This window comes from Mustela putorius, unplaced genomic scaffold (genome assembly GCF_011764305.1).
Source record: "Mustela putorius furo isolate JIRA1106 unplaced genomic scaffold, ASM1176430v1.1 tig00003869_pilon_pilon_pilon, whole genome shotgun sequence".
NCBI classification, from domain to species: Eukaryota; Metazoa; Chordata; class Mammalia; order Carnivora; family Mustelidae; genus Mustela; species Mustela putorius.
In genome coordinates, this window is record NW_025422021.1 from 17,691,380 (window position 1) to 17,763,468 (window position 72,089).

At 35.2% G+C, this 72,089-nt stretch overlaps 1 long non-coding RNA gene across 1 annotated transcript; it reads left to right on the top strand.

Annotated features, from left to right (window-relative positions):
- The first annotated feature begins 9,591 nt into the window (after nt 1-9,591).
- LOC123387979 lies at nt 9,592-53,135 on the top strand. Its single transcript, XR_006602498.1, has 2 exons — nt 9,592-9,675; nt 53,016-53,135. It is a non-coding gene; the product is annotated as an uncharacterized LOC123387979 (long non-coding RNA).
- The last annotated feature ends 18,954 nt before the right edge of the window (nt 53,136-72,089 follow it).

Below are 72,089 nucleotides of genomic sequence, written 5' to 3' on the forward strand. Positions count from 1 at the left end.
TACTGGGCTACTGGTTTATGCTCTAGAGATATATCTTAGGCAAATGGTTTGGGGCTTATGATTTCTTAAGTGTAACCGGAATGAGTTTTCACAAGGAAAAAAAGCAGAAAGGGAACAGAAGTGGCAGTATTAAATTTAGTGACCTCTGAGCAGAGACAATAATTTAATTTTAAAGTAAAATTAGCCAATATGGAATAAAATTTGATATTACCTAATAAGATACACAGCCTTGAAGGAAGCATTCAATTTGTAATAATACTAAGAAAAAATGTTCAAAGGGGAAGAATGTCCAAGGAGAAAATTTTGGTAATGGGGTGACCTAGAAAGAAGTCCAATAAACAAGTTATGAAAGAAATATTGCTGACAGAGTAAGAAGGCAAGCAAGATAGAGTCTGCTAAGAAAAACAACAAACAACTAAAAACAAAAACGTCAGTCAATTTCACTTTCTCAGAAACTCATTCACTGAGACTTGGTAGTAAAATGGTCTTGGTAAAGACCAGAGAACCAAGAATTGCTAGTACCCCTACCCCACAAACACAACAGCATTCCAAGTCATTTTACAATTATGGTTAAAAAAAAATAAATAAAACAAAGTTAATCACCTTATTTACCTATACCACAGAGAGGATGTAAGGATTAATGAGTTAATTATTGTGAAATATTAAAACACTGTGGAAATATCTGAATGAAAAATGGAAATAATTATTTATGGCTTTGCTAGAATGTCTCAGTAATCATAATTACCTTTTAGTATGGACTTCTTCCTTTCTAGTTACCTTCTGGTTTCCAGTAAAAATTAAACCTGTAGCAAAATTTGGCACCAGAACAAATATTTGATAGAACAAAATTACCTAGGTAAAATAATGCTAAAAATAATATGCCATTGATTCTCCTCTGATAAATGATCATCTTCTACTATCAACCTAGTAATTTTCTTGTCTAAGATTGTGTTTAAATAATTAGACAGGGAATATATAGATTAGTACATGCTTCCTGAAATGGGATACATTCATGGGCATTTGGTTAGTTTCTCCTTCAGACATGCTTGAATATACTTTGAGACAATTTGATGAAAAAAAAAATAATTGAATGGAAGTGAGTAACAATTACTAAACTTACAAAAATGCCATATCTTTGGTATTTGTTAAGTTGAATGCAATAGGAAAAGACAAGTTAAACCTTGACAGATAAAAGGAGAAATAGAAGAGTGCACAGCCATAAAATTTGAGGGTTGGAAAAGATGTGGAGAGGTCATGCAGGTTACCACCTTTCTGGCAGGACCACACTAAAAACTACCAAGCCCATGAGAATTCAGCCTAATGTTGAAAACAAAACAAAACAAACTTAGAAACTAAAATTCTCTAGCTTAAGAGATAGATTTGGTTCTCTTGAATTTCCTTTTCTTTTTTTCCTGGCAATTTTTAAAGATTCTATTCTTGATTTTAGTGTGATTTCTTGTGAGGTACTGACTGCTTTGTTGCAAATGTACCAATTATATCCTTGTATAAGATTCATTTCATTGATTAAATAAAATAAAAGCTTTGGGTTTTGAAGAACAGCCTTAGTGTCTGTCTGGTTCACATCAGCTCTTTGACTAAACTGTGGTAGGTTCTAACGGGTTTTTAAAAAATCATCTGATAATATTTTCTAGACAGGGGAGGGGTAAGCATAGGGAGCTTATTAGAAATGCAAAGTCTTGTGCCCTACCCCAGAGCTTCGAAATCAGGATCTGCTTTTTAACAAGATCCTCAAATGATTCCTATTAGCACTTTCCAGTTGTTGACATGCTGGTCTCGAGGACCCAGATGTCCAAGAGATACTTCAAACCTCACACTCTTCTCCTTAGGTAAGAGTGTCTTATCCCTGTGTTCATTGTTCAAGTGAGGAGACTGTATTTTCATATGGGAACTCAAGTAAAAAATCCAGGGTGTCTTTCCTGATCACTTTCTCTTTTTTTACCACCCATACACAAAATGCTCCCAATCTTGTCATTTTTTTGTTTCCTAAATATCTCTTCAACATTTCCTCAGTGTATCCCCCAGCCACTACCCCCAGGGGTCACTTCCATAGGCCCATATTTCTCACACTTAAGCATAATCTTTTAACTAGTCTCACTGCTTCTAACCTAACCTTTCTCTAATTCCATCTCCTTGGTCATTCAAGGTATAGTTTTAAATTAGATCTGATCATAGCTTGACATACTCAGAAGTTTAATGATTTGTCTTCCACTGTAGGAAAAACATTGTTCATGTTCATTTTAACCAACTTCATGTTCCAAAGTATCCTAACTTATTCCATGTCCTGTAGTCATACCCAAAGACTTGTTGTTTCCTAAATATGTCATATTTGATGTCTCTACATTTTGATACACTTTTTCCTGGGACTGAACTGTTCTTCCACTAACTCGTCAGCCAGGTGCATTACCACACTGTACCCCAAGACCAGATTCAAATGACCTTTGCTTTGTAGTGCATTCCTTGGTCACCCCTTTAGACATTGCTAATTTCATCCTTCAGAAGCTCCAGTCCAATTCTACCACACCTATTGCTAATTTCATCCTTCAGAAGCTCCAGTCCAATTCTACCACACCTCACTGCAGTGCTTTATTTTCATCTCAACTCTGATATGGATTAAGCAGCTACAATAGATCAAGCATTGCATATAGTAGATGCTTAGTAAATATTGTTGAACTGATATCAAACATAGTCATTCTTAAAATAAATGTCATTAATCAGAATTATTCTCCATATGACCATAAATCACCTGTTATTCAAACCAAATCTTTTACGACATGTATTTTGACCTCACTGAATTCCATGTGATAGACAACTGTTTTTATCTCTATAGTAGGAATTCAGCTTATTGATAGAAATAATGAAAAGGAATATGCGAACTGGGTAAGACTGTTTTTGGACTTAGGTTCTGGGGGGAAAAACACATTACATCTATTCTAACTTCTGATTTTCCTTAAGACCAGAAAAATACAAACACAATAAATCTTTTATGAAAATGTGTGTACAGGTTTTTGTGTAAGCATATGTTTTTACTCCTCTTAGATAAATGCTTAAGCTTGCAGAAGGAAGAATTGATAAATTGGATCTCATCACAGGGAAAAACATTTGCTTTCCAAAATCCCATGTGAAGAGGATGAAATGACATGCTACAGAGTAGGAGAAAATATTTGTAACCACATACCGGATAAAAGACTGTGTAAAATATATGAGGAACTCTCAGAACAGAAAATTAAAAATCAAACAATCCAATTAGAATATGGGCAAAATACATGAACAGACATTTCACCTAAGATGATATACAGATGGCAAATAAGCACATGAAAAGGTGTTAAACATCATTAACCACTAGGGAAATGCCAATTAAAACCTCAAAGAGATATAACTGCACACCTGTCAGAATGGCTAAAATTAAAAAAAAAAAATAGTAACAACATCAAAAGCTGGTGAGGAGGCAGGAAAGCAGGATCGCTCCTCCATCACTGGCGGGAACATAAAATTACACAGCCACTCTAAAAAGAGTTTGGCAGTTTCTTATAAAAATAAATATCCCTATCAGTTTTTAGAAATAGACTGTAATTATCATATAGAACATTCATGTCAAAAAATGCCATATATAGGGCGCCTGGGTGGCTCAGTGGGTTAGGCCGCTGCCTTCGGCTCAGGTCGTGATCTCAGGGTCCTGGGATCGAGTCCCGCGTCGGGCTCTCTGCTCAGCAGGGAGCCTGCTTCTCTCTCTCTCTCTGCCTGCCTCTCTACTTGTGATTTCTCTCTGTCAAATAAATAAATAAATAATCTAAAAAAAAATGCCATAGATAAAAATAATCTAATTTAGTGGATTGACATTGAATATCTGTGCATTGTCGATGATAGACCACATTCAGTAAAATAAATCTGATGCACCAGTATTGGAAATGTATTTCAGTTAACATAGAAACCTCAGAACTGAGCACTACAATGACTGATGGAAATATGGGCATCGGTAATGTAAGTGATGGTGTTAGGCAATCTGCAAAGTGCTGGGAACATGCTGGATATCACTACAATTATTCATCTTGCAGAGTCGTTGTGAGAACCTATTGCGTAATATGCATAAAGTCACTTTGAGAACCGGGAAAGTATTGTAAGCATATTAAATATTAAGCATTATTTTGACACCACTAAGTTAAATACCAGTTCCTAGAGGTACATTTAAATATCTTAATTTTCTTTAATATACTCACTAGTCTTTGAATCTTTTGTAAACTTGTCATTTTAATCAATTTCTCTTGCTTTGATTGGGTGAATAGTATCCATTTAAAAAATATGATCAGTTCTCTGCTTATAGTAAATTAGAGTTATCATGCAGATTGGAGGTTTTGAAGAATATTAAATTTTTCCCAATATCACCAAGGCCCAGAAATTCTTTAATCTCTCAGACACACTCCTTTCTTTTGACTACCTTAGCTGCCACCCTCGTCCTGGCCATCGGCCTCTCAGCATAGCATCTTCGCTACTCACTTTTCTTAGAGCCTCTTTCTGTCAAGTCCATCCTTCCCAGAAGCTGCCGAAAAACTCAGTGTGGAAATGGCTTTACAATTTTAAAAGAAATCACCGTGATAGTAACTATGCTCATATATGAAAAATATATAAATGAAGAGTAAAAAAAAAGGTTTATCATCATTTGTGGATTATAGAGATTATACCAAGAAAACCTAAAATAAAAAACTAAAAAAAGAGAAGGAGAGAAAGAAAAATCTCCAATTCACTGCTTTTCTATAGGACATATAATGTTGAAATAAAGGAAGGAGATGCCATGCTAAATGGCCCATCAACACCAAGGCATTGGAGCAGAGGAGGGAAAACCAAATATTTCTTTCCTTAATTCTCTGACTCACTTCAAAGCCTCCACTCTGAAGAAGTTCTACTTCTGTCTAAAGTCTCACAAAATCTCTTATGATGACAGATCCATCAACTTCTGGCCCTTACCCTTCTTAAATCCTGTTCAATAATGTCATGACATCTCCTCGACAACTTTCATGCCTCCTAGATAAGACATATTTCCTCTAAAGTTCCCTTGGTCTCAAGCAGACAATATTTATATTCTCATACCTGAAGGAGCTCTTGTTGCCATTTCAGTAGATGGTCTTTAGTTTTTATTTGTGTCTCTGAAAGAATGATTTGGGTGGATTTCTAAAAACGAATTTGCCCTGGAGTCTCTATCTCTTGTCAGATAAGGAATTTTTACCGCTTTAAGGTAATTGTTTAAAAACACTTTTAATTTAATTTGATTTTTTTTCACTTATACTTTCCAAAGTCCCCAAATTATAGATTCCCACCTTCCACTGGGGTATCCTAGACATTTCTGTGGTACCCAGTATGATTCGTGAATTGATTGCTTTGTTTGGTTTCATGACAGAAAGTAGAACTGGGGATAAGCGTGTGAACTTCTCCTAATCAGTATTGCCTATAAAATTGATCTTAAAGAATAGGGTCTATTACTGGGATGTCAGTCCAAGGTACTAGACAGCAGTTTTTTGTTGTTGTTTTCTAGTTGAGGCAGTAGCGGATAATGAAAGAGAGCAGGGGTTTAAAGTCAATGGACGTAGTTTTGCTTTCTAACTCTAGCACTTAGGAGCTGCGCAGCCCTACTTAATCTCTGAGCTACAATCCCTATTGTAGAATAGAGATAATAGACATACCTAACTCATAGTTTCCTGTGAAGATTAAATGAGATACATAAAGCACTTTGCATGTAGTGTTTGACATGTAGTAAATTCTAGGTAGCTTTATGATTATCTTAAGTCGGAATCAGAGCTGGCATGCCAGGAAACCTATTTTTAGCAATTTTTAGCCATTTAAAACTTGAAGTTCAAAAAGAAGAGTTGCAGGGGTTAAGTAGAAAGCCTAAGGGGTGATCAGAAATGAAACCTCCTCCTCCAAATAAATAAATAAATGAAAATGTTAATGTGTTAATGGCTGGCTCAGAAAGAATTCCATTAACTTCAGTTCCTCTTGTGCACAGTTTGGTGTTCTGGGCTGGTCCCCGGATGTGTTTATAAAACCTTAGCACAAAACCAGACACAGAGGACAGGTGAGTGAGTGAGGATATGGACAAATCAGCTTGACTATTGTATGTGTCAAGTATGTTTATTCCAAATTTTTGTGTAAAATCATTGAAATTTAGAACCTGGTCTTTTAACAATTAATTTTGAACTTCTAAAGTGATTAATGCATTGAGTGCTCCTAACATGTGTGCTGTCTGTGACTATCTACAGCAAAGCTATCTTTTCTCCATTTGGGTTAGAGGAGAGTAGAACAATGTTGTAAAGAGGGGCTAGATAATCATTTAAAGAATGCACCAACCTAATGATTATCCAGTTACCTTATTTCATAAATTACCAGGTATTTATCTTAAGGGGAACAAGCGTTTTAATTCTCTTTCATTATAATCCTACAATTTATTGCCATATGCTCCCAGATCTAACATTATTATATTAACTCCATTATCCTAGACCCTGCTCTAATTAATAGCTCATCTTCTGCCAAAATACAGAGATTAGTTTGAGGTTTCCATAGAAAAACCCTAAAAAGTTACCACATAGTGACTGGGAGTTTCTCTCTTTTGATTCAGTTTTATACAGTGTTCCGATAGTCAATAAATGCAATTAGTTTTATAAAATTTTGAGCAACTGTTACTATAAACAAATGTACTATTATAGCATGATACATTAAAAAATAAACATGCTGTTTAAAAGAAGTTCTCATAATAAAATTTAGGGTTTTGATATGTCATATTTTATGAATGATACATCAGTATCTTTCCATGTATTTATTATTGAGGACATGAGTATTGATTAATAATAGCCCAACTAACAGTTATGCACATCATGTATGGATTTCGGATTTCTAATGAAACAACTCTATTGTAAAGCTAGATACTTCAACAGTGAATTCACAGTGATTCTAATTCATCTATCTGTTTTTTCATAAACTCAAAACCCTGTAATTGTGATAGTTATCCTGATAAGTCCAATTATCAACATAAAGGACTCAGAAAACCATTTTGGTTATTGGAGCTTTATGACATTTTAATTAATTTGAATTTAAAATGTGACTTAAGGTAAGTTTCTATGTGAAAGAAATCCAAAATTATGTTTATTCCTTTTATAAATTCTTTCCTAATCCAAGTGGAATACTAGAAAATGCATGCAATTTGGACTCAGATAGACTGGGGCCTGAGATCTGAACTCCTCAATGTGTCAGCCAAGTGACCTTGGAAAAGGTCACGTGACCTGAACTACAAGGTTTTCATCTCTAAAATAAGAATAATTTGATTTAGTAATGTGTGGAAGCTTCAAGTTAATACATGAAAAGCCCATGGCACAAGGCCTGGTTTACAGCAGGTATTCAAAATTGGGTGCTATTGCTATTAAAAATAATAACACTAATAAAGAATGCAACATAACAACACCAAAACTATTAATTAAACTGATCATAATATGTCAAGATTTAATAGCTTGGAGTCGGTAGGTAATAACTAGTTCTGGACCAACACTCAATCTTAACATAGAAAATAGAACACTTTTTCTTTCCGTCAACATAAAGTATTTTCTTGCATCGAGAATTCCACGTTTCACAACAAGATGGTAGCAATCATCTGTTCCTTCACTTGTGTGCCCTGGCTTTCACAGCTGTCCATCATTGATGTTTCTCTCTCCTCCACCTCTCTGAATGTGATTTTCCTCCCCAAAGGGATGAAAAGGGTTACTCGTGAGATTCTTACTTAGTAGATGCTTATATATCTCCTTTATATATTCAAAGAATACTCAGGAAAAATACCAAGTTTGAAAATACAGGCAATTTCTGCGAGGATAGAGGAAAAAATTACTGTGAGCTTCGGAGAGTCTCCTGAAGAGAGGGCAGTGCTTATAGATATGTCCAGAAAGATTGATTAAATTTTATTATTTTTCTCCTCATCTTTAAAATGGAGATTAAATATCAATCTTTTATGGTTATTTGAAGCATTAAACTTCTAAATAATATAGACAATATTTGGTTCCTGGCAAGTAAAGAGGGTTTATTAATTATTAGTGATTATGATAATTATAGTGCTGGTAAAGATGACGACGACGATGATGATATAAAGAAATACCAGGACAGTTTGAGATGAGAGAGAGAGGGGGGATTTGGTATGATATATTTAGGGCTTTATGAAAATTTTCCTAAATAAATGGTGTCAGGTTCTGGTATTCTTACGTAGAACAGATATCCAAGACACACATTCTGCCCCTAGATGATACATATTTTAACATCTAATTATTTAGATGTACCAGATAATTGGGAAGTAGGACGAACAGATCCATAAGTGTGTAAAAAATATTAGGGAAATTATCTATCTGAGATGCAGCACGTATAATACTCACACAACTGAAGCAGCATAAAGTATGATGTAAATCATTTTACTAAGTCAGATTAAAGGTGCTATTACTCATGGTTATGTAATACTATCTGTAATTTCTGTGTTAAACTTGACATTATAAATCCTTTAATCTGCGTATTTAAAAGCCATTCTATGGCTCATTTTTCAAACAGATTCCCGTTAACACATTTACTGCTAATGAACCACTAACGCGTTCTCTCTTTCTTAGATAAACGCTGTTGACCAACATTATTATTTGCTCCTCATATAATTATTTTTTTGGCTTTTTAATTTAATTGCTTCAATAAAAAATACACCAATAATGCATTTTTAATTACACTTCCCAGGTGACCTATGTAAAAAGAGGTTTTCTAATGAAGCCACAATAATTAGCCTGTCACAGTCCAGTTTGGGGCTATTGTCTAGTTGTCCTTTCCATGGCTTGTTGTGGCATGACTAGAATTCTAAAGACCTTGTGTATTATCTCCCATAATACTTAGGAAGGTATTAAAAATGTGTGCAATACTGGCAGAAGCAGGCTTTCTAATTATTGTCAGCTATTTCTAGTGTGACGTGGTAAATTCCCTTGAGAACAGAAACAACAGCCCACTCCAGGGTTTGTAATAGGCCCTAGAGCCTAAGTAGTTGTAGACAGAGCTGTTTCCCTCCGGATAGATAATTGGTTTACATAGCAGCTCAACATCTGAACCAAATCCATTTTTTTTCCTATTGTGATTTCACTGTTTACTCTAATATACATAAACTATTTTGATATATTAAATAGCATATGACTCATTCTTTAATAGCTGAGTAAATTTGCATGTTCTGTCTTACCTGGAATACTAATGGCTATTATGTCTGCCTATTTTTCATGCATGAAATATTAAATATTTGGTTTGTTAAGCATACCTTCTTACTGTAAATAATGTGTTCTGGCAACTTGTTAAGTACGATTATCCTTTAGTTTCATTTTTTCACGGATGAAATGGGGGCTTTAACTTAAAGAGAAATGCAGGTGATTTCCAAGAAATTTAAGGGTAGCTGTCCTTACCAGTGCAGTGTAATCAATTACTGAGAGATATTTGTTAATGTTTGTGTACTACTATTCATAGTAACCTGGTGACACTTGATTGTGCAAACAAAGAAAGTGTTTCGGAGTCTCGTGGGTAGGCAGATCCCTTGCCTCACGGCAGTGAGTACATGTATCCTGGCACATCGAAGCTCCAGCTAGACTGGGTTCTAATATTGCTGATCTCTAACAGGTAAACTGCTATTGATAAGTATTGTGAGCAGATCCTATTGTAAATGCTTTTCTTTTAAGATTATATCAGATCTTCAAGTTACTACTTTTCTCCTCAATTCCAAAGTGACTAGATGTAAAAAAAAAGGGTCCCTCTCAGAGCCCAGTATAATCCTCTGATGCTTTCTGTCTTGCCCTGAATGTGGGTCTTTTCTATGTGTACCCAGTGGCATCATGTGTAAGGCACTTTGTTACTACTTAGTAGGATAATTCCATTAGCCTTCAGCATTTCCCTCTCTACTACTAAAGAGGCCGTGTGAGATAATTTTGGGGACCCAGAATGATAGGATTATTTGGTCAGCTTGTATTTAATATCACGTGAGGGGCACAGAGACGAGATGTTATGACATTCTGGTTTCTATTTTCCTGGAAAGAAAGAGGTTATCGTCGATGAATAAGAATGTAAAGTGGGAACTAAAATATTACGTTGCATCCCAGCAAATTAATTGTTTTTCCTGTGTTTTGCCATCATGTGTAACAGAAAGGGACTCTTCCCCATCTCACAGTAAATGGTAGTAAATAGTAAATGGTAGCTCCATGACTTGAGGCAAGTTCTTTAATCTGTTTGAGCCTTAGTTCTGTCATCCGTGAAAGATGAAGAAATGACATTGACTTCATTTAGGGTAAAAATAGGTATTGAAAGTTCATAGCATATAGGCAGCTGGGTGGCTCAGTTGGTTAGATGACTGCCTTCGGCTCAGGTCATCATCCTGGAGTCTCGGGATCTAGTCCTGCAATGGGCTCCCTCTGACCTTCCCCATCACATGTTCTCTTTCTTTCCTCCTGGCTCTCTCAAATTAATAAATAAATAAAATCTAAAAAAAAAAAAATAAATAAATAAAGTGCAGAGCATCGTACTCAAAAAGAGGATAATCACTCAGTAAATGTTTAGTTCTTTCTCCTTCAACTCATGTTTTTTTATGTTCTTTTTTAATGAGGTTGACAGAAACATTATATGAATAGAGATATAAGACTATGATTTTAATCAGAGATGCAAAATTTGCCCTTTGAAAAAAAATATTCCAAATACTTTACCCCCCTGTATGTGTTTGACCTTGTATGAAATACACAAACCTGTTTGCCAAATAGAATTTTTAAGTATCTGTGTTTGTATTTTAATAAAGATTCAATAAGGATTGATCCAAAGGTATCTTAGCAGATAATAAATATCTAGAAAGGACAAAACATACTAAGATTAAAATACTTCTCTTCCTTAAAAAAAAAAAAAAAGAATTTCTTAGAAAAACAGAAAAAAGAGTAAAAAAAAATCAGTGATGTGAGTGGTCAGATATCACCTTTGGCATTCTAATAAACTGTTGCTTAGATAGAAATATCAAGCTATTACTAATGGCTATTAATGTGTACATGCTTCATGTAATTTTATAGTATCTTATTTTAATATCTGTAATTTTAATGAATTGCAATTTAGGAAAGAAACAATTTTCATTTACTTTATATAACATAATTATGGATCAAATTAACCCCACACTAGTCTTAATTACATTTAGTTTCATTTGGCTGATCAAGCAATTAACATGCCACTGTATTTTGGAAGTAAAAACCAAGTTGTTATGGTCTTTCCTCCAAAAAACATGTACTTGTTCATCTGAAGTGTAGCACCATGTAAAATTTTTTCTTGGAGTGTGTGTGCATGTGTGCGTGTGTGTGTGTGTCTATATATACACACATATATATTTTTTGTTTATTGTACATTCAGTGTGTTCCTGCTCAAGAATAGGTATAACGAGGAAGTACGGCACCTGGGGTCTTGTTAATAATCTCTCCTTCGTGCCACCCTTTATCTGTTACATTCCAATTGGTTTTCATGCATTTCTTTTTTAATTGGAACTAATTTTAGGTTTGCCATTACTTGTGATTAAACAGCCTCTTCACCACACATATATTTCCTTCCATTTATGTATTGTTACCTTCCCGATCTTCCAGAGAACAGAATGATTTGTCAGGAAGAGACCATCGTTTTACTCCATTAGCTAAGTTATACCTGTAAGGAGCATAATTTTAACAGCAATAAAAAATATTGGGTTTAATAATAATAGCATTCAGTACCATGTGAGTATCACTGCAACTAATCCTTTTCAACTAATTGAAAATGAAAATGGCCCTTTGCAATATGTGTGTATTGTGAATAATCCTAATTAGGATAATGCAAGGTTATTTTAGCACAGTTCAGAGGCAGGGTACAGTCTCAGAAAAACAGCTGAGCTGAAGTGTAGTCCATTTAGAGTTGCCTTGGAGCCTATGGAAAGGCACAAACTTGGGGCCATGAACACCACAGAAGAGAGGTCCTTTTGAGAGTATCAGTTCCCAATTGTACTTAAATAGGCTTAAAAAGGGAGAAGGGCCCCATATTGTGATATTTCTAATAGTCTCCAGTAGGAAAAAAAAAATTCTAAAATCTATGACACCGACCCAATAACCATAATAGCATATATCTCAAAAGGGCTGAATAGAAGATATTTGAACAAGCTCTGTGCTGGTGTATTATTTGCTTATATTCGAAAAGCTTTGTTTTTGTATTTCATGATAAGTATTTTTCTTTCTCTTCAGTCTGGATAAAGATAGTAGCTTTCCCTTGTTTTCCTGTGACATTTCATATTGTGACTGGATTTGTCAGGTTGCATCAGTCACATTTGATTACATTATATCATGTCAAGAAACAATGAAAAATAAGGTGTGTTTCTACTTTTTTACTGAAAGAAGCAGGATTCACGGCTCACCAGATTTCTTACATAAATATTTCCATTCACATAAATGATAGAAACAAAAATAAATCAGTGTGGTAAAAAAATGAATGAAACTAATAATGACTGACAATTTAAATAAGACATGCTCATTGTAATAATTTATTTCACCTGCATGACAGAATATTATAGTTCTATGTGTGTCTCAACCTACTAGTGATTTATGGCTTTTAAAAAATTATGGCTAGAGTTTGGGTGTTTGCGATCAATAGTGACTAAAGATCAATTATTTTTTAAATAATTTGAACAGTTTTAAGAAGTTATGTTGTATTCACAATACAACTTTCTACTGTTTTCATTATTCACATTTTGCTTTTATAGTAGAGTAATCATACAAACAGATATTCTGTCAGTGAAAAGGGTGTTTGGCTAATTAGTGCATACTGACTATTTTAAATCAAGACAAAAATAGTCGTGATGTAAGAAGTTCATTGACTTCAGTTTCTCACTTCAGACAAAACAAAACAGATAAAAGAGGAGAAAAAAAACTCCTCTAGACCACCAGGAATACATCTGTACTTTGTGATTGTTACTTGTTATAACAAGAGAGAACCTTTGTGTGTGTGCCTGTGGCACGGTGGGGGTGGCAAGCGGGGTGGGGTGTGGGGGGTGAGACTTGTACCCAGGCAGCCTCTGTTCAGCTCTTCCCTCAAGGCTGTGGTGGGGAAGGAGCAACAGTTGGGCCTCAGGGCTTACATGTCCTAGGTGACTTCTTCACCATGTTCTGATGTCTCATTCTGAACTCAAAACAAGCCTCTGGAGTTGAAGCGGAGAGGTTAGGCCTATTTCCCAGGTTCACACAGTCAGTAAATGGCTCAGAGGATGCTCAGGTGATTAAGCAGAAAACAGCAGCTAGGGAAGCCTTGGAAGGGACCCAGAGCAGGTGGGGCATGGAACTCTCTCTCCAATCTGAGGGTCCTGAGAGGGAAGGGTTGGGAGAGAAGAATGGGAGAGGGGGGAGCACCTTGGACGCTTGCTGCAGGCATCATACCTGGACTTCACTGACACGGGGGGCTTGGCATCTCTTCCTAGCCCAGGAGAGGCTACTGGAGCTCCTCTTCCTACAGAGCTGCGCTGAGACAATTTCCTTACAAACTCTTCTTCAGTGCCCTTGTGGCTGACTCAGTTCCTTTTGCTGATTAATTCTCTCTGGGAGTGGGCTGAGACTTTGTGGGCGGCAGAGGGACAGACAGGTCAGAAATCCCACGTCCCCAGTTAGCCATAGAGGAACTCAGACCTGTGGTGAGTTCTAGCCTTGGTCCTTCCATTTCCAGTACCTCCAGGGATGCCAGGAGCTCCTCTTGACCTTTTCAATCTGACCCAAGCCCCCGACAGGGAATCATGAAATATCTCAGTAAGAAGTTGTTAGAAAGGTCTTGTTATATAGAAGACTCAGGCTTTGGCTGTGTGATTTTTGGGGTGATCCTAGTAAGGGGGATGGTCTCTCTTGTTTGGGTACTGTCAGTAAGAGAGGACAGTTCTACATTTGGGTGTTTTTATCCCTGGTTTATCAGGAGAGCAGACTAGAGGGAAGCTGAAGCTGTAAATGATCGCAGCAGCTTCTCTAAGTCCCTCATATTAGCCAGGATGAGGAAGAGTTGAGAGTTTTTTGTGATTTGAAAAATGTTGTGTGAAATCCTTCATTTTAAACAGGAGAAGCCACGGCCTGGCTGATGATACCAGACCAGCTCCTAGTAACACCAAGGCCGGGCTGACAGCCAGGCTACCAGGTCCCAGACATCAGGCTGCTGTCCTTTCTCAGTGCTAAGACTTTTAATCTTGACTAGTCAGTGGGTCGTCGTAGCCTCCGGCCCAGAAGAAGAGTAAGAAAATCCCATTTCTTTGTGTCTACACATTCTTCCTAGAACCACACATCCATTCCTGTGAAATTTCTGTGTTGGAAGTTTCAAAATATATGAAACTATTGTGACTCTTATCTCAGATCTAATCCTTTATTTCTTTTTAAAGATTTATTTATTTTTGAGAGAGAGGGAGAAAAAAAAAATAGAGGCAGAAGGAGAGAGAGAATCTTAAGCAGACTTCCCACTGAGGACAGAGCGCAATGTGGGGCTCAATTTCACGACTCTGAGATCATGACCTGAGCCGAAATTGAGTCAGATGTTTAACCGACTGAGCCAGCCAGGTACCCCAAACTTTAGGATGTTGTTGCCATTTTTTATAATTGCCTGCCTACGTCCTTTTCTTTTTTTTCCTTTTTTAAGGAATTCGTGGAATTCTTTTTTTCTTTTTAAGATTTTATGATTTATTAAAAAAAAGATTTTATGATTTATTTCACAGAGAGTTACACAGCGAGAGAGGAAACACAAGCGGGAGGGGGGTGGGGAAAAGGAGAAGCAGGCTTCCCGCTGAGCTGGGAGCCAGATACCCTGTGGGGCTTGATCCCAAGACCCTGAGATTAGGACCTGAGCCGAAGTCCGAGGCTTAACAACAGAGCCACCCAGGTGCTCCCAGCTGCCTACTTATCACCCACTCTGAGTTAAATGATCTGAATTTCTGAATCAACCTTCTTAGATCTGCTCCTCCACAGAGCCTTCCCATGCTCCTACCTCTCTTCCGTAATACATCACCAGGGCCTGTTGATTCTACCTCCAAAATGGAAATCTATACTTTTATCTTTTTAGGACTTTTATGATTTTCCCAGGCAAAGCAAATTGCTGCTTTCTTTATAGCGTATGTTTCCTTACAAGTGTGTTTATCAGATCACATTGGTTTTCCATGTTTCACCACCTAGACTCTGATCTCCTTGTTCATGTCTTATTCCTTTTAGTCTCTCCAGCCGCTTACACATGAGGAAATAGAACGTTTGGTTAAGATCATATGTTGTGGAGTCTACCTAGGTTGTCTCCTTGGTTCTGGCAGTTCCTAGCTGTGAGGTCTTGGTCATGCCACATAGCCACTCTGGGCCTCAGTTACATTATCCATAAAATGAGGTTGTTGATAATAGTACCCACCTTATAGAGTTGTTCTGAGAATTGATGAACATAAGGCACGTGTGTGAAATAGCACTTAACACACAGTAAGTTCTTGATAAATGTGCTAACTATCATTATCACATTGTCTGGCACACACGAGGTTCCATCAATCTTTGTTGAATTGGGTTAATATTGAATTGTGGACCATTATATATAAAAAGTGAAGTCAGTTTAGGATATGGACACAATATTTCATCTTTATTGAAGTTGAGTCATGCTAGGAAGTCTGTAGTCAGGCTGGTGTCTGTGACCCCTTATGCCACCAAAAACTAAATCAGTAGGTGCATAGATGTTGAAGTCAGCTAGAACCAAGTTTGAATGTGGGTGCAAATTAGAATAAATTCCTTCAGTTTGCTGAACATCCTCTGTTAAATGGGAATAATATCTAGTTCATGAGGCTATTTGGAAAATTAAGTGGGTTAATGTGTGTAAACTAATGAGAAGTTACCAACCAGATAGTTTATATTGGTTATTTCCCCTTAATTTCTCCCCCCCCCCCACTCTTCAAGGACATACCCTCTCACATAAACCTTCCAAACAGCATGGTAAGGGACTTGAGAGGACTACAAAGCTGTTTTCTGATGAATGGCCTCCAAATACAGGATCTCAAGTAGAGTTAACTAGTAACAGAGACAAGCTAGTCGACATTGGGTACTGGTTAGAACAGGTCAGGATCCAGGCTGAGGCAGACAAGACTTTTTGAGGCAAGCAGGGTAGCTTAAGTTATAGTGACCAGGCAGGGCGGGCACTACCCAGGCAGGGGTATTGAGGCAGGCAGAGATCAAGCAAGTCCTGTCCCTGCTGGAGAAACAAAAGCAATAAAAATTTCAAATAGAGAATTGGTGGTAGTGGTATGAGAGGACTGATAAGATGACAGAATGACCTAAAGGAAACATAGAATAACCATAGAGAGCAACCACTTCCCTAGGGATGGGAGTGGTGGGGGAAAGAGGTCGGAGGCACCAAATATCCTCAAAGGGAGTTGTTACTTTCCAAACCCTCAAGTCCTCACTCTTAGGTTCCTGGTGCTGATTATGAAGCTATTATTAACTTTCAGCTATAAACTTACTCTTCCATATTGTGTTTTGAAATAATGGGGCTAGGACTCTGCCAACTTCACCTTCCTTTTGCTTCCTGTCTCCATTCAGTTCTGCCAATAGAAGAGACTCCAGGTAGACCGTATGACAGGAGGGAGAAGGGACTTGCTCCTGTCTGTTTTGTGTGATGTGTCTCTTAACGGTGCTTTGGCAATGGCCTTCCCTGAGTATTGGTAATTGATTCTAGTTTCCATCTTTTTCCCCCATGCTCCTAGAATCAGCCATATTATGCCTATTCTAAGGTCTCAGCTTTAGCTGGAAGAGTGTCCCATCCTCAGAAGGAGTCAAACTCTGCAGAATTCCTCATCGGAACTTCTAAGGTCTGATATCCTCAACCTCTTCCTTCTGCTGCCTTTTCTCGATGGAGGGAACTTCTTCCCGCGTTACTGTCTCTTTATACCCTTGTGTTTTCTTGCTGCTTCTTGATCCTTCAGTACCCACTTAACCAATTCTCTCCTTGAAATTCTCGTCCTTTCTATTTCCCAGTCCAGATGTTGACTGACATATTCTCCCACACCCTTATGAGATCTTTGGATCTGCACACAAAAAGTAGATGATGCATCCTTTATGCACCAGATATATTAGAGAATAAGAGAATCTGGGAGTTTGGGAATGTTGTGTTCCTATAATATCCCCGAGGAAATCATCCTGAGCTTTTCATGCCCGCCCTCAGCATGGCTGACATCCTTTGTTCACGATCAGTCCTTCGGTTGGCACATTCTAGGAAGACACGGATCACATGGCAACATCTGGCCTGCCACATAGACACTCATTAAGTTATCTGTTGATAATGTAAGTAAGTAGGGCATGGAAATGTTTTCATGTATCTGTGTAAAACTGGTGACGATTATCTATATCTAATACTCAATATTGTGGTCATTTATAAAACTTATGCCTGTAATACAGTTTGCTTACATGAATTGTTAGTAAAGAAGTTATGCAGTAAACAGCTTCTTTGTGACAGAAAGATGCTTAACTTACAAATACAGCCAAATAAGTAAGTTGGGACTTTTCCTGAATTTTAAGGAAAAGAAATGGACTTTATGAACTTTCTGGATCTGGATTCATATTGACAGATTTTTGAAGGAAATGTATAACCCATGCCTTATATTTTCTGCTAAATAGAAATATGTTCAATAGAAAACTCAGATCTAAGTGAAAAATCACTCTCTATTTTACAAAAGAATGAAATTCACATCAAACTATTTTTTTTAATTTAAATGACACTATTTTACCTTATTTTATTTTTTTAGATAACACTATTTTAAAATGATAGTTTAAGAAGTTGGTATTACTGTAAATATGTTAAATTTGAAATTCACCACTTGAGAACTTGTTAAATTTCAGGAGCATTCTTTGAAGAGTATTATGCTATTGGTAATACATGAGTTAAAAAGCACATTTTGTATAACATGTGTGCAGACTGGTCCTCTTGTGACTTAAAGACAGGGTGGGAGAAGTTAAATGACTGATCCTACTCAGGGCTTCTAACTCCCAACTCCAGACTTTTTCCTATATCATGCACCCTTCAGAGAAAAAAGCAACTGGTAGGAATTCACCTGTATTAGTACTTACATGAATAATAGGACAACTTTAAGTGATTGTTTATATCAACATATGTATATATATACGTATGTTATTATTAAGTCTTATCATGTCACTAAATGAGGCAACATGACTGGATGATATGACTGGATGATAAAGGTTATCCAGAATTTGAGGGAAAAATGCTCTGGGACTGAATGTCATGACATGACTCTGGAGTGAGAGACATTGTGGGAGAAAGAAACTTAGAAGCCTGAATCTTCCTCAAAGAGAGAGCATATTTATGGGGATTAAACACAAAACCTGAAAGAGTAAAGGCATCATCGATTTGGAGGAGATAGGTTCATAATCCTCACAGTCATGTTGCAGACTTAGGCATGGAGATAAATATTCTTCATATAATCCTGAGCTTGTTTTCCTGGTCAACCCCTGACCAGAGCAGATGGATTGTTGAATCCTTTAACGTTATAACCTGGTCATAGAAAAATGAAATGGTCGAGGGAACAGAGATGCTGTCATATGGACTTGTTTTACCAGATATTCAAGAAAACACATAAATTTAACAAGTTCATGTTGATCATTTATAAATATTTTAAAAATAAATTGCAAATTTCTTAAGGTCACTATGGGTAATGATGGCATTCTCATCTTCGAAAATACCTGTATTTGTAGTTACATGGTATCTTATAAAGTTCCATGACTTTATTTGCTGAGAAGACATTTGAGAACAACATTCTCAATTCTCTAATTTGTGGAGGCAAATGAAGTTCTTTCGAAGTTTTAGAGTGAAGCATTATTGAGATTTTCTACACAATACAGAAAACATGGATTAAAAAGATCTCTCTGTTAAACTGCATGGGTAGATGTGCTCTGTGAATGCCTTCTGCATTCCTCCCAATGCCCACCTTTTGAAAACCACTAAACCATTTTTGAGGAAGAAACAAAATGATCCAATTTGAGACTTTCTTAAAAATCTCTAAGGGAGGCTCAGTGGGTTAAAGCCTTTGCCTTCTGCACAGTCACGATCCCAGGGTCCTGGGATCCAGCCCCGCATCGGGCTCTCTGCTCAACAGGGAGCTTGCTTCCCTTCCTCTCTCTCTGCCTGCCTCTCTGCCTAATTGTGATCTCTGTCTGTCAAATAAAAAAAAAATAAATAAAAATCTTAAAAAAAAAAAAAAAAGAATCTCGAAGGGGAAAATGTACTCCTAGTGTGGCCTGGTGATTCTGTGCGAGAATAGATTGTTATAACCTACAAACTTAAAACCAGAGACTGTCAGGTTTGGAAGGGTTCTTAAAGTATCTTACCCAACCAGTCAAAGTTCCATTGTCCCTCACCTTGCTACAAGGTAGTCATTCAGTTTACGTTTAAATATCTATAGTGACAGGAGTTTATCACCTTTAGAGGTAGTTTATATGGTAACCACAATTATTGTGACTAGTTTGACCTCCTGAGGTTAGAACGAGGCCAAACCCATCTATATGAAGAGTGTGCCATGTCACATCACCTTGGAGTTAGTATTTCCATGGAAAACACTCATTTTTCTATTAATTTTTCTCTTGTGACAGTTTCAAGTTCCTTTCCCATTCTAGCCAATTGTGTCACCAGTAGAAGAGGGAAGCTTTCCACCTATCCACCCCTCTGACTGCCTCTCTTATTTAAAGATGCACCCAGCTATAACGTTGTAGTTATTTATTTTAGTTTTTCCCCAAATCGGTTCTATGTAACATCATTCTGCAATCATCTTATATGAAAAAAGTCCCAAAGGGCAAATTCATTCAGGAAATATTGCAAATGTATATGCTTCTCATGTAATTCACAGTGATTAGGATCATACTAAAAGTTCTAAGAAGCCCTTAAGAAAAGAAACCTGTTTAACTTTCTATAGTTTAGTATTCCCCAAACTTCTTTGATCTTAGAACCCTTTTTCAAGTAACATCTGCTAGCATTTCCTTGAACCAACTGTTCTTTAGAAATGCATGTTGAGAAATGCTGGGCATAAATTTATTGAGATGTCAAATCATAGGAGGAAGACCGAACAAATATTTGCTCTGGTATGTTTTTAGTAATAGGAGATATCATGTAATAAGAAGAAAAGGCAACATCATCACCACAATGTCATTGTTTTCTGGCTTTGCCCTCCCTGATTTTGTCCAAGTCCTCCCCCTGGAGTCTCACGATTTTGCCCGTTTGTCTTGTTCTATACGTGAGCATTGCAGCCTCGTACAAAACTACATGTCAGAGAACATTTATAAGAATTGTGTGAAGCCTTGAAACATCGTAAATAAGACCACCACTATAATGTTCTTTTTAAAAGAAGAACAATGGGTTGGGAAGAATTAGCCAGAGCAACTATTACACACATTTATTTTCTTCATTATAAAGACAAGAGGTTACAAAATTCCTTGCCAGACAAAAAATAAAGTGACCCAAACCATTTATGAATATTTAATAATTAAAGATAATTTATCCTCAAGTAGAGTTTATCAAAGAAGTTCCTAGAAACAGGTTTCTTTCTTTCTTTCTTCCTTCCTTCCTCCCTTCCTCCGTCCCTCCCACCATTTCTTTCTTTCTTTCTCTTTTAAATTACATGCCAAGCTATGGAAGCAATATAAAATCTTAACAAGCCACACCAAGAAGGAAAAAAAAAAAGGGCCCTGTTATTTAAACTGTATTTTATAGGTAAATGGCTGGAATTGTGGCTTTCAGTTGATATTTCCTTGTTATGATTTGGTGGTATTTGCAACAAGGGTTTAATACTTTGACCTGTGTTTTATTACTTATCAGTAATTTTATAGCTAACCACCAAACTAAAGCAAAATCAGAAAATGGACACAATTACAGTAGAATTTACAGAGAACACAATTCATCTCCTCTGATAAGGCAATATAAAATCTCTCCATTGCTATAATGGGTCATTCTCAAATGGGGGTTCTCTAGAATGTTTGATTAGCCAGTATTTTAAGAATTTAAAGAAAATGCTCTTATAATAATGTAGTGGTTTTTTAACAAGAAAATAAGGTATCCTTTTTTAAATCTCCCTTTTTTAGAACATGAACTAATACTCTTCATAGTGATAATTTGATAATTACTGTATTTCTAAGTTGAGGAAACTGGTAGAAAATAAAATCTCCTTTGTTGGCAGTCAGTAAATGTTAAAAAAAAACCCCAAAACCCACAAACCAATAACCCTGAAAACAGAATCAGTGGGGTTCTTCAGAATATAAAACTAAGAAAATGGAATTGACTGAGATGTTGCCCAATAATAATAATTTATGAATTGTAGTATTTATATATGTATACATACATATATATGTATATATTTTATATATTTGTGTAATTATATATATTATATAATATATATAATACCCACACACACACACACACATGCACAGACATACACACATATGAGAACCATTGCCAAGAAAGTATATTAAAATTTGATAGGAGGAAAAAAACCAGGGTCTTCCTTTATTTTATGGTCTTTAAAATTGGAATTTATAAGAAATGAGTTCACATAAAATACTAAGAAAAGCAGATGAGAAGGCCCCTGCCTTTATTTCAATGCTTTGACTCTGAAACTAGTAGGTATTGATTAAAAGATGTTATCATACGGACAGGCATTCAATAAGTCATGTGGAATGGGTTAGTATTTTTAGATTGAGGAATATGTCTGTAAAATTTCCTAAACATAAACACCATCTCCCTATAGCCGTCCCGTTCCTGTGGTGTTCTGAGAGGTGCAGTGTGGGATTTTGAATCCTAGTTCTGCCCCTTATTAGCTATGTCATCATAGGCATGTTGCATACACTTCTGAGAATCGACCATTGGTTATTGTAAGCAAAACAGGTGTGAAAGTGTCTTCCTTCCTGGGCTGTGATCATGGCTCATACAGGATTCCAGAGTGTCCTCCCTTTAGTAAGGGAGTAAGTATCTCCTTTCGTCTCCTTCTCTTGCTTCTCCTCCTGCTTCCTGTCTTCTCTTATCTTTCATTTTCCTTCTCCATCCTTACTGTTATTACACTTCCTGACATCTCACTTCGAATTACTATATCTCAGCTCTCCATTGAATCAGACTTCACCAGGTCAAGGGTCAATGGGCTAACTGCAATAATCAGAAGTACAGTGACCTTGACAGAGTAATAAAAAGAAGACAGAAGTGAGAACTGTGTTGCCTCAGTTCCCCAGACTTGATCCTGCCATGGACTCCACCTTAAAATACGTCCAGTGATGTGAAAGAAGAATTCTTCAGGAGGCTCCCAGAGCAGCTGGCTCGAGTGCAATGGTGGGAAGTGTGTCTCGGTCTGCACTGACCTGGCTGCTGGCAGGACTCCCTGCCTCTAGCTTCTCTCCCCAGCCTTGCCACCCTCACAGGCTGCGGTGCACAGTTGGGGGAGGCGGGGGGGGGGAGTTGTGGAGGGAGGATTTAAGAATTCAGTAGCAAAAGTTGGAGAAATTATGAGGATTCTGACATTTAAGAATTTCTTTTTGCTGTGCCTTATAATTTTTAAATGTCAGAGAGAATTGGAGTGGCTATTAAGTCTGAGATCTTAGCACAGAGTTAGGTCAGTTTTATTTTACTGAAATTGGCTTGTTTACGTCTCGTGAGTAAACACTGTACTCCAATGTGACCATCTCTTTTCCTCTTCTGTAAGAACTCTATCATTGGTTTTAAGATTAAGGGCCACGATTTCAAAGTCAGCAATAACAACAGAACCAGATTCACTTATTGGTTATGGGGTTTGTCTGTTTTGTTTTGTTTTGTTTATTTTGTTTTGTTTTGTCTATTAGGACAATAAAACAAGAAAAAGACTAACAATTTTGATGTGTTTCACATCCAAATAGTTCTATTATCAAGACACTTACCAATAATTTGATAAGAACACCTACTCAGAGACACCAGAGTCACCTTTAGAGTAATATTGATATTTAGATTTTCTATAGACATCAATTAGGCCGTAAAATGGTGTCTTTCAAAAGTAAATCTAAAGGAAAAAATCCAGGAAATTACATTTTCATTTGGTTTACTATTTATAAAAGGCAAGAGAGTTTTAAAATCTGTAGCAAATACTAAGTCACTAAGTATGTGACTTGCTGGTAGGAGGGTAATTTTGGATTATAACTGAGTCTGCTCTTGAAGGTTTTCTGCAATCTCATACGTACACAAATAATTTTTGAATGATTGTTTCCCCATCCTTAAGGCTTGGTCCAAAAGCCATATTCCTAATGAAATTTTCCAAGACTCCTTCAGAGGAGAGCATTTTCTTTCCACTCTGAATTTCCAAAATGATTTTTATCTACTTCTCTTTTTATTGCATATTAGTTTTTACATTATGTTGTCATTATTTCCATATAATTTGTATCTTTCCTATTTAAATGTCAGTCCAGGAAAACAGAGCTATTTGTCTTATTTATTTTTATATTCACCATGATACCTTACATGAAATAAATACTTGTATTATTAAATATATGAGTGAAAGAATTAATGACTCCCCACTTGAAGTCCATTATTTTAAGATTAACTGCCAATGTGAGACACACACACACACACACACACACACACACACCCCTATACATACACATTCAGTCAAGAGTGATCTCAGAGATACTCTTTCATTCTCTTACCATATTTTACTCATTAAGATGCTAAATGAAGCTCAGAGAAACAAATACTAAAAGAAAGTACACAGTTTGTCCAAGAACACTCATGAAAGTGTTTTTCAACTGGATGAAAACTTAAAGATTATGTAGTTCGATACTTTTACTCTTTTCTCAACCATTTATGTATGCATGTACATATGTATGTATGTATATATGTATGTATGTATTTATGTATGTATGTACTCCCAGTCGCGTATTGTAGAGCCTGGAAATGGTATAGTTTCTGTGACACACAAACCCACTAGTAGCTTTTGCACTTGGCTCAGCCAAACCAGTTCACACACATTACATAGGAACTGGGCTTGTCTGAGAATGCCCCATATGGATAGGTCTACAAGACTTAGGAGAGACAACACACATCTCTAGAATGGCAAAACCTGCTGAAAACATACAGCTTGCTTTTTACTTTTATCTAGTGTATTACTTTCCTCTTTTTATGAAAGAATCTTTCTAAATACCACTGCTTGTGGTTCTCACAACTATGAAAAAGATATGCATTCTCCCATTTCACCTTTCACCTATGATGAGGAGAGAGAGATGTTTACATTTAAAAACTGAGTTGGAGACAGAACCAAGGTTTAAATCTAAACATTTCAAGTCATAGCCTGCTGTTCTCTCATCTTCTATAGTTCCCTCATAGGTGCAGGATGTCACACAAGGAGCATAGAAAACAAAAAATAATTGTGTTTCTGTAGAAATGTTAACCGTTGCCCTAATAAAATATTTTTCAACTGAGGAAATCAAAATATTTTGTGAACCTGCAACAGGTAGACCCCAGTGGCTGCACTGTATAGGTCAGAGAAGTCAGAGAAGGTCCTTTTATTGCATTCTTTTTCCATGCCGAGACTCAAGCCTAAACATTTAGCCTATTAGTGATCCTGTTTTTGTTGGTTAATTGGGTTTCAAAAAACATGATTTTATTTGATATGTCAACAGTTTCTATGCAAACAACAACAACAAAATCAAACAGAAATGTAATATGTGAATACTGGATAAACATGGATAAGAATTTAAGGTTTCCTACCAAACTTTTTTACGTAATATATAAGTATATTATCTAAACATATCATATAGGGATATTTAAAACTTGAACTATATGTGTATCATTCTATAGCAGACTTTTTAACTTCACAGTGTGATTTCTAAACTGTATTTAACTCTATTCCTAGTACAGATATTTAGCTTATGGGTCATTTTTGCTTTTGTTTTGTTCCATCTTCCAGATGAATCTACCTTGGGTATTCTGCCCCTTCCACCTGTACACGCCAGTACAGCTGTTTTCTTATGATAAAATCTTAGATGTTAGAATAGCTGGATCATTCAGGGGAGGTTCCCCAATCTTCATGTGACATGAAGATTGCATTTAGGCATGTTAGGAAGTACACCCATGGGGTCAAGACCTGGGGAACGGAAAGGAAGGAAAGAGGACCAGGAGAAGTTGGCTGCCCTGCAGTCTTGGCTGAACCTCCAGGGAACTCTTAAGCTGGCATGGCCACTCAGAGTTGCCTTGAGCGGGACTGAGGGGGTCGGTCCCAAAATTGATTAGTCACTGGATGTAGACTGCCTAAGGAAGGAGGCCGGCCTGCCCTTGAGCAAGGTGGTTCTTTTCAGCCAGGGTGATTCCTGAAGACTGTTGACAGCTGAGGGCTGTCTGCTGGCAGAGCTGCCAGCAGCTGGGGGAATGAGTCCAAAATTTCTGAAAGGGGTCCGGGTGGTGCATCACTGTACTGTGTCAAAAGGCAATGTGCATGATACAAATTGATACATTTATAAATTGTTAAGTTGTACCAGATCACCATCCAAAAATTTGTTAAGATACACTAATTTATTTCACCAGCAATATGTGAGAATCCTTGTTGCTCCAAATCCTTAACACTAACAACTGTCAGTCTTCATTATATTTGCCAATGTGATAGACAAAAGATCCTCATGGTTGTTTTAATTTGCATTCATTTATTAGCGAGATTAATATCTCTTCATATATTTAAAGGCCATGCATATTTCTTCTTTAGTGACTTGCCTGTTTATGCCTCTTTTGCCATTTTCTAGTGTGCTCATCTTTCTGCCCAAGGATATTAACCATTTATTTGTCACATATGTTGTACGCATTTTTCTGAGTTTTTATATATGCTTTTAAATATATAAAAGCATATAAATATATAAAAGCCTATAAATATTTAAATATAAAGCTTGTAAATATGCTTTATATATCCTTCAATGTAGTCTTTCATATATTCAAATCCGTCCATCTTTTCTTAATTTCTACTCTTTACAGTGAGAAGCATGTTTCTTATTAGAGATTATAAATATATCTTCATATATACTCGACTTGTAATACTTTATGGTATATTGAATCCATCTTGAATTTTTTAAATGAATACGTATGACATGATACTACAATCGAAGTCTGTGTTGAGGCACCAAGATATGATACCTTATTCGAAAGGACCTAGATGGGGCAGGTGGAACATGATACAGCCATCACAATTTTATATCGTGGTTGCAGGGCTCGTCAACCCCTCAACGATATCTAGGTAGGTGAGGGTCAGGAGCTGCTGATTAAAGGAGTGGACATTGTTCAGATAAAGCTCTTCGTGTCCCAGGAATCTCACTATCAGCCTCAGGGGGAGGAGTGGCATGGTGGGGCTCCCTTCACTTTAAGGAGACCACTTAACTTGCTCAACTGTCCTCTGAAGTTCTAGGGCACAGTGGGTAGGTGTCTGATGCGGGATGGAGAACTGAAAGGACAAGTGACTAGCTTACTAGCTTCTTTGATGTTAGAATGAAGGGCAGATTACTACTGAGTGGCTGATCTGCATTCCCAGAATTTCTCAGAAGAGAGGTTTCTGAGTGTTTCCTATGATCAGAAGCTCCCCACCCCTTGCCCCTCAACACAGAAGCACAGAACATGGGGTCAGCTTGGGTCCTATCCCAAAGGGTCACCGATGAGGACAAAGAGAGATCAGCAGAACTCAGATTATATTCAAAGGAGAAAGAAGGAAACAAGACAAAGTTTATAATTATAACCTATAAGCCTTGCTTCTTCAACATGATAATTATAGTAGCATGAGGCAAAGATCTAATTCTTTTCATAAATGTAGCTAATATTCATGAATTTAAAAACCACTTTTTTTAACATGTTAAATTTAAGTATCTATCTACTTGTTCCTGTATTCCACACTGTTCCAAAAATATAATCATTCTGGGCACCTGACTGGCACAGTCTGTTAAGTAACTCTTGGTTTTGGTTCAGGTTGGGGTCAGGATTGTGAAATCAAGCCTGGGGTGGGGCTCAGCACTCAGCAGGGAGTCTGCTTAAGATTCTATCTCTCTTCCCCTTTCCCCCTCCTTCCATCTTTCAAAAAAATAAATAAATCTTTAAAAAAAAGAATATAATCATTCTTCTGCATTGTCATAGTCTGCTAATACAATGAATTGATAAACTATTTCAATATCCGGTTAGAGAAATTTATTATCATTTTCGTCTAAACATTTTCTTCTTTAGCATTTTTTTTTAAATTTTATTATTTGACAGACAGAGATCACAAGTAGGCAGAGAGGCAGGCAGAGAGAAAGGAGGAGAAGCAGGCTCCCCTCTGAGCAAGAGCCCGATGTGGGGCTCGATCCCAGGACCCTGGGATCATGACCTGAGCCGAAGGCAGAGTCTTAACCCACTGAGCTACCCAGGCACCCCAGCATTTGTTTTTTTTTTTAAATGAACAAAATAAACTTTCAATTAAGCAAGTTGTAGCTATTTTATTGGAATTACAACAGATTTACAGAAAGTTTTGGGGAGCCATCTTTTATAAAATTTAGATTGCCCACCAAATACTTGGTATGTCTTTATCTCCTTTAGTAACTTTTTATGTTTTTTTCATATATATCTGTATAATTCGTATTATAGCCAATCCTAGATATCCTATATTTTAATTATTATGGTGAATTGGATCATTCATTCTCACAATTGTGAAAATCATAGGATAATATATATATTTACATATATATATATATAATTATATGTACTGATAAATCCCTGATAGCTGACTCTCTGGAGGAATAACAAAATCCCTGACTTTTGGAATTTGCAACTTTTTTATGGATTAATATTTCTGCCATCTTATTTCTTAAAATACCTATGGACGTCCATTACACCAGATGTGGAATTAGGAAAAGTGTGTTAAATTTATTCCTGGGAGCTGATATAAACCAATTCTAGAATATCACTGTTCCTCACATCTTTTCTGGCTAAATAATTTTTAAATGATTATAATCAAATGTGACGTTCAAAGTAAACTTTATAAATAAGAATTTAGAACCTAATAATCAGAATCTAAAAACTAGAAATTAAAATTTAGAAGAAAATTTCCATGAATTCACTACTCATCCCTCCGTCTAGTATATGTTAATTGAGGAAACATTTCTGATGATTTATCTTGGTCTTCTTCATAGGGGCTATTGATCTTGTGGTTTTCCTTTTTCTTTTGGTGCTGGGTCTACCATTGGCCTTGTAGACAAGTGAAGTGCATCGCATTGGATGTGGGAGTCTACCACACTCAACAGGTTTGAAGTCTCCACTTGACCATGCAAGTACTCTGTGCCAAATAGACTGAGAGAAACAACTTAAAGCATAGTGTTCTTGTGAAATTTTTAAAGTTCTTCCATGTGATCTTTGCTGGCGCAGCTCCCCAAAGTTTCCTCCATATCTGCTGGTTGGACTTCACAAGTGCCTGCCCCAGAGCTGAAATACACAGTAGGAATGCTGTGGAAATTAATTGGACTTCTGAAACTTTTTTTTTTTTTTTTGGCTTTCACTCATTTTTGTTGTGATGAGCCAAATTTCCTTATTAAGGCATTAGCCTGATTCTCTCGTCTTTCTCTCTCAATTAGGAGCCATCAACGTTTACCTTAAGTTAAATCCAGGGACAAATGCTGCATCCATTTCTTTGGGGTTCAGCTAAATTTCACTCCTCCATCATCTTTCCCTGATTCCTTTCCCACTCTCCCAAATTGGAGTTATATGTATTTTCTTAGCCACTATTTCATGCTTGAGGGTTTCCCAGGCCTTTTTGGGGAAATATTTCCAATTACTTTTGAAGTAGCTCTTTTCTTTTTCATATGAGTTTGCTAGGGCTGCTATAACAAACTACCACAGGCTTAATGATTTTAATAAAGAAATTTATCTCCTCACAGTTCTGGAGACTCTCTCCTTGGCTTGTAGAGGACCATTTTCTCTCTGTGTCTTCACATGGTCTTGTCTCTCTGTGTGTCCGCCTTTACTCTTCTTGTAAGGATGCCAGTCACAGTGGATTGGGGTCTACCCAAATTATCTCATTTAAGTGGAATTACCTCTTGAAGACCCTGTCTCTAAAGTCACATTCTGAGGACTAAGGGTTAAACTTTACCATGTGATTTTTGGGGGGACAAAATATCAACCCATAACAACACCAGGATTGATTTTAGATAATTATATATTAGTTGGCACTTTATTTCATCTCCTTACATGAAGACACTTAATGTGGTTTGCCATTCTTAATTCTGTCTTTTGTACTTTTATATTTTCTCAGACTTTTCAATAGGATATGGGGAAAGGGGGAAGATCAACACTGGATTCAAACTGCTATCTTTATTTTGAAGTCTTCTGATTTTTTCCAATAATGCCTGTGCAGGAAACAAAGAGAAGTGAAAATGTATCATTAGAGATTACTAGAGTGTACTTATCTACCCTAACCCCTAATGTGTGTGCTTGTGCATGAAACTTTAGAAAAGAATAAAACTGAAATGCCATCATATTTAGTATTCATTTAAATTGGTCCAAAATGTTTATAAACCATATTTTAAAGTTGTTGATTAAAGTATAATTAAACGTTAACATGACTTATAAAGTTAAAGATGAAATACGATGGAAATAAAGTGAATTTTCCTGGATCATGGCCAGACTATCACAGTAATGCTAAACATTCACAAATATTTCCATTGTATTTATCTATATATAACGTATATAACATAATATATTAATCTACTATTTCTGCCTACTTGTATCTAATTGTAACCTTACTTTCTATATCTAAACATCAGTCTTTATAAACTACAAAAGCATTGTTTAAAAAGGAAGGTTAGAAATGGGTCTTAAGGTTTCATATTGTAAGAACATTTCTTGTGAATGTATTCTTTTCTACCCTCTTGACGCCTCAGCCCACACAACTAATACAACTGCTCCCTTTAATTAAAATGAGAAAATATATTACTTATAAACCTCGGTCTTAAGCAGAGCTAGATACAAAATCTATAGTTCCCATAATGGAAGAGGCACTGCAAAATGGAATAAAATGATAAATTGATAAATACATTGTATAATTATTTGTTCCCTATTGCTATTTATCTTTTATCACTGGTAAAAAGTACAAAAGAATTATAAAGCCTCTGTTTTAATAAAAGAAAAACTAGGAATTATATAACTTATGAAATCTTGAGATTTAAAAAAAGTTTTTGATATTAAAATTCTCCTTAGATCTTTTTACCCTTCACATAATTTTTTCTCTTTTCTTTGTAATAATCAGCAAAATCCTTCCAGATAATTTCTCCTGTTATTTATTTCAAAAGGGCCAAATTATGGAGGCAAAAATAGTTCTCAATGGCATGTCCTATTTTGTACTTGTCCACTAATGCTTTGCTCATACATTGGAAAAATGAAAACAAATGCAGCTATATTATGACATGAACTTTAGATACCTAATAAGTATTCCCTGGAGGGGAAGAAACAGAAATACGAGCATTCACTCTAGGAGTTTTCCAAGTCCTCTAATCTGTTTGAAATTATTTGGGTGCCATTAATTAAAGATTATAATTTTCTTGTTGCTGTAAGCAAACCTCAGTCTGACATTTTATACCTGTGCTGTGTTCCTAGTTTTTAGGATTCTTGGAATCAGGATCTCCCTTTATTGTGCCTGAAGTACAGTTGGGTCTTTCTACTCACAATTACATTTTGACTCAAATGAAATGTTCACATTTCTGCTCATAACATAGACGGTTTCTGAAAGGGGGAGGAGGGGATGTGGAAATTGGGGGAATCAATGCAAGTGGGCCACTGTGCTCACATGTATTTTTGGTCATACAGATTGATGAAAATACTTTTTACCTCCATAGCTTTGCTTATAGGTTTCAAAGTAAATGAAAGAGATACAGTAATGCAGAGCTATATTTAGAAAACTCTTCACACTCAAAGCAGTTTCAAGATGTTTCTCTAATAATATAAAAACCGAAAAACTGCACCATTGTTTCATTGTGTTTATCCATAGGCTAGTGTGTAGGAATATAAAGCCCAATTGCTGCTCCTCAGGAAGTAGAGAATCTAGTATGTATTACATTTTAACTCTGTTTAAAATAAAGTATGAAGGTATTACTTAGCTTCACTGGGTTCTTGGCTTATACCTTACTTTAAGGCAGTTTTTAAAACTCCAGGGTCTCCAACCTAAGTCCTGGGACACATATAGAGACTAGGTTGAATCCGTCATAACTGTCCAGTGATGAGAAGCAAATAATCAAAATAGCACTTACCTACTAAATGTCAGATATATTTCTCTATTTTTTATAACTCTCAACTACTCTGTTAAAGTTGGTTGTTTTAACCATGATCGTAGAGAGGAAAAAATGGACTCAGAAAGTAATCATGGTGCCTAGGTTTGAAACACAGAACTGTCTTACTCAAAAGGCTACATTGATTCCCACTCATGAAGTCGCCTCCCAAATATTCAAGCACTTATACTGATTCTATGGCTTACAGATACTACAGTGCATATGAAGACACAAGAATGGAGGTGAAGAATATTTGAGGTGAATCACAATTCTAAACTTTCTTTTGGCTCTACCTAAGAAGTTCAGCCAAAGGAATGAAAACATATATATACATAACCTCTATAACCCATTGCTCAATGACTTTCTAACCAGGGAATAGCTAGGATGAATTACAGACACACTGAGATTGATAGATATGGAATATCTGAGCTCTTTAAGGTAGTGAGTCTACCCCCTCAAGCTTCTTAACTATCTTCTTCCAAGTCACTCTTGCCACAGGAATCCTTTACATTTCAAGAACATCCATTGCCTAGCTGGTCCAGTTCTGTCTCCTGCCACTCTTCATTTGGTACAGTAATACTGAGACAGTAATACTGGCATTTCCAGGACACATTTTGTTTTTCCAAGCAGTCATGTCTTTGCTCAAGCTGACCTCTCTTTTGGGAATGCTAACACCACTACTACCTCTTTCCTAAATCCAACTTATCTACTTGGGGTATCAGATTAAAGACAATTGTTTCTGTGGTTCCTTTTTTAAGTCCCCCAATAGACCAAAGTGATCCACCCAAGCTCCCACAATCTTATAAAATGGTTTGCTTTTATCTTTCATTACTATCTTACTGTACTCTAAAACTCATTCTGACAGAAACAATGCTCTCCATGTCTAAATTGGTGATAGGATCAGAGCAAACCCTCACTAAATTTTGTTTAAATGATTGCTTAAAAATGATACAGAGGGACGCCTGGTTGACTCAGTCAGTTAAGCCGCTGCCTTTGGCTCAGGTCATGATCCTAGGGTCCTGGGATTGAGTCTTGCATGGGGGGTGATCCTTGCTCAGCTGGGAGCCTGCTTCTTTCTCTGCTTCTGCCTGCCACTCTGCCTGCTTGTGCGCTCTCTCTCTCTCTCTCGCTGATAATAAATAAATACATACATACATACATACATAAAATCTTTTAAAAATGATATAGAAAATAAGACTACAGGGTCCTTTTCTTTTTAGTTTTTCTTTTGGCAGAGAAACCAATATATATCCAATCATATAATAATTAATAACAAAAATATATTCCCAAGATTACCCACTACTATGTACATAAAGGAGTATACCATAGTTTCAAGTTTCTCTTTGATGAGAAAATCAAAGAAAAAATTTTACTATTAAAGAATCATTCCTTTAAAAAAATTTAAACATGGAAAAAATTGTAAATTCTTCAAAAAATGTATTGTTTGTTTTCCTTGCATGATACTAGTTTCAGTGGTTCTGCTATTTAAATACTTAGAATTAAGGGACAAGATGAATATAAGGTCAATGGATAGAATTTTTTCCTATGTTATATTTAGCAGTAGAACCTACTAAAGGGAATTACCAAAGAGCTAAGCACATTTCTATGGATTATCATCAAAGGAGTTTTTGTGTACTACTTTAAATTACAGTTTTAAAATTCATAGTCAGGAAATACTGACGCTATGTTCCTTACTTTTTTGAATAAGTTAAAACTTGAATTTATTTAGAATAACACAATCACAATGAAACATTATGAATGTGTCTGAAAGGATTGGCATTCAGTGAGTAAACCACATGTATTTCAACATATTTTCTTGAAATGTATTGGGGAAAACATAGCCCTTTTAAAAATTATTTTTAATGATTAATCAAACAGCACTTACTGCATTGTGCATAAACTCTTCTTTCATTTTTTAAGAGATATGTAAGAATGTGACAACATAAAATTAACCCTATAAAACTCAGAGAGGAAATTTCATACTCAAGGTTGTAAGTTGAGAAGTGTGATTCACTGGATGATTGTATAGAATTAGAGAAGAAGCACTTGGAGTCATAAAGGGGTCACTAGGAAAAATTCGACAATACCTATTTTGTTTTGCCATAAATAGTACTGTAATAAATATCCTTGTAATTACTTTTTATTTTTCACTTGTAATGACCTTCTTTAGAAAGTTACGTAGAATTTTGTGTAAAAGAATATGCAAAATAAGGGCTTTTTTACATGTTATTTTTTAAAACCTTTTAGCTTTTTAAAAAAGTTTTTAATTCAAATTCTAGTTACTTAACATACAGTGCAATATTAGTTTTAGGTGTATAATATAGTGATTCAACACTTCTATATAACACCCAGTGTTTATCACTACAAGTGTTCTCCTTAATCCCCATCATCTGTATAATCCACTCCCCCCACCTTCTCTCTGGTAATCATCAGTTTGCTCTTTATTTATTTATTTTTTTGTTTGTTTGTTTTAGGATTTTTTTTTTATTTAATTATTTTTATTAACATATAATATATTATTTGCCCCAGGGGTACAGGTCTGTGAATCATCAGGCCTATACATTTCACAGCACTCACCATAGCATATACCCATATATCCATAACCCAGCCACACTATCCCTACTCCCCCATCCCCAGCAAGCCTCAATTTGTTTTATGAGATTAAGAGTCTCTTATGGTTTGTCTTCCTCCGGATTTGTTCTCTATTGTTAAGAGTCTGTTCCTTGATTTACCTCTCTCTCTTTTTCCCCTTTGCTTGTTTTGTTTCTTAAATTCCATGTATGAGTGAAGATATATGGTATTTTGTTTCTCTGATGGACATTTCATTTAACATGATAATTCTAGCTCCATACATACACCCCAATGTTTATAGTAGTATTATCTACATTATGGAAACTATGGAAACAGCCTAAGTGTCCATCAACTGATGAATAGATAAAGAAGATGTGTATATGTATACAATGGAATATTACTTGGTCATTAAAAAAAAGAATGAAATCTTGCCATCTGCAGAATAAAGTTTTCAGTCTGTGTTCCTAAATGCTTCTCCAAAAAGTTTTCCTAAATTTTCATACCATCAGAAGTATGTGTGTGTGTTTGTTTTTTCATCAAAATGTAATTTCTCATCAAAATATGTTATTTAAAAAAAATCCCTACCACAATGATCATTTTAAAAATATTATTTAGTTTGCATGTTTTTGGTATTAGTTTGCATTTTGATTTGTGATGAAATTCAGTTTGGTCACAGTCATTGTATCTGTGTGAGTGTGTGTGAACATCTGAAACTTTTCTCAACATAGAAAAACTAGTTGGTTGTCTTTCTCTTTGTGTATGATAGAGAAGTTAACTTTTGTCTGTTATATATATTTCAAATCCAGTTTTCCACTTTGCTATTTGATTTTAGATATTATTTATATTGATTTGTGACATACGGAAATTAAAAATTTCAATGTAATCAAAATCAACATTATCTCCTATTATCATTTCTGGGTTTCATTTTCTGCTTAGACAGTTTTTCTGCATGGTAAGATAATGTTATTTTCACCCATATTTTCCTAGAGTGTGTTTTAGCCCATTGCTACATGGATAAAAGTTTGGGTGATTACATTCTCATATTTGCTTTAGCATTGAGCATGAAGAAACCCATGTTACCGTTTTTCAATCACATAAGGCTTTATGGGTAAGAATCTTTAAAGTTCCTTCCAGTTGAAACATTTTGATTTTATGATTCTGTATTGTGACATTATTCCTGCTAGCATAAACCTTCACAAGTTACTAAATGCACTGGATATTTGTTCTGACTCTATGTCGGTTTTTAAAAGCTCCTTTCTTGGTCATCCCTTCCGTGATGAGACCATAAAAACTCAAAGGCAGACTGCTTCTGTTACAGATTAGAAAAAAAATTCTACAAAAATCTTAAGCTTTTGACAGAATGGCACGAGTGTCTTGCCATTGCTTCTCTAGACAGAGGCAACAAAAAGTATCAGCAGAATGCTGTTTAGTAAGGTTTTCAGCTAAAAAAGAATTGCTGTCTTATGTGCTACCATGTCAGTCCTGGTAGTCCTATTTTATTTTGTCTCATGAGTTTTCCCCCCTTTGATGTTCACCTTACCTCTATTTGCTCTCATGATTATTTTACGTGAATCATAGACACGGAGACTATGGGGAAAATGACAGGTCATTGTATTCAGACCTCTGTACCTAGTGCATGTTATTGCCAGACACTTATATTATTCCCTTTAGAATTATATTTAATCTCTTTCTGAATGTCTTATTGATGTTTCTTCAATGACCTCTTTGGGTGGCTATTCCATTGTTAAATTGTTCTTGCCTTTAGGACACTTTCTCTTATAAGTAATTTAAACATGCCCTTCTTATTTCTTGTAAAACATTCTAAGTCAACCACAAATGATTCTTCCCTCTACTCTATATTATTTCTTTCTTCTCCAGTAAAATACCACATGTCATTGGAGGCAAGATCTCCATTCAACATATAGACCATTCAGAAGAAACTTCAGATTTATGACATTCCATCATCTCTAAAGTTCTTTCCAGCTCTAATATTCTGTGATACTATGATTCATACATTTGGTTGTGAAATTTATAAATCAATCTATCCTATATTTTATTATGCTTATGAACTTTTAAGTTTTTTGTTCTTAAATCTATTCTTTTTAACTTTTAACAATCAAAATTTAAATTATATCTTATAAAATTACCTACTTTTTTTTAGTACTTATTATGTACTACTTTATATTATTGAAAGTTTTATGTATTTAAAATTTTTCTCCTAGTGTTGTTATCTAGTATTTTGTTGGAGCTAAACGTATGTACACACACACACACACACACAATATTGAAATTCAATCCACTGGAGCCATTACATTCAACATCTCCTTTTTCTACACCTTTTCTTTTTGTGCTATCACACCATTTTTTCCTTTTCCTTTATGAAGAATTTTAGAGGACACTTATCGCATGAAGACACTTTCTAGAATTCTTGTCCTATCTTCTACAGCACTATTTTTCCAATTTCTTTTATTTTTCTACTGCTACCAAGGAAGTTCCTTTACTTCTATATGTTTTAAAGAACTCTAAAGCAAACTAATATTTTCAAAAAATATGTATTTTTTTCCTTTTAAAATTCAGCTTGCAAAATTAATTGTTTAATTAATAATCTCATACTGTATAATTGTTGTATGAAGTTTTTTAGGGTAGACTATATGTTAGGCCACAAAACAAGTTTCCCAAATTCAAGAAGATTGAAATCATGCCACATATCTTTTCTGATGACAATGGCATGAAACAAGAAATCAGTAATAAGAGGAAAATTGGAAAATTCACTAATACATGGAAATTATTAGATCTAATCAATGAACTCAGTAAAGTTGTAGAATATGAAATTAATATACAAAAATCAGTAACATTTCTATACATTAACAACAGAATTAACGAAAATAAAGAAATAAATAAGTTGATCCTAAATAATAACATCAGAAGCAATAAAGTACTCAGGAAAAAATAAAATAAGGAGATGAAAGAGCTACAACATGGATGTAGAAAACTGCAGGACGTTGTTGAAAGAAATTGAAAAAGACACGACAAAATGGGAAGGTAGCTCATGGTTACGGATGGAAAGAATGAATATTGTTAAAATGTCAATACTACCAAAAGCCATCTATAGAATCAATGGCAATTTCCATCGAGATTACAACTGAATGTTTTACAGAAGTAAAAAACAAACAAACAACAAAACAAACACAAAGCTCCTAAAATTTATATGGAACCATAAAAGACCCCAGAGAGCTAAGAGATTCTTGAGAAGGAAAGTCAAAGTAGGAGATATTAGATTTCTTGATTTCAAGCTATACTACAAAGCTGTAATCATCAAAACAGTATGGTACTGTTATAAAATTGATCAATGAAACAGATCAAAACCCCAGAATTAAACCCATGCATATACAGTCAACCAGTATCTCATCAGGGAACCAAGGATACTCAATGGAGAAAAGATAATCTCCTCAATAAGTGTTGCTGGGATAATTGGATATTCACCAGGGAAAAAATGGAACTAGACCCATAGCTTATACACTCATAAAAAGTAACTCAAAATGGATTAAAGACTTAAGTGTAACATCTGAAAACATGAAACTCCTAGAAGAAAACTTATGAACAGAATTCCTTGACATGGATCTTGGTAGTTATTTTTTAGATATGACACCTAAAGCACAAGTAACAAAATAAAAATAAAGTGGAACTACATCAAACTAAAAAAGGTCTGCACAGAGGCACTTGGGTGGCTCAGTCCTTAATCATCTGCCTTCAGCTTGGATCATAATCCCAGGGTCTTGGGATGGAGCCCCACATCAGGCTCCCTGCTCAGTGGGAAGTCTGCTTCTTCCTCTCCCACTCCCCCTGCTTGTATTCCCTCTCTTGCTGTGTCTCTCTCCATCAAATAAACAAATAAAATTAAAAAAAAAAAAAGAAAAGCTCTGTACAACAAAAGAAACCAATAGCAAAGTGAAAAAGACAACCTATAGAATGGGAGAAAATATTTGCAAACCATATATCTGATAATGCATCCAAACATATGAACAATTCATACAATTCAATGGCAAAAAAACCCCAAATCAAAACAAAAACACAAATAGTCCATTGATAATTAATAATAATTAATAATCACTAATAATAATTAATAATTAATAAATAAGCAAAGGACCTGAATAGACATTTCTCCAAAAAAAAGATACAAAAGGCTAACAGGTGTATAAAAAGATGCTCAGCAACACTAATCATTTGGGAAATGTAAATTAAAACCATAATAAGATATCACCTCATGCCTTTTAGAATGGCCATCATCAAAAAGACAAGAGATAACAAATGCTGCTGTAGATGTGGAGAAAGGGGAATCCTTGTTGCACTGTTAGTGGGAATGTAAACTGGTGCAATTACTATGGAAAACAGTATGAATTCCCAAAAAATTAAAAATAGAAATACCATATGATCAGCAAGAAAACATTAACTTGAAAAGATACCTGCATCCCCTTGTTCATAGCAGATTTATTTATAATAGGTAAGACGTGGAAACAACCTAAGTGTCCACTGATGGATGAATGGATAAAAAAACTTGTGGTATATACATACAATAGAATATTAATCATAATAAAATGAGGAAGCCCTACCACTTGTGACAACATAGATCCAGCTTAAAGGCCTTATGCTAAGTGAAGTAAGTCAGAGAGGGGAAAAAATGCTGTATGATCTCACTTATATGCGGAACTAAAAGAAAACATCAACAACAACAAAACTCAAGGAAAAAGAGATCAGACTTGTGGTTACCAGCAGCACAGGGTGCGAGGAGAGAGAACTGAAGGAAGGTGGTCAAAAGACACAAACTTCCAGTTGTAAGATAAATAAGTACTAGGGATATAAGGTCCAACAAAATAACCCCAGCTAACACTACTCTATAATATACAGAAAAATTGTTGAGAGTAAATCTTAAAGGTCCTCACCACCAGGAGATTATTTTTCTTCATTATTTTCTTTCTTTCTTTCTTTTTCTTGTATCTATATAAGAAGATGGATAGTACCCGAACCTATTATAATCATCTCACAATATATGATGATTTGAATTATTAAATCATCCTACCGTATGGCTTTACCTCCTCCAGTAATGTATGCAACTTATTTCTCAATAAAATGGAAAAAAAATCAATTACTTTCACAAAGATTAGTTTTCCATGTATGAAGTCCATCATCTTTTGTATTATTAGGTAGATGAATATAGGTTATAGCCAACAAACCGCAAGAAGGAGTCAAATATGTTAAGAAAAACTTTTCGATCATTGGTGAACTGTTTTCAAAGTTTAATAATTTCCAGAATTTGTAGCTATTAGTGATTAAGGGGAAGTAAAACATAGTTGTTGGATAATTCACCACCAGATGATTTTTATAGCACCTGAAAAGTACAGCTGTGGGTTCTTTCTTAAGGTAACATATGTTTCTGTGTTTCTGAACTGATGACCTGCTTTGCACTTCTCAAATAGCAGCAAAACAAAATTCTCTTAGAATTGAAAAAAAAAATTAAACATGTCAAATAGTATGTGAAGTTGAGAATCCTCTAAAGCAGAGGAATCTAGTTTTTAAGAGAGTAGAAAAATAAGCAAAATGACCCAGACAGAAAGCTTACCCTAAGAGAGAAAATAGCTGGGAGTGGAAAACCAATTCTTCAGAGGACAAAGATAGGAGGATAATTGGTTCAGAAGAAAACTTCTACCTGAAGTGGAGAAAAAGCAGGTTGATAACCCTTGTGGAACTATGAAGGAAGAGAACCAGAACTGTCTTCATAATCATGGAGGCTGGGATGGCCCCCAGTATTAGAGATCCTATTGTGAAAGTTCAAAGATAGAAGAAAGGAAGTCATTGTTCACTTGGAAAGGAGCTAAAATGTTTTCAGGCCAAAGAAAATTCAACACTGGATTGAAACTATGAGGAAATAAAAAGATAAATGAAACACTAGGTGGAAAACTAAAAATTAATAACTTTTAGGAAGACACTTGGAAGGATAATTATATTCCCCAAATTGTTGAATGCATTCACATTTCTGTTTTTATTAAACGTGTATCATTTCAAAATAAGTGAAGTCAGTGATCGTTTTTCCTCTTTCCTACACATCATTTTATACATACATATTGGACATTTACACATATCAAACATGATACTTGCAAAGACAACTCAGTGCTGCATAAGATGATTTTGCAGTGAAGCCGTGAGCTCTAGTAGGCTGGGAGTAGGAGCTGTGCATAGTTTTAAGTGTGTCATGCTGGCAATCGAATGGCTTCCATGTTTCTCTGTAATTCTGGGAAACTTTTCCATTTAGGCTACATCTGGAATTTTGTTCCTTCTTTCCAAAAGCAAGGAGAATAACACCCAGATATTCCAGATTATGAAATTATATAAATAGAGACAGAACTAAGGAACATTGCAAATCGATAGGCAATTTTTGGAGGTTATAGATGCTTTTAAATACCATCATTAAAAATCAGGTACTAAAAATGGAGAGTGGGGGGTTTTACACAAATTTTAATGATACTATACAAAGGAGAAACCATCCCAATATAGAAAGATTTTGGACAAAGAACACAGCCATTTTAAAGAGAATCATAACAAGTTGAACGATTTAGAAGAAAAATGCAGATCTATCTCTCATGTATTTCCTTTCTTTCTAAAGACTTTCTTAAAATGAACCAATCCTCAACAGACACATGAAAAAGTGCTCAACATCACTTAGCATCAGGGAAATACAATTCAAAGTCACAATGAAATATCACCTCACACCAGTCAGAATGGCTAAAATCAACAAGTCAGGAAATGCCAGATGTTGGCGAGGATACAGAGTAAGGGGAACCTTCCTACACTGTTGTTGGGAATGCAAACTGGTGCAACCATTCTGGAAAACAGCATGGAGGTTCCTCAAAACGTTGAAAATAGAGCTACCCTACAACCCAGCACTCACACTACTGGGTATTTACCCTAAAGATACAAATGTAGTGATCCAAAGGGGCTCGTGCACCTGAATGTTTACAGCAGCAATGTCCACAATAGCCAAACTATGGAAAGAACCTAGATGTCCATCAGCAGATGAATGGATAAAGAAGATGTGGTATATATATACAATGGAATACTATGCAGCCATCAAAAGAAATGAAATCCTGTCATTTGCGATGACAGGGATGGAACTAGAGTGTATTATGCTGAGCAAAACAAGTCAGTCAGAGAAAGACAATTACCATATGATCTCTCTAATATGAGGAATTTGAGAGGCAGGGTGGGGGATTGTGAGGGATAGGGAAGGAAAAAGTGAAACAAGATGGAATCAGGAGAGAGACAAACCATAAAAGACTCTTAATCTCACAAAACAAACTGAGGATTACTAGGAGTTTGGGGGATAGGGATAGGGTGGTGGGGTTATGGACATTGGAAAGGGCATGGGCTGTGGTAAGTGCTAGGAAATATGTAAACCTAATGATTCACAGACCTGTATCCCTGGGGCAAATAATACATTATATGTTAATAAAAATATTTTTTAAAATAAGCCAATCCTTTTTGAGAGTAAATTTAAAACTAAATAAAATATCACCATGCAATTCAAAGACATTGGCAGTTCCTCTGAGCTTTAGAAATCTAGTAAACTTCTTTAAAACTCCTGTCAGTTCCAGAGTCAGGGGAAATCAAATCCACTGCAGTAGGTGATGTTGGTGACCTAATCATATGCCTTCACTCAACATGCAGCTTCCAACACCTATGTATTTACCACTCTCTCTTGCGGCCAGAAGTACCAAAGAGTACCCTCTGAGAATTTCTTTCTACCAATAATTGGCAGGAATGATATATTTATACCCCGCACCCTGCATATCTCTGAGGTGTGTGTTTCACACTGGCTCCTCTTTTTGCAAAAGGAATGAAGCACAATCACTCACGGTGCTGGATGGGTCAATAATGAACATTTGGGGCGCTGCCTTCCCTTCCTGGGCTCATTTCCTCTCGTCTTCTTCTCAGAGGTAGATTATTTGCATCAGAATCCTTGTCTCAGCATCCATTTCTGGGGGTATAGAAACTGTGGTGCCCTTTCTGAAATCCATATGCATTCCCAGGGTGACAACAATTTCAGAGACCCTGTGTTCTCATAACCCTAACACCAGCGAAACTCAGCTGCTTCTTCAGTTCTCAAAATAAATATTCACTCCCACAACTTTAGTCAATTTAAATGACTTTATTGAGAATTTGGAACAGTCTCTGGGAGGAGTCACTTTGCGCAGCACACAGATTTTCTTTTTTTTTGTCTCCTATCTCTTTTTTGGAGATTGCTTGTGGAATCTCAGATTCTTCTCCTTTCTATTACATACAGCAACTTCTTCTAATTTCTTCTTCCTTTCCTGGCACAGTGTTGGCCAACAAAGTTCTGGGAGTCCCACTTACTATCCCAAGAACTTCTCTTTTCTCAAAGCTAGCCCTCTTTAAATTAACATTTTCTATACTTTGTTATGGTCACAATGATCATACTAAATGATCCTTGTATTTTAAGGTTATTATTAGCTATTCTGATATAAAATAAGTATAAAGTAGTTATTCTCAAGGTTCTGTGTACAGTAAACTGAATGTATTCTTCTTACCTAGTTAGTGTTCAATCACGGTCAGCTCTTGTTTTTGTCATCTTGGTAAAACTCCGAGTTAAAGAAGTCCTCCTACTACAGTTATAAATAATCATCTGGATTGAGTCCACTCTACTTGACCAGGGATGGAATTAAGCTCTATTAGGAAGCCGCCTATACCATTTGGGATGTGCTTTAAGGAAGAAAAATACAGGGGTGCCTTGGTGACTCAGTCAGTTGAGCATCCAACTCTTGACATCACTCAGGTCATGATCTCGGGGTACTGAGATGGACCCCCGTGACTAGCTCCTCACTGAATGGGGATTTTCTCTCTCCCTTTCTCTCTGCCTCTTCTCCCACCCCTCTAAAAATAATTTTAAGAAAAGAAAAATACAAAGATTGATAGTATTTCCTTGGGAAGTCAGGAACTTGGAAAATTAGCTTTAATAAACTTCACAATGAATCAGCTTTGGTGCCTGGCTTTCTCACACAGAGTTGGCAAGTCAGAAATGTAGCATCTCTTGATGCCCTTAGAAAACAAGTAGAATACTGAATACCTATAATCTTCCAGGCATTGTCCCAAGAAATTCATTAGGATGAATTTTTTTAATCTATTTTTAATCCCAGATTTACAGATGAGGAAGCTGCAGAACAGGTAGGTTAAGTACTCTGATGGAAGCCAGACAAATAGTAAATGACAAAGCAAGAGCTTAGATTGGGAAGATGTGTCTCTGGAATGAGTAAACATAACTTCTACTCTCTAATGCTTCTGAAAATTTTGTCTTCTAACGAGCCCACTCAGCCCCTGAAACAGCTCACTATCTGTGAAAGGAAGTACATACCAAAGATAATTCCAGCATAAACAATAAAGCTCTACTTGCTACTTCCATACTACCTCCGCTGGTAATTGGATCAGCCGTATATTCAGGCAGAGGAGTACCAAAGGTGCTCTTATCTCATGCATCTTTCCCACAGGGCAGTCACAACAGTAGGGAGCTCACTATTTTATTCCCTTCAAAATAAATTTAAACTGTCCTATGAAGCCTGAAGCATATACTTTAGTGCAGGCGTGTTAATCTGTGCAATGTTGTAATAATACAATTACCACAGCAAAGTAGGTCCAAATACCGAGTCCCTGAGGCAACCCAAATTCCTGGGTTAGTAAATGAGCCCTGCTGGTATTATAATAAATACTTCAGAGAATATTTTTCCATTGTACAAATAGCTCCTACCTCAGTTGCCTTTTGTCAGTTGTACTTGAGGGCATAATCAATCTTTCTATTCTAATGGATTGAACCAAAAGAAAAAACTCTCCAAACTGACAAGAAAGAAGAGTTTTTCTTTCCAGGGAATTCATAACTGATATTAATATATCCTTGTTCAGTTAGGAGCAGCTGAAAACTTAGAAGTACGGGGTGACTCTCTTCTACCCGCTATTGGGTGGTGATTTGAGAGGCAGAGAAAGCCAGCTCACAAAGAGAGAAACTGCCAGGAAAATTTCCTGTTCATAGACATGGGCTATATAATTTCTCCTTTGGGGTCATAATATACTTGTATATAATTTATAATATTTGGGGCTTTGTCATTTGTTTCTTTATGTTTTAATCTAGCTTGAATTAACTCTGTTAATTATAATTTACAGAATCCTAATTAATCCAGATGTAACCAAAAACTTAACGCTTATTTAAAAAAAAAAAAACACTTTTTTCAAGTTGGTCCTCATTTAGAATTATAACCACAATTCGCTGTGAATCTTTTCAGTTATTATTAGCAAGAACCAGAATGCTCAGTGTCATCCACGACCAGAGATGTATCTTAGCGTAATGTGGTCAGGACTGGCCATTTCTGAAAGCAATGGTTATTTCAGGGTACATGGTATTAAATGTGTCTTTACTAGATCCTTCCTTAATTCCATGTGCTACTTTTTTTTTTTTTTTTTTAAGATTTTATTTATTTATTTGACAGACAAAGATCACCTGAGCTGAAAGCAGAGGTTTTAACCCACTGAGCCACGCAGGGGCCCCCCATGTGCTCCTTTTAAAGATTGAGAGGTCATTTTGTTTTCAGTTTCTTCAAGTCATTAATATATTCCTATTTTTCCTCTTCATAAAAACTTTTGATAATCCTTGCTTTATTAAAGCTTGGGGCTTTTTAAAATTTCAGCTCTACTGTGAAGTCAAGGTCTTAAAATTCCTTATGAGTAAATGATATTTGCTTTATTTTTATCTCATCTACTAGATTAGTTATAGCTTTAACTAAACTTTTAGTTGACAGTTCATATGTGTGCATATGCAAGCATGGATTTCTGTCTGCGTGTGATAGTAACTAAAGTAAATTATGTTGAAAATAAGAGGTAGGTGAAGACCATCAGTATTAACTAACTAAATACAAATAATTTCTTTGGTGAATCAGATATAATCCTTATAAGTCTCTTGTTTTGGGGAGCCCAATGTAATTTCAGGAGTTTCTGAGGTACAGGATATTTCCTCCACTATTTTGGTTGCCTACCTGACTCTCTTAGATTTTCTGTTCGTGAGAAAATATTAGAAAAAGCTGAAAAATATTTTAAAAGGAAAAATGTCACTTGTTAATTGCTCCGAGCAAATGGTAATGTATTTCAGTAACAAAAATTGGAAAAATGGGTTTATATTCTTTTCAAATTTTGTCTCATGAGTAGTTTAAAAGGTTTGGATTGTCATCTTTGTAACTTCCAAAAAAACAATAAAATAAAATTATAGAAAATGAAACAAAATATTGATTTGGTTATTCCAGGAAGAGCTAATAGTATTTGCATAACATTACAGTCTCCATTGTTCTCTCTCTCTTTAAGCACATAGTTAAATTTTGGAGCTATATTTACTATTTAAAGTAACATAAAAATATTGGAAACAATAGATACGCTCAAGCCATGTCTCTTGACATCTCCAATACATGAATATTGTGTCCTCACATGACATTAGTAAGACTCACCAGAGAAAGGGAATTTTATAATAACTGATTACAATTTTCTTGTAGCAAGCTGAGCTGGAAGAATCATATATAGGGATTAGCACAACAATTAAAGCTTAAAGATCATACAGGATAGAGCAATCATTATGCAATAAATAGTTTACTTGCAGGGCATATTTTTTTTGTATTGACTTTAATTTCTTTGTATGACACATAATCATACATAAAATACATAAAATGTGTTGGAACCATTCAATGGTCTTCATAGGTTTTTTTTTTTTTTTCCTTTAATGAATTTTTTTTTTTAAAGATTTTATTTATTTATTTGACACAGAGAAATCACAAGTAGATGGAGAGGCAGGCAGAGAGAGAGAGAGAGAGGGAAGCAAGCTCTCTGCCGAGCAGAGAGCCCGATGCGGGACTCGATCCTAGGACCCTAAGATCATGACCTGAGCCGAAGGCAGCGGCTTAACCCATTTAGAGAGAGGAAGAGTGCTGGGGAACAGGGAGAGATGGAGAGAGATTTTTTTTTTTTTTTTTTTTTAAACAGTAGAGAACAAGCAGGGGGAGCAGCAGGCAGAGGGAAAAGCGGCTTCCCTGCTCAGCAAGGAACTTGATGTGGGACTCCATCCCATCCCACGGATCATGACCTGAGCTCAAGGTAGACGCTAAACAGACTGAGCCACCCACGCATCTCTGGAGAGAGAATCTTTTTTTTTTTTTTAAAGATTTTTTATTTATTTATTTGTGTGAGAGAGAGTGAGAGCGAGCACAGGCAGACAGAGTGGAAAGCAGAGTCAGAGGGAGAAGCAGGCTCCCCGCAGAACAAGGAGCCCGATATGGGACTCGATCCCAGGACGCCGGGATCATGACCCGAGCCGAAGGCAGCCGCCCAACCAACTGAGCCACCCAGGCGTCCCTGGAGAGAGAATCTTAAGAAGCCTCTACACTGAGCACAGACTTGATGTGGGGTTCGACCTCAGGACCCTGAGATCATGATCTGAGCTGAAACTGAGTCAGACACTTAACTAGCTGTGCCACCCGGGTGTCCCTTATTTATAATTTCATCATATGTGCCGTCACCGCATTTTTTAAAATTTTTGAACTTTATATATATGAAATCATACTGTCTGTATCTTCTGATGAATCACTGTTTTTTTAATTCAACTTTATGACTTTTAAAGATTTATCAATTTGTAGGTCATTTATTTTTACTTCAAATAATAGTCTGATTTTTAAGGCACACTGTTTCAAGATACATTATTTAATTCTCTATACTCTTGGTAAGTATCATCTGGGTTGTTTTCAGGTTTTAAAATTTTGTTTGTTTTTAGTATTGCTGTGTTCCTTGTATGTATCTCTAAGCTACATATCTAGAATCGAAATTGCTGAAACAAAGCATATGTGTATATTGAAATTTGTTAGATATTGCAAATTGTTTTGCAAAGTGTGATTATTTAAAAATTCCTTCCATATGTGAGAGTTCATTATTCTAAATCATAGTCAAGATTTAGGATGCCCTAATGTTTTAATTATTATCAATCTGATTGTAAGATGTATTGTTATGTGTTTAATTTGCCTTTCTCTGATTACTACAGATAAAAAACTTTTTAATATAAATGTGTGTTATTTGTTTTTTTATCTTTTTTGAAGTGTCTATGTTATTTGTTCTTTTTTTATTGATTTGCTTATCTTTTTATTATTGACTCATAGAAATTCTATTTATATTAGGAATGCTAATCCTTTGTCTTTTGTGTGTTTTGCAATTATCTTTTCCCAGCCCTAGATATGGTTTGTATTTTCTCTATTTCTAACGATGGAGATAGAGAAAATACAAACTTTTTAAAACTATTTTAACAAAGCCAAAAACATTTTTCTTTATGTTTTGTGTTTGTATGTCCTTCTGTAATTGATTGTGTGTATGATTTAGAGTAGCATTTTTTCTTTGTTTTTATTTCTGAGGACATAATCAATTATAACTGCACCATTTACTAAAGAGTCCATTCTTTCTACCTGTCTGAATATCCTGCTCTCTCATTTTTTTAAAAAAGATTTTTTTATTTATTTGACAGACAGAGATCTTAAGTAGGCAGAGTGGCAGGCCCAGAGAGAAAGAGGAGGGAAGCAGGCTCCCTGCTGAGCAGAGAGCCTGATGCTATTCTGGATCCCAGGATCCTGGGATCATGACCTGAGCCGAAGGCAGAGGCTTTAACCCACTGAACCACCCAGGCGCCCCTGCTTTCTCATTTTTTTAAGTCTCTGTGTTTTCAGAAGATTTTTGAGTGCTCTCAAACTATCACATTGATTTATCTATTCCTGCACCATTGTGACACTGTACTGCATTAGATATGTTAACTTTGTGATCAGTGTTAGTCTCTAATAAGGAAGTCATTCAACCTGTTATTTTAGAATATCTTTTGGATATTCTTTGTCTTTAAATGTCTATAGGTATCATAGAGCCAGATCATCAACTTTCATTTAAAAAAACTTGTGATATTCGGCATTGACTCTATAGATCAATTTTGCAAGAATTCATATTTTTAGGGAATTTATTCCTTCTATCCATATTAATGGTATACTTCTTCACTCAGTTAGGTCTTAAATATCTTTCAATAATATTTTATAGTTTCCTGCATAAAGTCCTTGCACATCTTTTTTAGCTTAATTGATAGAACTTTTTTTTCAATGCTCTTGTAAATTTATTTTTATATTAATGACACTTTCTATATCATTCTCGTATAGATTCATACTTATGTACATTCGTGTGGTTGCCTCCATAGCTCAGGGTTTACAGCACTGGTCTTGTATACCTTGGTGTATTGAATTGCTTAATACTTTTTAACCTAAGAAAATTTTTTCTTAAATCCCAATTATTTGTCTATAATGTGTCATGAATTTTCTTTGTAGGAAATCATGTAATTTGCAAATAATAACTTTAATATTGTCTCCACTAATTGGGAAGTTATATATTATAGTTTCATTAATGTATAACTTTAAACATGGATATAAAATTTAACAAAATACAAAGCTAATGGAAATCTTCACCCTTCTCCCAAATAATGCTAACATTTAGAATGTTTAAACTCTGATCACCCACTTCCTAATATGCTATTATCATATAAGATTTTTAGTCTGCTTGATTTTATACAAGCCATTAGGTAATTATTATTACAGTTTTACAGAATAAAATAGAATAGTTTAACATTTTCTTCAATGTCATTTCTTTTTTCATAACCCTTCTTTTTTTTTTTTTTTGAAGATTTTATTTATTTATTTGACAGAAAGAAATCACAAATTGATAGAGCAGCCGGCAGAGAGAGAGAGAGAGGGAAGCAGGCTCCCTGTCAGGATCGATCCCAGGACCCTGAGATCATGACCTGAGCCAAAGGCAGAAGCTTAACCCACTGAGCCACCCAGGTGCCCCTCATACCCCTTCTTGAAAGAAGTACACCCTTGAGGATTTCTTTTAATGAAAGTCTTAGTTTTGAACTCTTTCAGTTCCCTTAATGTAAAAAATCTTTATTTTTATTTTCTTCTTTTTTTTTTCCTGAACATGCAGTTTGTTATTTATGGTTTGTTATTTACAGTTTGTTATTTACAGTTATTTTGCTATTTGGAGAAATTATCTGACCTCCTTCTTTCCCTCTGTTCTTGTTGAGAAGCCAATTATCTGTGCAATTATTATTTCTTGGTAGCTAGTCTGTGTTATCCTTGTTTTTTTCTAATATCATCTAACTTAGTGATTTGTCCCTTAGCTTTGTCTTAATATGCTTTCTCGTTATTTTATGAACTAATTATATCTATTATTTTTTTCTTTCCCAGACATTCTACTTCATGCTTTTTTGAATTTCCCAGTCTCTAATTCCTCATCACTTAAATAATTCTATGTTTTGTTTTTTAAAATGTTAAATATTTGTATTTTATATCCTACATCTATTAGTTCAAATACCTGCAGTCTTTGTGAATTGGATTCTGAGGGGATTTTTTGGTTGTTATTTATGCTTATACTCATTTCTAATGGCTTCTTTCTACATTTCTTAGTGACTTTTTTAGTTATGAGACTATGTGCTTATAAAACTAGAGACTATGTGGGAATTCTTTGAGAACTGGGTTTAAAGACAGACTTCCCATAGAAAATTTGTGTATGCTTCTCTTAGGTGGTAGAGGGAATTATAAACCAAGTAACATTTTAAACTAAACATTTGGGTTGGGATTTGGGGGGTCCAAATAAGAATTTGAATTCTAGTTCCTAAATCATATAAATACAGAATGATAACTGGAATTTTTGGGGAAATATTACTCCAAATTTTCTCTAAACTTACTCAGAAGGAAAGCCCAAACAAGGTAAATGTTCTCTAAAGTCATAGGTTGTTTCTTAAGTCACTTATAGAAGATTTATGCTTTTGAGAGTCCAGCTTTTTGAGGATAGTGTCTGATTTCCATCTACCTTTGGTCCTACGTTTATCCTGTGCTGCTTTCCTAAGATGGCATCTTTGGCTGGACACATCAGCAAATGCCCTCAAGACAAAAAGCTTCAAGGCTTCCTTACTACTGTAGAATGGTTTTTTATGGTTCTTTGCTTCTTAGAAAATTTCTTATTTTCCCACTGTCTTAGCTATCACCTCCACCTCCTCTCCCTCCCTCTTTTTCTTTAACTATTATATCAATTTTTTTCCCTGCTGGAAAATATTTCTTACACATTTATAGCTCCATATTGTGAGAAATTTAAACATTTTTTTCTCCACAAAATTTTGGCTATTTATGTGCATAGAATATTATAATTTTAAGCAGACGCACATCTTTGGCATCATTTCTTTTTGGTTCAAAATTATTCTTTGGGCACTTGTTAGTGTTGTCATCTTGGCAAAATTACTTCATATACTTCTATCTCAGTTTCCTTATGGAGTTAATAATTTTTCCAACTAATAGGGTTGTTGAATTATTAAATGAGTTTTATAGAATGGTAACTTACAGATAATGTGTACTCATATACATAGTACACAGATAATGTATACTAATGATAGTATTGATAAAGTGGGAAGAAATAAAATGCGGTCTTGTTAAATCCATTTGCGTGGGCAGAATTAATTAGGTCAGGACAGACAAAATTTGTAAAATTTGACTTATAGACTGAGTCAAAGATGAAGATCTTATTAGTAATAAAAGCTATATTTTTTCTCCCTCCATGTACACTTTGATTCTCAGCTTACTCCCTTTTAGGGACACACCATTTGTCCAAGACAATAGGTTCACAGTGCAAAGTTGCCATAACTTCTTGATGAACTTCCTCGGGCTCTTTGTCTAAAATGTTTATTCTCAGAATCTTTTCTTATAGAATCCTTTCAATAGACCTATTTTAATTATCAGAAGAGTGAATTTTAGTAAGTGTCAGTGTGCCCTCTTATGTTCAGCAAGTGGGGGTAAGTGCCCTCTTATGTTCAGTAACTGGGGGGTTGAAAATTAAACAGATAAAAAACAGATTAACAGGAGAAAAATGGTTTATTTATTCATACAACATATATACATGCAGGAGTTATCAGTGATGAGTAACTCAAAGGGGTGGTTAGCATTTGGGACTTATATACCATAGTGGAGTAAAGGGAAGGAAGAAGACTCCAGTTGGAGGATAAAGTAGGTTTCTTTGGAAAAGATAAAGGTGTTTTTGTTTTGTTTTTCCTTAAGAGAACTGAGGAGAGATAAGACAAGTTGTGATAATGTTTGTCTGAAAAGGTATGGGTAGTCTTTGTCTCTGGGCCATAGAACTCCATTAGTGAGGGAATCTGTGGTAGATTTACTCCTGGTCTCTGCTCAGGGAATAGAATCCGTGTCAGAAAGGCAAGTTATGGCAGTCCTGATTTCTCAGAAGTTTCTGCTTTTTCTCAAATAGGAGAATCTCTGAGAAGATTTTTCTCTGCATCTGTTGAATTTCAGATGTCTTCAGCCTAAAATAATCTTTCTAAAAACTCTGGAGTTCCAAGTGGGTCCTCACAGACCCTAGGGAAATCTATGAAACACAAATCTGTGACATCATATACTAAAAATAAAACAGAATGTATATTCTAGTTCTGATGTCACTAAAATGAAAGACCTCAAGGAAGTCAATTGTACTTCATTCTCTTTTATTCTACTCAGATAATCATGCTGGCTCTTTGTCATCAACCAGTTGAGGGAAATTGGGTAAATACCACTGAACATGTTGAAAAGAGATAATGTATCCAGCTGAAACGAAATAATTTCCTAAAGGACAGTATAGTTCTCCTTTTAATGTTTATATTTTGATTACATCCTCCAAACACATCTAGCCAGATCGAAACCATTTCTTGAATTCTCTTGTACCACAGCACAATTTCCTCTTTTGTAGTTTCTCTCACATTATCCCAAGCAAACTTCTACCACCTTAAAGATGCTATTAATATATCTTTAGTGACTTCATTGGAAAGTGTGAACCATATGGAGAGTGAGCTCATAAATAAAGTGCAGTCAGATCAGTTCATATCTGATATATTAGAAGGTGGTTGAATTCAATATGAATAACAAAGTTTGTTTTCATCCACATTTTTTCACATGTTTGTGAAGAGATAAACTATACTAGTTTTCTGCAATTCATAAATCAGAAATACATCATGCATATTAGGGGGGAGAAAAAAACTCTAGCCACTAACATAAAGATTTAGATTTTGGGATCTTTTCTCTTCCTGATTGTATTTTACCGAATTCTTATGAGTTGAAATTTTCGGTATGGCTCCTTCACTTTATTTAAGATTTTAGATATAGAGCACCAGATACAGACATATTAAAATATTCAGTAAGAATTTGTTCCTAAATCAATAAGAAAGGTTGTAATTTTGATACTTTTAGCCTACGTACTGAATGTTATGCATTTAAAAAATTTACTTTATTTTTATTTATTTTTTAAATATTAATTCCTATATAGTTAACATACAGTGTTATATTTATTTCACGTGTGCAATACAGTGATTCAACAATTTGATACATTACTGAGTGTTCATTATGACAAGTGTGCTCTTAATCCCCTTCACCTATTTCACCCATCCCCCAAACCCTGAATGCAATACATATTTTTAATTAAAAAAATGGATAAGATGATGTGGTTCCTGTCCTTCACAATAATGTAATTCTGCTCCCGCAGCTTCCAAACCCCCCTCCTGCCTCCCATCTCACTAGAATAGAAAGAGTAGAAATGACTTTTAATAAAAAGTACCTTATTTCCTCCATATATTGCATCAAGTCTGATTATTGAGTATAGCCCTATGGCTCATTTGTATCTAGCATTGTGAGTTCTGAGGAAGGAGCAATTAGACTTGAACAATGGGATTCCAGAACATAATGGACAATATGCCAGGTATTTAGTTTCACTATCTTCATTTCTATTCACATCTTTATGTACTGTGTGATTTTTCCTTAATTTAATTTTAGTGCCATTATTGTATCTTTTGTTTAATTTTTTTATAGCTTGCTATAATTAAGCTTTTATTTGGAAGTCATTTTAAAACCACTGCATCGTTGTCATGGAATTGTTGGTAATATGTGATTACATTATGTTGTCTTTTGCCAGGACACTCTTGTAAATGAAGCATTATCCTCAGAGATTTTCTTGGCTGAAAATGTAAGTAATTAAAAATGTAAACAAATATTATCTGTTACATATGCTGCAATAATAAATACTTCAGTATAATACAAGTTAATGTCTCTTTGGGGATACAGTTTAATCCTACTACAACATGTTTTGTAAATGGACAAATAAATGGTTAAGCACTTAATATCCTATGTACTATAGCATGCAGATGTCCAGGGTTTTTATACATTCTCTCTGAGTATTTATGCATTTTTTACAGGCACTTTCAATAATATTTTAGCATTATTTTTTATTTTATAATAATGCCAACTGTGGAGATGTGAAAAATAGAATTACCCTTCAAAAATTCCCAATTAATATCCAATGCAAATGATAGTCTAGGAAAATGGACACTCTTTGTATAGATTTTAGGATGAAAATTAGAACATCTTGCTTGGAAGGCAATTTGGAAATATATAACAAAAGCCTAAAAAATGTGCATAACCTGTAACCATTAATTTATTTTTTAGAATTTATTTAAAAAAAACACTGAAATATATACAAAAGAAAAGATACATGCTTTTAATCATTGTATTATTTCTAATAGCAAAATATTATAAATATCCTGAACAGATATCTATAGAGAATTGGTTAGGTAGAATATGGTAAATCCATAAGGTAGACTATTATGCTCCTATAAAAACTAAGTTACAAGGAAAAAGTAAATGACATGATAATGTAAAAGTTCATTTTACTAAATGGAAAAGCAACAACAAATAAAAATAGGCTTCACCAAAAATAGGTTTCAAATAGTTACACTTGCTGTTAAAAAGAAGTCATTATGGGTTCTATGTAAATGGAAATCCATTGTTTATCAGTGATTTTGTCCACACTAAAGGAAACCACCCAAAGAAAGTTGTTAGATCATCCAGTTGAATAGACTATTTTGTAAGGCAAATTGATTGAAATGTTCAGTAAGACATGAACAGCTGAGACTTTCTCAAAACTTACATCAGCCTTAAATAGCATACAGGAAGAAATATATTATACTAAAAATCCCAGAAATCAGATATAAAATCAGATTTTTAAGGTGAAATATTAGCAGAAAAATTCCTGTGAGGTACTTAGAAAATGTATTCATCTTCTCTCTCTCTTTTTTTGTATGAAGATAACTTTACCCAAGTTTGGCTAAAATAGACACGGTTTTTAACTCTGACTAGGAAGTTTATCTGGCTGAAGATATTATCAAATGGGTGAATGGATGAACTAACTGAAATAAGTATATACCATAAAACACTACTTAGCTGTAAAAAAGAATGAACTCCAGAAACTTGAAACAGCAGGGATGAATCTTTGGGAAATAAAGCTGCGTAAAACAAAAACAAAAACAAAACAAAATCCTAAAAAGTTACATAGTATATGACTGCATTTATATAACATTTTGAAAGAACAAAATGAGATATGTGGTTGTCAAAGGTTAAGGTGTGTTGAGAGAATAGGAGGGAATTGGGTGTATTTATAAAAGCATAATGGAAGGTATTCTTATGGTTATGAAACTATTCTGTATCTTGACTGTGGTGTTTGGAATACAATGTGACACAACTGAAAGTTTATAGAACAAAATATACACACATACAAACACACACAAATGAGTACAACCAGACTTGGAGAAATCTGAATAAGATACATGGATTGTATTAATGACAATATTCTTTTTTTTCTTTTAAGATTTATTTACTTATTTAATTCAGAGGGAGAGAGGGAGTAAGCATATGCATGAGCACAAGCTGGAGAAGGGACAGAGGAAGAGATTCTTCAAGCAGACTTGCTGCTGACTGCAAAGCCCAATGAGGGGTGGGGGGCCTCCATCTCACAACACATGAAATCATGACCTGAGCTGAAACTGAGTTGGATGCTCAATCAGCTGAGCCACCCAGGGGCCCCTCGATGGCAGTATTCTAACTGTGATATTGTAACATAGGTTTTTAAAAATTTTTATTTTATTTTTTTATTAACATATAATGTATTATTAGCCCCAGGGGTACATCTTTGTGAATCACCAGGTTTATACACTTCACAGCACTCACCATAGCACATACCTTCCCCAATGTCCATAACCCAACCACTCTCTCCCTTTCTCCCTCCCCCTGGCAACCCTCAGGTTTTTTTGTGAGATTAAGAGTCTTTTATGGTTTATTTCCCTCTCGATCCCATCTTGTTTCATTTATTCCTTTCCTACACACCAAACCTCCCACGCTGCCTCTCAACTTCCTCATATCAGGGAGATTATATGATAATTGTCTTTCTTTGATTAACTTATTTCACTCAGCATAATACCCTCTATTTACATCCACATCATTGCAAATGGCAAGATTTCATTTCTTTTGATTGCTGTGTAGTATTCCATTGTATATATATACAACATCTTCTTTATCCATTCATCTGTTGATGGACATCTAGGTTCTTTCCATATTTGGCTATTGTGGACGTTGCTGCTATAAACATTTGAGTGCACATGCCCCTTTGGATCACTACATTTGTACCTTTAGGGTAAGTACCCAGTAGTGTGATTGCTGGATTGTAGGGTAGCTCTATTTTTTATTTTCTGAGGAACCTCCACGTTGTTTTCCAGAGTGGTTACACCAGCTTGCATTCCCACCAACAGTGTAGGAGGGTTTTCCTCCCTCTGCATCCTTGCCAACATTTGGCATTTCCTGACTTGTTAATTTTAGCCATTCTGACTGGTGTGAGGTGATATTTCATTGTGGTTTTGGTTTGCATTTCCCTGATACCGAGTGATGTGGAGCACTTTTTCATATGTCTGTTGGCCATCTGGATGTCTTCTTTGCAGAAATGTGTGTTCATGTCCTCTGCCCATTTCTTGATTGGATTACTTTTTGGGGGGTGTTGAGTTTCAAAAGTTCTTTATAGATTTTGGATACTAGCCCTTTATCTGATATGTCATTTGTAAATATTGTCTCCTATTCTGTCAGTTGTCTTTTGGTTTTGTTAACTGTTTCCTTTGCTGTGCAAAAGCTTTTGATCTTGATGAAGTCCCAATAGTTCATTTTTGCCCTTGCTTCCCTTGCCTTTGGAGATGTTCCTAGGAAGAATTTGCTGTGACTGAGGTCGAAGAGGTTGCTGCCTGTGTTTTCCTCAAGGATTTGGATGGATTCCTTTCTCACATTGAGATCCTTTATCCATTTTGAGTCTATTTTTATGTGTGGTGTAAGGAAATGGACCAATTTCATTTTTCTGCATGTGGTTGTCCAATTTTCCCAACACCATTTGTTAAAGAGACTATCTTTTTCCCATTGGACATTCTTTCCTGCTTTGTTGAAGATTAGTTGACCATAGAGTTGAGGGTCTATTTCTGGGCTCTCTACTCTGTTCCATTGATCTGTGTGTCTGTTTTTGTGCCAGTACCATGCTGTCTTGATGATGACAGTTTTGTAATAGAGCTTGAAGTCTGGAATTGTGATGCCACCAACTTTGGCTTTCTTTTTCAATATTCCTTTGGCTATTCGAGGTCTTTTCTGGTTCCATATAAATTTTAGGATTATTTGTTCCATTTCTTTGGGAAAAAAATGGGTGGTATTTTGATAGGGATTGCATTAAATGTGTAGATTGCTTTAGGTAGCATAGACATTTTCATAATATTTGTTCTTCCAATCTATGAATATGGAACATTTTTCCATTTATTTGTGTCTTCCTCAATTTCTTTCATGAGTACCTTAGAGTTTTCTGAGTATAGATTCTTTGCCTCTTTGGTTAGGTTTATTCCTAGGTATCTTTTGGTTTTAGGTGCAATTGTAAGTGGGATTGACTCTTTAACTTCTCTTTCTTCCATCTTGCTGTTGATGTATGGAAATGTAACTGATTTCTGTGCATTGATTTTATATCCTGACATGTTACTGAATTCCTGTACAAGTTCTAGAAGATTTGGAGTGGAGTCTTCCAGGTTTTCCACAGAAAGTATCATATCATCTGCAAAGAGTTATAGTTTGACTTCTTCTTTGCCAATTTGGATGCCTCTAATTTCTTTCTGTTGTCTGATTGCTGAGGCTAGGACTTCTAGTACTATGTTGAATAGCATTGGTGATGATGGACATCCCTGCTGGGCTCCTGACCTCAGCAGAAAAGCTCTCAGTTTCTCTCTATTGAGAATGATATTTGCGGTGGGTTTTTCATAGATGGCTTTGATGATATTGAGGTATACACTCTCTATCCCTACACTTTGAAGAGTTTTGATCAAGAAAGGATGCTGTACTTTGTCAAATGCTTTCTCAGCATCTATTGAGAGTATCATATGCTTCTTGTTCTTTCTTTTATTAATGTATGGTATTACATTGGTTGATTTGCGGATGTTGAATCAACCTTGCAGCTCTGGAATAAATCCCACTTGGTTGTTTTGAATCATCCTTTCAATGTACTGTTGAATCCTATTGGCTAGTATTTTGGTGAGAATTTTTGCATCTGTGTTCATCAAGGATATTGGTCTGTAATTCTCTTTTTTTGATGGGATCTTTGTATGGTTTGGGGATCAAGGTAATGCTGGTCTCATAAAATGAGTCTGGAAGTTTTCCTTCCATTTCTATTTTTTGGAAGAGTTTCAGGAAAATAGGAATTAATTCTTCTTTAAATGCTTCATAGAATTCCCCCGGGGAAGCCTCCTGGCGCTGGGTTCTTGTTTGTTGAGAGATTTTTGATGACTGCTTCAATCTCCTTACTGGTTATGGTTCTGTTCAGGTTTTCTATTTCTTCCTGGTTCAGTTTGGATAGCTTATATTTCTTTAGGAATGCATCCAATTCTTCCATATTGTCAAATTTGCTGGCACATAGTTTCTCATAATATGTTCTTATAATTATTTGTATTTCTTTGGTGTTGGTTGTGAACTCTTCTCTTTCATTCATGATTTTATTTGTGTCCTTTCTCTTTTCTTTTGGCTAAGTCTGACCAGGGGTTTATCAATTTTATTAATTCTTTCAAAGAACCAGCTCCTAGTTTTGTTGATATGTTCCATTGTTTTTTGGTTTCTATTTTGTTGATTTCTGCTCTGATCTTTATGATTTCTCTTCTCCTGCTGGGTTTAGGCTTTCTTTGCTGTTCTTTCTCCAGCTCCTTTAGGTGTAGGGTTAGGTTGTATAGTTGAGTCCTTGCTTGTTTCTTGAGAAAGGCTTGTTTTGCTATATATTTTCCTCTCAGGATTGCTTTTGCTGTGTCCCACAGATTTTGAACCATTGTGTTTTCATTATCATTTGTTTCCATGAATTTTTTCAATTCTTCTTTAATTTCCTGGTTGACCCATTCAATCTGTAGAAGGATGTTCTTTGGCCTCCATGTATTTGGGTTCTTTCCAAATTTCCTCTTGTGATTGAGTTCTAACTTCAGAGCATTGTAGTTTGAAAATATGCAAGGAATAATCCCAGTCTTTTGATACCAGTTGAGACCTGCTTTGTGACCCAGGATGTGATCTATTCTGGAGAATGTTCTGTGTGCACTGGAGAAGAATGTGTATTCTGTTGCTTTGCGATGGAATGTTCTGAATATATCTGTGATGTCCATCTGGTCCAGTGTGTCATTTAAGGCCTTTATTTCTTTGTTGCTCCTTTGCTTAGATGATCTGTCCATTTCAGTGAGGGGGGTGTTAAACTCCCCTAATCTTATTGTATTATTGTTGATGGGTTTCTTTGTATTTGGTTTATATAGTTGGCTGCTCCCATGTTAGGGGCATAGATATTTAAAATTGTTAGATCTTCTTGTTGGACAGATGCTTTGAGTATGATCCAGTGTCCTTCCTCATCTCTTATTATAGTCTTTGGCTTAAAATCTAATTGTTCTGGTATAAGGATTGCCACCCCAGCTTTCTTTTGATGTTCATTAGCATGGTAAATTGTTTTCCACCCTGTCACTTTAAATCTGGAGGTGTCTTTGGGTCTAAAATGAGTTTCTTGTAGGCAGCATATTGATGGGTTTTGTTTTTTTATCCTTTCTGATACCCATGTCTATTGATTGGGGCATTTAACCCATTTACTTTCAGGGTAACTATTAAGAGATATGAATTTAGTGCCATTGTACTGCCTGTAAGGTGACTGCTACTGTATATTCTCTGTTCCTTTCTGGTCTACTAATCTTAGGCTCTCTCTTTGCTTAGAGGACTCCTTTCAACAATTCCTACAGAGCTGGTTTGGTGTTTACAAATTCTTTTAGTTTTTGTTTGTCCTGGAAGCTTTTTATCTCTCCATTTTTAATGATAGCCTAGCTGGACATAGTATTCTTGGCTGCATTTTTTTCACATCCAGTGCTCTGAATATACCATTCCAGTTCTTTCTGGCCTGCCAGGTCTCTGTGGATAAGTCTGCTGCCAATCTAATATTTTTACCATTGTATGTTACAGACTTCATGTCCTGGGCTGCTTTCAGGATCTTCTCTTTGTCACTAAGACTTGTAAGTTTTACTATTAGATGATGGGGTGTGGACCTATTCATATTGATTTTTGAGGGAGCTTCTCTGTGCCTCCTAGATTTTGATGTTTGTTCCCTTTGCCATATTAGGGAAATTCTCTACAATAATTCACTCCAATATACCTTCTGCTCCCTTCTCTCTATCTTCTTCTTCTGGAATCCCAATTATTCTAATGTTGTTTTGTCTTATGGTATCACTTATTTCTCAAATTCTCCCCTCCTGGTCCAGTAGTTTTTTGTCTCTCTTTTGCTCAGCTTCTTTATTCTCAATAATTTGGTCTTCTATATCATTAATTCTCTCTTCTTCCTCATTTATCCTAGCAGTAAGAGCCTCTATTTTTTATTGCACCTCATTAATAGCTTTTTTGATATTGGCTTGGTTAGGTTTTAGTTCTTTTATTTCTCCAGAAAGGGCTTTTATTTCTCCAGACAGGGTTTCTCTAATATCTTCCATGCCTTTTTCAAGCCCAGCTAGCACCTTGAGAATCATCATTCTCAACTCTAGATCTGACATATTACCAACATCCGTATTGATTAGGTCCCTAGCCTTCGCTATTGCTTCCTTTTATTTATTTATTTATTTTTTGTGGTGAGTTTTTCCACCTTGTTGTTTTATTAGATAAGAATATATGAATGGGAGAATAAAATACAAAATGGGTGGCAAAGACCCCAGAAAAATGTGCATTAACCAATAATAAGAGACCCCAAATCATGGGGGGGAGAAAGGAGATAAAAAGAAGTTCAAAAAATTAAAAAAAAAAAGAAAAAAGTAAAAAGAATACTTGCTGAATAGAACAGAGCCACCCACTCAATTTTGGGAATACTTTGGTCTCTTAGAAGAAACTACCTCACAAAATTTTAAGAAAGAAAAAAAAATATATACACACACACACACACACACAAATAAGGATAAACACAATGAAGGGATGGGATATGACTGTAAAGATAAAAAAATTTTTAAAAATCCTTAAAAAGGAGTTGATAAAATAAGTTGGTTAGGAAAAGAAAGAAAAAGAAAGTGGAGAGAATTTGCTCAGGCTAGAGACTAGAACAAAGCCCTGTGTTAGAATTAGGGTATATTTTGATCTATTGGAAGTTGTATCCCAAAATTTTTTAGAAGAAAAAGCCCTACGTGTATACAAAAAAATAATGTCAGATACAGAGGGATAAAATATGACTATAATAATGAAGGTTCAAAAATATTTTTTTAAGAAAGGTATTGTTAAGATAAACTAATTAAAAGAAGTTAAAAGAGAAAAGAGTAAAAGTTAAAAAAATTAGAATAAGAAAAAAATTTTAAAAATTTAATTAACTTTGCAAGACTTAAGAATCTTGGGGAGAAAGTCACGAATTCCATGCTTTGCTTTCCCTTCCTCTGGAATTCCACTGATTTCTTGCTGGTCTTCTCGGGGAGAGATCTGTTTTAATGATTCTCAAGTGTCTTTGCCCAAGTTGGAATTGCTCCACCCTTGCCAGGGGCTGGGTTAAGTAATCTCCTCCAGTTTGCTCTGGGGAGCTTTTCTTCCCTGAACACTTTTTGTAGAGCTCTGGAGGACGGGACTGAAAATGGCGGCTTCCCAATCTCAAGCCTGGAGGAAACGAGAGCCTGAAGATTTGCCACTTGTGGGGTCCCAGGGACCCAACTGTGCCATGGATCACAGATTAAGGTAACCCTGAGTTGAGAGCTCACTCCTTGGCTCCATCTCTGTAGCTGGCTTCCCTGCTCTAATACATGCAAGCTCTGTGACACTGACACCCCAATCCTTCTGTGATCCCACAGGACCTGAGACCATGCTGTCCCTGCAAGGGCTCCACACCTACATAGCCTCTGGGCCGATGTCCTTCAGTGGAGCAGATTTTTAAAAGTTCTGATTTTGTGCTTCATTGCTCTGCCACTTGCTAGGAGCTGGCCCCTCCCCCATGGTATATCTTCCAGCTGCTTTGGATTCACTTCTTCACAGGTCCTACCTTTCAGAAAGTGGTTGATTTTCTGTTTCTAGAATTACTGCTCTTCTTTTCTTTGACTTCCTCTTGGATTTGTAGGTGTTCAGAATGGTTTGATAAACTATCTAGCTGATCTCCTGCTACCTGATATTGTCTCAGCCTGCTACTCTTCCGCCATCTTGACTTCTCCCTCTGTAATATAGTTTTTTGTAAGATGTTATTATCAGTGGAGATTGCACAAAGAGTAAAAGGAATATTTTTGTATTATTTTTTACAATGGCATGTGAATCTACAATTATCTCAAGATAAAAATTTAATTTAAAAAAAAAGCATCATATCACAACCAAATGGCATTTATTTCAGTGATACAAAGCTGGTTCAGTATTCAAAACCATCAGTGAAATGTCCTATATTTGCAAGCTATAAAAAATAAAATTACATGATCACATCAATTAAGAGAGAAATCCATATATGTATTAGCAAGGAAAGATCTGAAAATGAAATTAAGAAAACATTTTCATTCACCATAGCATCAAGAAGAACATAATACTTAGGAATAAACTTAATAAAAATATTTAAGACTTACATATTAGAAATTATAATACATCACTGAGAGAAATTAAAGCAGATCCATATAAATAGAAAGGCAGTCCATGTTCATGGATTAAGTCAAGATGACAACTCTCTTCAAATTGATCTTTAAGTTTATTGCCATCCCTATAACATGTTAGCAAACTTTTTGGTGGAAATTGTCAACTTGACTTTAAAATCTATATCTAAAATCAAAGTACCTAGAACAGTCAATACAATTTTTAAAAGGAAAAAAAAAATTGTTGGAAGACATACAATACCTAGTTTCAAAATGTATTTAGTCAACAGTAATCAGGACAGTGTAGTATTGGCATAAGGACAAAGAGATCAATGGAACAGAGTTGAGAGTTCACAAATGTGTTCTCACAGCTAAGTTTCATTGATTTTCAATAAAGACAAGTCAATGGGGAAGGGTTAGCTGTTTCAAAAAATGGTGCTAGAACAATTGGATGCTAAAAAAAGTTTAAAAAAATCAATTAGACTTATCCTATTACCTCAAAATAACACTTCAGAACCAAAAGTAAGGGTAAAACTATAAAGTTCTGGAGAAACACAAGAGAACCATCTTCATGACCTTGGGTTGTGTAAAGAGATCTTAGATATGATACTGAAAGTATGATCAATAAAGGAAAAAAATGATCTACTTGATGGCCCAGACTGGGTGAAAATTTGGTAAATAATTCATCTGATAAAGGAATTTTACCTGGAATACAAAAGGACTCTAATGACTCAATTAAAAGAAGACATATAACCCAATTTTTTTAATGGAAAAAAATAGATTACAACAAATAAAATATATAAATGGCTTCTGCTATATCAAAAGATACTCTACATTATTATTCATTAGAGAAATGCAAAGTAAAATCATGAGAGAGCACTATACATCCACTTAAATGGCTGTAATCAATGAGAAACCATGTGAAGTGGTGGTGAAGTTGCTAAGAAATTGGAATCATCATGAATTGTTGGTGGGTGTGCAAAATGTTACAGGCACTTCAGAGAACAATTCTGCAATTTCATAGAAAATTAAACATAAACTTACTATATGAACCAAAAAGTCCTTTTTCTAGGGACCTAAGAAAAATCAAAACTTATTCTCACCCAAAGACATGTACGCAAATATCACAGCAATGTTATTGAAAATAGTCAAAATGTAGAAAAAAAAATCCACAAATCTGTTAGCTGGTAAATTGATAAGCAGACTGTAATATCGACATCAGTGTAATTTTATTTAGTAATTAAAAGGAAGGAGTTAGTGATACATGGGTGTCTAAAATATTATGCTCAGTAAAAGGTGTTAGAAGCAAAAGTTCTGCGTTATTGTCCCAGTTATTCTAAATGTCCAGGAAAGGGATATATAGAGAGTTAGAAATCACAATAGTGGTTGGCTAGCAGAGATTAACTGCAGAAAGCTTTTTATTTTGATGGAAATGGTCTAAAACTAGATTATGTGATGTTTTCAATTTTTATAATCTACCAAAAAATTATACATTTACAAGGGTGTCAATTATTTATCTCAACAAATCTGTTCAAATATAAATATTGATATAATATGCAGGGCATATTTCATTTGAACAAGTGTAAAATAAACTATTGAAAAAGTCTAAATCCTTCAGTCAACAGTTTTGTGATCCAGGATTTTTATTTGTTTGTTTTGTTTAGCCTAAAAGCCCCCAAACTCTACTCTACTCTACTCTTGCTCCCTTCGTCCCTTCCCTCCCGCCGCCCTTCCTTCCTCCCTTGCTCCTTCCTCCCTCCCTCCTTACTTTCTTTCTTTTTTCTTTCATCTCTCTCTTTCTCTTTCTTTCTTTCTTTCTTGAAGTATAGTTGACATACCCTTTTATGTTGTTTTCAGGTGCACAACAAAGGCAATTCTATACTTTACTCAATGTTCACCACAGTAAGTGTTGATGCAGGATTTTGGTGACTACTCATTCATTGTGTTTTGTTTCCTATATCTCATGATGAGCATTGCTTATTAGTGTTTTCAAGTGATGAGATTCACTAGATAAGTGCATAATATGTTCAGTTAAACTTAATTTAAAAAAAAAACAAATTTTGTGGGTTTTTTTTCAAACCACATTCTTAGACAAGTCATAGATGCCATCATTTTTAGAAACATGGTTCACACTCTAGTGTTTCCTGATGCTTTGGTAGTTCATTGAGCAGGTGAACACACAGATGTATAGCTATCTTTATCAGGAAACATTTGTTTAATGTCCACCTGTGCACATGTCTACTAAATACTAAATTTGTTCATTTTGTATTTTGCATACTCTCTAATGTGGTGTTCTAAAATCATAAAGGAGATGTCAACAATGTTGGAGACAGTCAGATGCAGAGCCAGGGAATGGGAATAAGCTTGAAGAAGTCTTAATTAAAATCAAAGATGCACTGCGTGTCTAAAGTGTGACTAGAGTTAAATCCCATCTTCTCGTCCTTAATATCCAGCTCTAGTTTACTCCTTTTTCTCTGACTTATTGCACATACTTTTATTTTTCATATCAGATTATCACATAAAAACTATTTTATGAATCTTACCTGTACCTAATGACATACAAAACTGCTTAAACACACATGGTCTTTGACCTTAAAGCAAATAATTTAAAACAAGTAACACTTACATGAAAGACGTATGAACAATTAAGTATATATGATTCTAATATTATACTTTAGTTCTTAGAAATATGCTTATTTGTCATTAATATTTTATAAAGATGGTTATGGGCATTCATAAGCATTGAGCCATTTCATTTCACATTACTCTTCATTCACTTTTATAGCTCCATATAAAAATTCCTCAGGCTTTATTTTAAAGAAGTATGGAATAAAGTTAAAACATGACACAAAGTGCTTTATCTAGAGAGTGTAAAAATTAGGCTTCCCTTTTTGTTTATTTTGTTTTGGTTAGTTTTGAAGTGTTTTGTTTTTGTTTTTTTTTTTTTTAAAGATTTTATTTATTTATTTGACAGAGAGAGATCACAAGTAGGCAGAGGCAGGCAAAGAAAGAGAGAGGAGGAAGCAGGCTCCCTGCTGAGCAGAGAGCCCGATGCGGGACTCGATCCCAGGACCCTGAGATCATGACCTGAGCCGAAGGCAGCGGCTTAACCCACTGAGCCACCCAGGTGCCCCTTGTTTTTGTTTTTGTTTTTTAAGTATTAAATTAGAAGGACAATCACATTTAACAGCCCTGCCAAATTCTCAGGTGTCTCACTAGGGTTGGAAATCTTAGGTCTTTGCTGAGTCTGACCAAGCAGAGACACACAAAGGCAGAGGAGAACAAGAAAATACAGGGGGACAAGGGAGTAAGTATTAATTCCATGGTCATCTTCTCCACTGCAGAGAAAAAATGAAAAATGCTGCCATTAATGAAATCTTATCTTACAAAGGCATGGTATCTTTAAGTAAGGCCAAACACAATGTAAGAATTGCTATGTAAAGAACATATGTTAAATATATAGATCATACAGTCTCATTCTCTGGCTATAAAACCAAGTGATACTTCCATAGAGTCGAAGGAACCTCAGTCAGCATCTGTGTTTGTTGTTCCAAAGTATAATAAGGAGAAGAAGGAGGGCATTATTATTGATCAGAAAAAATTCTTTGATTACTTTTTTAAATAAATGAAAATTATGATATATACCATTACTATACATATGACATTTATAATGTGTGTATTAGATGTCACAAATGTTTAGAGTAAATTAGAGAGGGGCCAAAACACACTAATAAAAGTGTCTCATATCTGAATACCACTTCTTGATACAGGGTGGAGCTTTACTAAAAATGGGACCTATTTTCTAAATCAGCAGGAAGGATTTCTGAAGGAGATGGGCTTACAGATCTTATTAATTCAAAATTGCTATATTTTTTCAGCCTCAGACCATGCATCAGACATTAACCCTCCCATACTCTATTTCCTTTGCCCCCTTCCTTTTGACTCTGGATGATAACAGATACAAAATCAATAGCTGTGTAGAAGAAGCAGATATAACATTCCGAGGGACACTGGAGAGAGGGAATGGAAGCAACAATTCATTTTTCTGTCTCAGTTTAGATTGTATTTATACCACCTGCTATGCCTGTGGGAATGGAATCTATAGTAGTGTCTTTAGACACAAACTTTCTTTTAGTGACTTTCCTTTTTCTATTCAGCGTGATAGCATTTTTTTTTTTTTCTGGGAAAAGTAGCCTATGGCACTTGGCTGAAGAGATGAGACTTCAATGAGATATAGGAGACAAAGAGTGACAAATTAAAATGACAAGGCTGTCTTATAAGATTGTGATCCAGTGAAATGAAGTATTTCTGGCCCAGTCAATGTAGACAGCATTATGCTATGTGGGAATAGATTGCAAGACCTGGGCAGCCTGTATATGTCTTTGAGATAACTGAATTTGTCACTATCAACACTCTCCCAAATTGTGTCTTTACTGGCTTTTGAGAATAGGAGTATGGACAAAGGTATTCATATAAGTCAAGTATTTAGGGATACTTTATTTTTCCTAAAAAAAAAAAGACTTTAAAAAAAGAAATTTTACTAATATGTTTGTCTCTGGCATGATATTAATCCAAAGAGAAGCTTTGAAATAGATAACTAATAGCCCTAAAAGTGATGGTAAACTTAGGCACCATGTCTGTCGAATGTCTTGTTACTTCTATCCTCTTGTAACTTTACCTGGTAGGTGACCACACAGTCTCCTGAGCTTCAGTCCTGCCCACTGGACCTCTTTACCTAGTGTTAGCACTATTATTCCAAATTCAACAAACATTAAATAAAATTTGTAGGCTTTTTTAAAATCAGTGGAAATGCCATTGAAAATCATCAGACAAAAGTTTACGTTTCCCTTGTATTTAGCTGCTGTACCAAATGCGGAAGGGAAAAAGAGTAGAAGGTTGTAAGCATGCTTGAGTTGGAAGATCTCTACCATGTCCTTCTTCGTCATCACCTATGTGTCCCTCGGTAAATCACCAAATCCTGTAGTTTCTTTACAATGTTTCTTACAAACATTTCCCCCCTTTCCAATCCTTCTGCTTCCTTCCTGACCCAGGTCCTCATTTCTTTTCAAAGTGAGAAATATGATTCATTCAGGGACTCTAATCATGTTATAAAATACTTTCAGTGGCATCCTGAGAATCCATGAGAATATTTTTTTGTTCCTTCAATCAAAGTTCCTTTTGATGATTATCATCATTTATATTATCTTAAAAAACTGGGACTATCCATGGCAGACTGTACTTATTGTCTATTTTGGAAATATTCTAAGATTTCTTGAGGATTCAAGCAAGAAAAAATTACCCCTTCATAAAGCAGTGAATGTCTTCAGTTCTGGATAGCTGCATTTTTCATCTTTGGCTGGCCAGATTTTTAGTTGTTTGTAATTTATTGATGCAAGCACTACAAAAACTGGAAGATGGTTGCTTTTATCAGGTATATGACAGTAGTAGTGTAGCCAGATTATTATACTTGTATCTTTACTTAAATGTTATGCCCATATCTCCCAGTAAGATTATGCATTTCTATTATCATTATTATTATTACTCATTTATATAGTAAGGAGGATGTTTTAGGTGATTTCTATCTTCCAAAACTCAATTCTAAAAAAAGTTTTGTTTTTTTGTTTTTCTTTAAGATTTTGTTTATTTATTTGTCAGAGATTGAGAGAGCGCGCGCATGTGCGCACAAGCAGGGGGAGGGTCAGGCAGAGAGAGAAACAGGCTTCCCTCTGAGCAAGGAGCCTGATTCAGGACTCCATCCCAGAACCTGAGCCAAAGGCAGACGCTCAACCAACTGAGCCACCCAGGTGTCCCTAAAATTTAGATAATTATTTAAAAAGTTGAATAACTGAGTGATGTCAAGCCTAATTGTTGCAGAAATCTTAGAGTCCACCAAATTGAGGCTCTTGAGGCATCTCTTTCATACCCAGCCCTAGGTGTGGGCTATAACAATAGCTCTTTGGATGCAAAAAGGTTTAAGTGGAGCAGTGTTTTGTAATTCATAGAAACACAAAGGAAAAGTTTAAGATTGAGTTATTTCTTTTGGAAATAAGATGGTCCTTTATACCGAATAAGGAAAGCTTCCATACATATTCCCATTACATGAGAAAATAAAACTACTTCTTAAAGTCCCCATCCTTATCCTATTCTCTTATTTTTTTAAATTTAAGCTGTCTTACTCAGTTCCCATTTTTTGATTTTTCCAATGTGTTAGAAAAATAAAAGTTAAATTATATAATGTCAAAACAAAATTTAAAATAATCATGTAAAATGTAAGACCCAAATGTGGCTTATTTCTCAAACCCATGGAGGTTATAAAAATCAATAAACATAATCTTTCTTTTGCAAAGTTATTGTTTTCAAATTATAAATTGCTCCTTACACAAAATTTCCTTTGGAGCCAGTGGAAGAAAAAAATGTGACTTCAACATCAAAGATAACACTGCATGAATGAGCTCAGTGATGGTCATAGTAGACTCAATGGGACTTAAGATGAATAAACAATTTCAATAAATTGAATTAATTAGATTGGGATGAAGTGTGCAAGCAGTCTGTTTTCTGAAATCATGTACAATAACTTGTTCAAGAAGTGCTGGTGTATAATTGCTTGAAGTCAGAGGATAAAAAAGAGAAAAAACTAAAAATCCATTATGTTCATGTTAACAGTCTAACTAAACTAATTAACTGCTATCTGAATTTTCACACCTCTATTTCATGATCTTTCTTGCCTCAAACCTCCAAGCCTCAAAAGCAACAAATAAACAAAAAAGCATTTGAAAAAGAACAGTACTAAATATAATGCAAACCATCCCATTTTGATGGGTTACTCTTATTATTTTTTCCATCTTCATGTGTTCACATTGCCTCACCAACAACCTTGTTGCATATACTCTCTCTATGAACTTCTGCATTCTAATCAGTTATGTGCACACAAATAAAATAATAAATATATTTATTTATTGTGTAAAAATAAAAATATTTTTACACAGTTATCAACTGTGTTATGTATAAAGCTATCTTTAGATTTAGTACCATGAATTAGAATTCACAACATTCCAGAAAAGTTTGGAAGATCTTCAGATTCCAACTTTTAAGATAATTGGATAAAAAATATTTCAAACCAAATACCGATACCCAACTCTCTATATTTGTTATATAATATCAAAAACATCTAACAGGCTTTCTGTAGTTTCTACCTAGATTAGAATCAATTGATTCACATACCTTCACTAACTGGGAACTACTCTTTATATTTGATTTTCAAAGAAAGAGACAAGAAAAGGAAACAAGTTTTCTTAATAAAGAACTTATGCTTATGTAACAGGAAAGTCACCAACAGCCAACAAAAATCAAAGACAGAACTGTTATTTTGAACCATATGAAATCTCCAATATTTGGCTATTTTGTCATATGTAAGTGTTTATTTAATACATTTCAACCAGATTTATGTCTGACTCAGAGTTATTCGTTCCCTATACCTTCCAGTTATTGGAGGTATAATAATATATTGAAAGATCTCCAAAAACCTTCAAATTTTCATGTCAAGATGCCAATTTTTCCTTTGAAAATTGAAAAAATATATTCTATAATATATCCTGATTTCCAAATAACACTTTTCTCTAAGTAAATATAAAATGTAGTTTACTGAAGCTTCAGTTATTCTCATATTATCTTATTCTCTTATAGAAGATGTTCTGATATTGCTCAACAATTGGTTTTATACATATTTTTTTGTGATTTACTTTTATAATGTAATTAGGTTAAATTTATTTAAAAGAAGAGATGATACTGATAGTGATAGTATTTTACATTTCAACAAACATATTTTATTTTCAATAAAATAAAATCACTTTATATAATATTTATAACATGTAACATATCATAATAAATAATATTTTACACTGATTTTTTCTTTATAGTTTGAGACACACTTTAGAGTTGTAAACAAACTACCCATGAACAGATATCTTAGTTCTTAATAAAATTTCTTCCCTTGAATTTTCATTTGTGATTCATGAATAACACTAAATCTGAAATTACACAATCAATTTAAGTAAAATAAGGTCTCACAAACCACAAATCATGTTATATTTATTCTAAGAGTTAAATCTGCTACTAGTCAGTGTCATATCCATGAACTGAAATCTTTGAGACTGATCAGACCCTAATTTCTTATACAGCAATCCCTCTTTCACGCTCTTCAGTATACAGATTGTCTGGCTAATTTCTACAGTCGAGTTTTGACTGTGAAATGGCACTGAAGTTCAGCAGGACACATTTCCTGTCTATATCCATGGCTGTGGTGCAACTGGTAAGAACACTCAACTAATGAATCTAAGGTCATGAGTTCACTACTGTGTGCAATCATTTGCTTTGTTGTATTCAAGGGTTATGGTTCACACCCTTCATCACAAATAACTTTCTTGCATATATATGTTACTTGTCACAGGAGAGGTCCATGTGCTGGAGTTTGGAAGGATCAAAGCAAATCTATAGGCATGGGTGGAGAAATCATTCAATGTACATGTATGCTTGAGACTGAGTCAATATCTTCCTCACCCAGGATTCCTGCTGTTGTAGGTTCACACATTCTCCATACTCTCCTCTACCCTTCACAGCAAGGTAATAATGGGATTTTCATTTGAAGGAGAGAACCCCTTACTAATTATGTTCTGTCATCCCATTACCCCTATGGTAATGAATGAGTGGCTCTAACAGAATTAGTTCTTATAAATCCTGTTCTTCCAGCCTTTCTGTATGGATTTCGAGTTTTCATTAAGATTAAGAACACAAAATTTCTCAAATTAAGAGTCAAACAATACACAAACCCCAGAAATTTTCATACATTATGAAAGAATTTGCAAGAGTCAAAAAAGAAATTTTCCTTTCCAGTTATTTATAAAATCATTTAATAAAACTGTGTTTGTTTTCAAAATCTACTCCCTCCCAGGCTTTAAGACATAATCTCAGGAGATATATATGTACATGTATATTTATTTATTTATACATACAAACTTAGAAATATTTATTTTTGAAAAATATAAACAGAAAACCAACAATACAAAGGAAGATATTTTATAGAGTTTAGAATTAATAATACCCACTCCACTGGCTTTCATTTTCTAATATACTAAACCTTTGCCTGTAAGTATTTACATTTTTCAGGCATTAATAAACTTTAAAAAGTAGTCACTGCTGGAATGGAATCCTCCACATATAAAAAGTTGTAATAGCATTTCCAAAAAAAATTCCAAGGCCTAAAATAATAGTGTTAAAGCAATATGAACCAGGCATGTCAATCTTGAAACATCCATGTAAATTTTCAGTGCTATTGTGATATTAAAGTACACAGGGATTTCTTACACACAATTCAAATATAGAAAACAGGTATGCAGTTTACATCAATTAAAGAACTTTTGTTAAATAAAAAGAGAAAGAGGAAACTAGAAAATGTACAAGTAGAGCATTATTATTACTAAAGAGACCAATGCAAATTAAAATAACAATACTCTACCTGCAGTAAGAGGTTAAAGTACTCAGTGAAGTTTAATGTGAAGACACCTCTACTGTATGACTCTACAATTCTCTACCTGAGTATGCATGCTGTCCAGAGAAATTCTTGCTTCAGTTCATAATGGGGTACGTATAAGCATGCTACTTCAACATTGTGTGTGTGTGCATGTACTTGATGTGTGGAAGCAATTTAAGTGTCCATCAGTAATGTGATAGGTAAGTAAATGTGTGGATAGTCAGAAGTGATAAACCAGAAGTACCTGGAGGAAGAAGAGATCTTAAAATTTATTCCTGAGTGAAAAAATAAAATAAAAAGACAAAACCCAGAAAAGTAAAAGCAAAGACAATAGTATGATAGGCATTATGTAAAAGTAAAAATCCCAGTATACATCTATAGAAGTATTTCAGTATTTTTATGTATCTTACAAATTCACTTTTTTAGAAAGATTTATTTATTTATTCACTTTGGGAGAGAGGGGCAAAAGGAGAGAAACTTCAAGCAGACTCCCTGCTGAGTGTGGAGCCTGACACAGGGCTCCATCTCACAACCCCGAGATCGCAACCTA